Below are 60,948 nucleotides of genomic sequence, written 5' to 3' on the forward strand. Positions count from 1 at the left end.
GACGCAGTTCTCTTGACAAGATCAATGGCTAGAGTGCATCGAGAAAACAAGGAGACACGGAGAGAAACTCAGTTGCATACTCCTAGCGCCAAAACCCATTGGATGAGAAAGCCAGAGGTCCCGCCCCTCCGACCTTCTCCTCCAATGGGTTTTCAGAATGAGGCGAGTAGAGAGGATGCGAGGAGCATGCAATTGAGATTCTCCCCGAAATCACATAGCAATAGCAATTTCTAGTTATACATTCTACTTCCTTTTCTCAGTAGCATCGGGGTTTCATGATTGGCTCAGGCATACCATATAACATGGTTATAGACCATTGCTTACTGGCCATTTGAGACTCTCCACTTCGTTGAGCATCCGCCGAGGACAGTGCCCAGCTGCAGCAGGTAGAGAGGGAATGATAGACATTGCTGAAAATTCTTTACTACAATTCTGAGAGGAGAGCAAAAACCAAGCTTCAAATACACCAGTCGTAGGATTCAGACAGATAAAGGGACAGTTGTTTTTTGACTGAGTCATACACTGGGCAACACTGTCAGAAGTGCAACATGTCATTTTACAACATGCCCCCCCCCAAAAAGACTATTTATTAGTATGGATTCACCATTAACAATATTTTTGTATGCATGATTTAAAGCCAGCAAGTCATTTATAGACAAGAGGACATCAGCATAGTCACATTCTGATCTTAGTTCCTTTGTTTTGTCTCTGTTTTTGTATGGTCAGGTGGTGAGTTGGGGTGGGCAGTCTGTTTGTTTTTCTATGTTGGTTTTTGTGTTCGGCCTAGTATGGTTCTCAATCAGAGGCAGGTGTCGTTAGTTGTCTCTGATTGAGAATCATACTTAGGTAGCCTAGGTAGCCTGGGTTTCACTTTTGGGTTGTGGGCGTTTGTTTTCCGTGTGAGTGTTTACTCCACACGGTACTGTTTCGGTTTTCGTTCGTTCACTTTATTGTTTTGTTCAGTTCGTTTCATTAAATATTACATCATGAACACTTACCACGCTGCGCTTTAGTCCGATCCTTCTCCCACCTCTGAAAACCCTTACAGAAACACCCACCACCAAAGGACCAAGCAGCGTGGTAATGAGCAGCAGCAGGAGAGGCAGCGATATTTGGAGAACTGGACTTGGGAAGAGATTCTGGACGGGAAAGGACCCTGGGCACAGTCAGGGGAATACTGCCGCCCCAAAGCAGAGCTGGAGGCAGCGAAAGCAGAGAGGCGCTGTTATGAGGAAGCAGCACGGAGGCGCGGCTGGAAGCCCGAGAGGCAGCCCCAAAAATGTATTTGGGGGAGGCACACGGGTGGTGTGGCGAAGTCAGGTAGGAGACCTGTGCCAACTTCCCGTGATTACCAGGCAGGCACCGTGTTATGCGGTGGAGCATCCCAGCTCCCCGTATCGGAGTGGGCATCGGGCTAGGTGCCATGAAGCCGGCTCTGTGCATCTGGTCTCCAGTGCGTCTCCTCAGGCCGGCATACATGGCACCAGCCTTACGCATGGTGTCCCTGGTTCGCCAGCACAGCCCAGTGAGGGCTATTCCACATTGCCGCACTGGCCTGGCTACGGGGAGCATTCAACAAGGTAAGGTTGGGCAGGCTCGGTGTTCAAGAACTCCAGTGCGCCTTCACGGTCCGGTCTATCCGGTGCCACCTCCACGCACCAGTCCTCCGGTGGCAGCCCCCCTCATCAGGCTGTCTCTCCGTCTCCTTCCTACAGGTGCTCCCGCCTGTCCAGTGCCGCCTGAGCCTTCATCCTGCCCAGCGCCGCCAGAGTCTCCCGTCTGTGCAGAGCCGCCAGTCTCCCGTCTGTGCAGAGCCGCCAGAGTCTCCCGTCTGTGCAGAGCCGCCAGAGTCTCCCGTCTGTGCAGAGCCGCCAGAGTCTCCCGTCTGTGCAGAGCCGCCAGAGTCTCCCGTCTGTGCAGAGCCGCCAGAGTCTCCCGTCTGTGCAGAGCCGCCAGAGTCTCCCGTCTGTGCAGAGCCGCCAGAGTCTCCCGTCTGTGCAGAGCCGCCAGAGTCTCCCGTCTGTGCAGAGCCGCCAGAGTCTCCCGTCTGTGCTGAGCAGCCAGAGTCTCCCGTCTGTGCTGAGCCGCCAGAGTCTCCCGTCTGTGCTGAGCCGCCAGAGTCTCCCGTCTGTGCTGAGCCGCCAGAGTCTCCCGTCTGTGCTGAGTCGCCAGAGTCTCCCATCTATCCTGAGCCAACAGAGTCTCCCGTCTGTCCTGAGCCGCCAGTCAGCCAGGAGCCACCAGAGCTGCCAGGAGCCGCCAGTCAGCCAGGAGCCGCCAGTCAGCCAGGAGCCGCTAGAGCCGCCAGCCAGCCAGGAGCCGCCAGTCAACCAGGAGCCGCCAGTCAACCAGGAGCCGCCAGAGCCGCCAGTCAGCCAGGAGCCGCCAGAGCCGCCAGTCAGCCAGGAGCCGCCAGAGCCGTCAGTCAGCCAGGAGCCGCCAGAGCCGTCAGTCAGCCAGGCGATGCCAGAATCGCCAGTCAGCCAGGCGATGCCAGAATCGCCCTTCACTCCAGAGCTGCCAGAGTCTGCCGCCTGTCCGGCGCTGCCTGACTCTCCCACCTGTCCAGCGCTGCCGGAGTTGTCCTTCAATCCGGCTCCGCCGGAGCTTCCCGCCTGTCCGGCGCTGCCGGAATCTACCGTCCGTCCGTCGCTGCCGGAATCTCCCATCCAATCTCCCACCCGTGGCGAGTGTCCCCAGTCCGAGGTCGGCGGCGAGGGTCGCCACTCATAAGAGGCCACGGGGGCGGTTGAGGAGGCGGACAAAAACTATGGTGAAGTGGGGTCCACATCCCGTGCCAGAGCCGCCACCGCGGACAGACGCCCACCCAGACCCTCCCCTATAGGTTCAGGTTTTGCGGCCAGAGTCCGCACCTTTTGGGGGGGGGGGGGTACTGTCACGTTCTGACCTTAGTCCCTTTGTTTTGTCTTTGTATGGTCAGGCGGTGAGTTGGGGTGGGCAGTCTGTTTGTTTTTCTATGTTGGTTTTTGTGTTCGGCCTAGGATGGTTCTCAATCAGAGGCAGGTGTTGTTAGTTGTCTCCGATTGAGAATCATACATAGGTAGCCTGGGTTTCACTTTTGGTTTGTGGGTGTTTGTTTTCCGTGTGAGTGTTTGGTCCACACGGTACTGTTTCGGTTTTCGTTCGTTCACTTTATTGTTTTGTATTTCAGTGTTCAGTTTGTTTCATTAAATATTACATCATGAACACTTACCACGCTGCTCTTTGGTCCGATCCTTCTTCAACCTCTGAAAACCCTTACAAGCATCCTCACTACCCCATGATAGGTTTAGGTGTACCGGGCTATGGCCAGCTTACATTGCAGGTTAACTAACAGAGAACTAACGTAGCAGGTTAGGATAATTAACGTGACAGGTTAGGAGAATGAGGTTAAGGTTAGGAAACGGATTAGGCTTAGCTAAAATGCTACAGTTGTCAACAATCGAGTCGTTGTGAGGCCAAATCAGCCCCGCAAAACAGTATTGAGTGGCAACAAACCTGCCTAATTAGCTGATTCGCTTTCCATATACCCACTTCTGTTGATCCTCCCACTTCTGTTTACATGCCCACTTTCAGACACACTCAGTCTATGCAGTTACCCATGACTCCAAAAATCACCTAACATATTTAATGCAGGCTTCTAGTTCTACATCCTACTTCCTGTTTGTCAGTATCATCGGGTCTCATGATTGGCTCGAGCATACCATGCAACTGATATGAACCAATCATAAAAAATAAAAAGGTATAGAGCATTATTTATTTACCATTTTGGACTCTTCACTTCAACACAATATACAACCAAGGTAAACAAAGTAAGTTTCCATTCATCAATCAGTTTTATTCATTATCCATCATCCCAGTACTATAGAAGAGCAATGCATTGATATTTCAACAATATATTTTATAAATAAATCAGACATTCTTTGATACAGTTTGTTAGTAGGACATAATAATAATGTTTAGTCCTATGGAATGAGAGTTCACTGGTGTGGTAGGCAGCAGCCAGGGTGATTTTGCTGGGAAACAGCGCCTCCCTCTGGTTAAAGACCTGACCAACACCCTGTCCCTCTCACACACACACACACACGTTACAATAACTCCCATTGGTTTGTGACACATGTGCCCTGTCCAGAAACAACTCCTAGCCTCTTTACCCCTTAGTGTGTGCGTTCTACACAACTTCCTAGCAGCTAGGGAGTTGTCTCTGGACATCACCAAACAAGAGTAAACTGATAACCTCAGAGAGTCTGTGACACTCGCGTCTCTCTATTCAGTGTCACGGGAATAAGATAGCAGTACTTAAAGAGAACACTGAAATTGGGATGTGTGGGTACTAGGTAGGCCTATTCTCTGTACACGCCTGCCCACAAGGCTTTTCAAATAGCGGCATCAATGTTACAGTGCAAAGCAACAGTATTGATGGAATGGCTTATAAAGTAAGCACGTGGCCATTATTCATACTCATCTCAAGTTTCCACATATTTTTATTCTGCTGGGGACAGAGTAATCTCGCTCGCCAGACTCAGGGAACTCTGCACAGTTGTGAGACGAGACTGCTTGCCGTGTGGGGTTTTAGGCTGGGTTTCTCTACATCACTTTGTGACATCTGCTGATGTAAAAAGGGCTTTATAAATACATTTGATTGATTGATTGACTGGGTTCTAGTGGAATGTAGGACTAAACCTGTTTCTTAAGCGGGTGGACTGTAGCTGTCCAAACAATACACTCTGATATTGCCATACACACACAGATGAAAGTCGAAGGAGTGTGTGTGTGTCACCTTGTGACCAATGCAGGATAGGTATGAAAACAGAGGGCCTCCGCACAGCAGACTGTATAGAAGGGCTGGAGTTTGGCGCCCTCCAGTGGTCAGGGGCTGACATAGGTGTGGATGCTGGTCAACGGTCTAACAGGCAGACAAACTTGCGGAGCCCCTTCACTCCCAGAATCCTGACACATTAAAGCTTTGATTTCACACAGAGAAAATAACAAACAAACACAACGCATAGCTCTGACACAGTCAATGCACATTCAAATAAGGAATAATTCATACTTAAAATATGTATAATTTAAATTCCCCCGAAAAAGGAAGTGGGAAACACATCTGAGACAGACAGGAGGTGCATCTCAATAGTTTAAAATAGATCCCGCTCCTGGTCTCCTCTCCTTTAACACAACAACACAACAGGTTAGGTGAAAGCAATACGGCTATGGCTGTTTTTCACTTGTCTCCACTCCTTTCATATCAGTGCAGATGAAGGAAAGAAGAAAAGCGAGGAAATCACTTCAGGCTATCGCCCAATGCCCATCCAGATTCCTCTGGGCCAGCCCAGTCATGCGCCACCTCGTGGTCATACTATCCTATGACACCCCAGGATCAAAAACATCAAAGCAGCATTCTCATATATAACCCCCAAAATGTATATATTCCTCTTTACAACATAATTATTGGTCTAATTGTTTTCTTCCTCAAACACTTTTCCTCTTTAAACATTGTGAGCAACAAAACGATCATCACTAATAATAAATACACAAAATTGTGGATAGTGCTGGAGAACAATGTCATCACTTCCTCTTCCTCCTCATCATCCCGGTGTGCACGTATGTAAGAGGACAGAGACACACCATACAGGAGACAAAGGGGAGGAACCTGGGAACCGGGCAAACTACACTACCCATGATCCTCAGCGTGGTAGGAGAATCCTTCTCCCCTGGTCTCCACCGTCGACTTCACACAGACAGGATGTTTGGCTTGCCGAACTGGCTCATGATTTGTTTGCTTGTTTTGAGAGGACACAGAGATAGTGTACACTCTGACAGTCGTCGGAGTGGAGACGGTAGAAGTGCATTTATGTGCTCTGAGAAAAATAACAGCATGACAGAAAATGTCTAGCCGCAAGAGAAGCAAGGATCAAAAACAGAAGTGTCCGGGTGGGATGAGAGTGTGAGGTACTTTGGTGGGAGACATGCCTAATGGGAGTGAGATTGAGGGAATAGGATGCTACGGGACAGTACGGAGAGAGGGAAGAGACTACGGGACAGTAGGGAGAGAGGGAAGAGACTGAGGGGAGAGACTACGGGACAGTACGGAGAGAGGGAAGAGACTGAGGGGAGAGGCAACGGGACAGTAGGGAGAGAGTGAAGAGACTGAGAAGAGAAAGGGAAGAGACTGCGGGGAGAGACTACGGGACAGTACGGAGAGAGGGAAGAGACTGAGGGGAGAGACTACGGGACAGTAGGGAGAGAGGGAAGAGACTGAGGGGAGAGACTACGGGACAGTACGGAGAGAGGGAAGAGACTGAGGGGAGAGACCACGGGACAGAAGGGAGAGAGGGAAGAGACTGAGGGGAGAGACCACGGGACAGAAGGGAGAGGGAAGAGACTGAGGGGAGAGACCACGGGACAGTAGGGAGAGAGGGAAGAGACTGAGGGGAGAGACTACGGGACAGTAGGGAGAGAGGGAAGAGACTGAGGGGAGAGACTACGGGACAGAAGGGAGAGAGGGAAGACACTGAGGGGAGAGACCACGGGACAGTAGGGAGAGAGGGAAGAGACTGAGGGGAGAGACTACGGGACAGTAGGGAGAGAGGGAAGAGACTGAGGGGAGAGACTACGGGACAGTAGGGAGAGAGGGAAGAGACTGAGGGGAGAGACTACGGGACAGTAGGGAGAGAGGGAAGAGACTGAGGGGAGAGACTACGGGACAGAAGGGAGAGAGGGAAGACACTGAGGGGAGAGACTACGGGACAGTACGGAGAGAGGGAAGAGACTGAGGGGAGAGACCACGGGACAGAAGGGAGAGAGGGAAGAGACTGAGGGGAGAGACCACGGGACAGAAGGGAGAGGGAAGAGACTGAGGGGAGAGACCACGGGACAGTAGGGAGAGAGGGAAGAGACTGAGGGGAGAGACTACGGGACAGTAGGGAGAGAGGGAAGAGACTGAGGGGAGAGACTACGGGACAGAAGGGAGAGAGGGAAGACACTGAGGGGAGAGACCACGGGACAGTAGGGAGAGAGGGAAGAGACTGAGGGGAGAGACTACGGGACAGTAGGGAGAGAGGGAAGAGACTGAGGGGAGAGACTACGGGACAGTAGGGAGAGAGGGAAGAGACTGAGGGGAGAGACTACGGGACAGTAGGGAGAGAGGGAAGAGACTGAGGGGAGAGACTACGGGACAGTAGGGAGAGAGGGAAGAGACTGAGGGGAGAGACTACGGGACAGTAGGGAGAGAGGGAAGAGACTGAGGGGAGAGACTACGGGACAGTAGGGAGAGAGGGAAGAGACTGAGGGGAGAGACTACGGGACAGTACGGAGAGAGGGAAGAGACTGAGGGGAGAGACTACGGGACAGTACGGGAGAGAGGGAAGAGACTGAGGGGAGAGACTACGGGACAGAAGGGAGAGAGGGAAGAGACTGAGGGGAGAGACTACGGGACAGTAGGGAGAGAGGGAAGAGACTGAGGGGAGAGACTACGGGACAGAAGGGAGAGAGGGAAGAGACTGAGGGGAGAGACTACGGGACAGAAGGGAGAGAGGGAAGAGACTGAGGGGAGAGACCACGGGACAGTAGGGAGAGAGGGAAGAGACTGAGGGGAGAGACTACGGGACAGTAGGGAGAGAGGGAAGAGACTGAGGGGAGAGACTACGGGACAGAAGGGAGAGAGGGAAGAGACTGAGGGGAGAGACTACGGGACAGTAGGGAGAGAGGGAAGAGACTGAGGGGAGAGGCAACGGGACAGTAGGGAGAGAGGGAAGAGACTGAGAGGAGAGAGGGAAGAGACAGCGGGGAGAGACCACGGGACAGTACGGAGAGAGGGAAGAGACTGAGGGGAGAGACTACGGGACAGTACGGAGAGAGGGAAGAGACTGAGGGGAGAGACTACGGGACAGTACGGAGAGAGAGAAGAGACTGAGGGGAGAGACTACGGGACAGTAGGGAGAGAGGGAAGAGACTGAGGGGAGAGACTACGGGACAGTACGGAGAGAGGGAAGAGACTGAGGGGAGAGACTACGGGACAGTAGGGAGAGAGGGAAGAGAGGGAAGAGACTGAGGGGAGAGACTACGGGACAGAAGGGAGAGAGGGAAGAGACTGAGGGGAGAGACTACGGGACAGTAGGGAGAGAGGGAAGAGACTGAGGGGAGAGACTACGGGACAGAAGGGAGAGAGGGAAGAGACTGAGGGGAGAGACTACGGGACAGAAGGGAGAGAGGGAAGAGACTGAGGGGAGAGACCACGGGACAGTAGGGAGAGAGGGAAGAGACTGAGGGGAGAGACTACGGGACAGTAGGGAGAGAGGGAAGAGACTGAGGGGAGAGACTACGGGACAGAAGGGAGAGAGGGAAGAGACTGAGGGGAGAGACTACGGGACAGTAGGGAGAGAGGGAAGAGACTGAGGGGAGAGGCAACGGGACAGTAGGGAGAGAGGGAAGAGACTGAGAGGAGAGAGGGAAGAGACAGCGGGGAGAGACCACGGGACAGTAGGGAGAGAGGGAAGAGACTGAGGGGAGAGACCACGGGACAGTAGGGAGAGAGGGAAGAGACTGAGGGGAGAGACTACGGGACAGTACGGAGAGAGGGAAGAGACTGAGGGGAGAGACTACGGGACAGTACGGAGAGAGGGAAGAGACTGAGGGGAGAGACTACGGGACAGTACGGAGAGAGGGAAGAGACTGAGGGGAGAGACTACGGGACAGTACGGAGAGAGGGAAGAGACTGAGGGGAGAGACTACGGGACAGTACGGAGAGAGAGAAGAGACTGAGGGGAGAGACTACGGGACAGTAGGGAGAGAGGGAAGAGACTGAGGGGAGAGACTACGGGACAGTACGGAGAGAGGGAAGAGACTGAGGGGAGAGACTACGGGACAGTAGGGAGAGAGGGAAGAGAGGGAAGAGACTGAGGGGAGAGACTACGGGACAGAAGGGAGTGAGGGGTGAAGGAGTAGGGTGTTATGGGACAGGGCCTGTGAATCTGAGTCAGTAAACTCACAGTGAAGGCACAGCGCTCTGTTTGTGTTGATCATTCATGCTGCTAAGAAGATGAAACCAGGAAGAAGAACAAACAACGATGACGAAGAGAATGATCTTTGCTCTTTCCTTTCAACTCTCTTCGATCATTTGGTTTGCTGCACCAGAGTCTGAGAGAGAGTTGAATTCCTTCTGAGGCACCAGAATATTACTCTTATTACTCTTATTACTCTTATTACTTATTACATATTACTCAGATTACATATTAAATCCGCCACAGAGACGGACAGAAGTTGGTCCTTTTCAATTCAGCTCTCTTTGTCCGGCTTTAAAATATCCACTATGCCATACCATTTAGGCCCAACCTGCACAATACTGACAGAAACCCTCCCCATCTAAATCAGAAACAGAATCTTCTATCCCTGAATCAGAACCTTTCAGAATCAGAAATCTTCTATCCCAGAATCAGAACCTTTCAGAATCAGAAATCTTCTATTCCAGAATCAGAACCTTTCAGAATCAGAAATCTTCTATCCCAGATTCAGAACTTTCAGAATCATGTTTGAAACTGTGAGAGTTATGTGTTCTAGCTGCCGGTGGTTGGTTGAAGAAGGGGAGGAGAACCCCGTAAGGTAGTGAAGGGGAGGAGAACCCCGTAAGGTAGTGAAGGGGAGGAGAACCCCGTAAGGTAGTGAAGGGGAGGTCAGGAGAAAGCCGAGCGCAATCGTGGACATGGCATAACATGATTAGCATTTTGATTTGCATTTTATTAGGAACTCGATGTTTAACATCATCGTTTTTTAATTTTTTTATATTTAAAGACTATTCTACAAATTAAATATATTTGGTGTAATGCAGACATATTTCAATATTATAGACAGCTTCTTCTCAGATCACCTTATGGCTGGCTGATTATTGATCTGCCAATGCTGGATCCCAGTTTCAACCACATGTGAATCTCCCTCCCCTGACATACAGCCTCTAGGCTTGCTGTACTGTATGTCTAACATGGATGGGCAGACCCCGCTCCACTAAAACCAATCTGTCATTTTGTGTCACAACAGAAGCCACTGGTCACTGACTGGGCATTGTGCAGGCTGGGCCTCAGATGGAGTGACCTCATCAACATTAGACAGACAAACCCGACAGACCAATAGGAGCGTTTTCTTTGTTCAATTCACGTTCCTTCATTGTGCCATGTTCATGTTCCTCTAACTAGTTTTTTATTTTATTTTTTTAGATTTGGAGTAAGTTATTATGTTTTTGCATTCTGGAGACATGCCACATGCCCCTCTCAGCGAACAAGTTGTGTCCTTCCAGCGGGCGCTCCTCTTGGTCCAGGTCAGGTGAAGCTCTGGGGTGGGGAGGGTGAAGGGTTGGGGGGGGGGAAGTGCCTCAGGGGTCAAAGGGCAAAGGTCGCTCTAGGTGTATCATGGGATAGGGTGTCAGATTGGCTTGTCATGTGTTCCAGATGAGACCCAGCTGCCCCTTTCTGGTTGCTGAGGTAACAAGGGGTGTGGGCTTAGAGAGAGCAGATAGGGGGGTTGTGGGAGTTAGAGTTTTTCTGGGGGGGAGGGAGAGTGACATCAGGTATAGGGGTGTTTCTGTGTGTGTGGGGGGGGGGTGGATAGGGATGGTTTAGGGATATTGGCTGGGGGGGGGGGGGGCAAAGAGTGACCAGATCAGATGTCACATTTACAGTTTCTGTTTCCCTGAGATGATGCTGCTGTAGAGCTCCTGGTGCAGCTCCACATAGCGCCCCCTGCTGGGGTCAAGGAAGTACAGTTTGTTTGACGTGATGCTGGGGTCAAAACCCTCCCGCCGCATCTCTGTCTTCTGGAACTTATAGGTGCCTGGAGGAGGAGTGTGAGGGAGAAGAGGAGAGGTGGTAGTGCGGTAGAGAATTGTGCACTAGTTCACTACATCCCACAAATCTAAAAGCATTGGATTGCCGGAGGCATGGGCTAGTGGGAGTTTCCGCCACATTTCTTATACCAGTAATTTCATTTCAAAGTGAACAAATGCACACTTTGGGAGGAAGGAGAGATCATTGGGACACAGCTACAGACTGAACCCACCTGTCTTGTTGACCTCGTTGAGGAAGCGTAGGAAGACGGGTCGTGCGTATGGCGGCAGGGCTTTCTCCAGATCCTTCCCAAACTTTACCAGGTCTGTAGACCTCTCTGGATCTGCTACAGCAGCCATCCCAGCCTTCCCCTCGGCTCCTGAGACAACATAAAAACCCCAAAGCTTTTATTTATTTTACGGTACGGTCATTTAATTAACCTCGACTTAACCAGGAAAGACCACTGAGGTTATACAACTCTTTTGAAATTGTACATACAATTAGTGAAAGATCCAGTCATTCACATCTGCTGTAACAACCAAGAGGCGGCTGGAATTGCCTTAAGAGGGAAACATGCTTTAGTGATGACATCATGGGTCAAACATTCCAAAGCCTGTCTGCTGCTCAGTGCTCACCGCCACCACAGTACCGCCAGTAGGCGACATGTTCGGTCGGCAAAGCACAGTCAAGCAGACAGACGTGACTATCAACATATCCTTGAGAGCGCAAAGCAAAGCACACACCCGCGACACGCCATTGGCAGTCACAGCGCGGCAGTTCTTCCTCTTCTCCTCCTCTCCTCCCATCACCAGAACTGGGGAGAGTTTCACATAAGCTTTGAAGCTAACGTGGTGCTTTATCTCGACATGGCGACTCCGTCCGACACCCCTCGTAGAACGGCAAAGTGCTTCCTTTGACACATTCTGTTTGGTGACATGCAGAAGAAACATCGATTGATACGCTCTCTTGGCTGTGTGGCTGGGTTGTCCACAGATAGTTTAAAAAGTGCCAGGGTAGCTATGACCCTTTCCGTGGGGAAACTATAATGCTCAAGAGGTGGGGGGGAGGGTAACATGGATTATATCCCCACTGCTGAAAACAAAAGAGCCGTGCTGACCTAGGGTGGTCTAGCATCCTTAGGTCATATATATAGTAGCGGGATCAAGGGGGTGGGGGGGGGGGTAATCAGTAGGGGGTGGGGGTAATCAGCCAGTCCAGGTCACAACAGGTAATATAGATGGCACGCACACCTCTCCCTGTTTGTGCAGCCCACTTCTTCTTTTATCCCCAAGCACTCCATGGCTTTACAGATCCACAGGGTTGCCTCGTTGGGGCAGGAAGTTCATATAAGGCTCGGGGGTGAAGCCAGCGGGCTGCAAGATATCTCCCTTCAATCACCACTCCCCTCACCTCTCCTTGCCTTCTGCCCAAATATATATACCGTTCAGAGAATATGAAATATACTTATTCATGTCACTGAGGGAGAGAGGGTAATGTGTAATGTTTACATTCTGTCCGGGTATGTTATTGTTAGCCATCAGGGATCCTATGGGAGGAAAATAGAGTCTAGTACGAGTCAACATGACAGCCGTGAGTTGGGGAGGAGTGAGCACTTTGGGGCAGAGGTCAAATGAATTGAGGAAGAACAGATATCACTAAGGTTCTGCCTAGCAAGAGAGATGCAATCGGCTGTTCAGATGTGTGAGAGGAGACTCAGCATAGGAAAAAGGGTTAAATACCAGCGCTTGTGTGATTATGTATTTTGTCTTATGCAGCTGTGTGTGAATAAACTTGGTTTGAGATTTATTAAGCATCCGTGAGTTTTAATAGGTTCATTTTAGAACCTAACAAAACATTAACAAAGATATAAATGCAACATGTAAAGTGTTGGTCCTTGTTTCATGAGCTGAAATAAAAGATCCCAGAAATGTTCCACATGCACAAAAAGCTTATTTCTCTCCAATTTTGTGCACAAATGTGTTTACATCCCTGTTAGTGAGCATGTTATCCTTTGTCAAGATAATCCATCGACCTGACAGGTGTGGCATATCAAGAAGCTGATTAAAAAGCATGATTATTAAACAGGTGCACCTGTGTATAATAAAAGGCCACTAAAATGGGCCGTTCTGTAACACAACACAATGCCACAGACGTCTCAGGTTTTGAGAGAGTGTGCAATTGGCATGCTGACTGCAGGAATGTCCACCAGAGCTGTTGCCAGATAATGTTCATTTCTCTATCATAAGTTGACTCCAACGTCAGTGTTACAGAATTTGGCAGTAGGTCCAACCAGCCTAACAACTGTAGAGCACGTGTAACCACACTAGCCCAGAACCTCAACATCTGGCTTCTTCATCGGCGGGATCGTCAGAGGGGGGCGTGTGGGTGCTGAGGAGTATTTGTGTCTGTAATAAAGCCCTTTTGTGGGTAAAAAAAACTCATTCTGATTGGCTGGGCCGTGCTCTAGAGTGGGTGGGTCTGATTCCCAAGGGTGTGGTCCTATGCCCTCCCAGGCCCACCCATGGATGTGCTGCTGTCCAGTCATGTGAAACCCATAGATTAGGGCCTAATGAATTTATTTCAACTGTAGCTCAGCAGAATCTTAGAAATTGTTGCATGTATATTTTTGTTCAGTATATATATATATATATATATATATATATATATATATATATATATATATATATATATATATATATATGATCTGTGTTATTGTACCTGGGACCTCGACTCCGTAGACCACCACGTCCTTCATGTCCAATAGACGACTCAACGTCCCCTCCACTTCCGTGGTCGACACGTTCTCTCCCTTCCAGCGGAACGTGTCCCCAGTACGGTCCTTAAAGTACATGTAGCCATACTGGTCCATGATGAGGACATCGCCTTGAGGGAGACAGGGGTACCAAGCATAAGAATGTGTGTGTGTATGCGTGCGTTTGTAAAGTACAAGTAACCATAACTGGTCCAAGATGCCTCAACACCTCAGAATGTGTGTGTGTGTGTGTGTGTGTGTGTGTGTGTGTGTGTGTGTCAGTGAGTGAGTGAGTGTGTGAGTGAGTGAGTGAGTGAGTGAGTGAGTGAGTGAGTGAGTGAGTGAGTGAGTGAGTGAGTGAGTGAGTGAGTGAGTGAGTGAGTGAGTGAAAGGGGAAAGTGAGAAAGAGAGACAGCGTGAGAGATTGATTGATTGATTGATAGAGACAGGGGGATCTATGATTAAGTTTAGTAGCCTTTTACCTGACAGATAGGCGCTGTCTCCCTTCTTGAAGACGTTGTTAGCGATCTTCTTGGTGGTGGCTCCTTCATTCACGTAGCCATCAAACCTTCTCAGGGGATCATTCTGAATGATCCTACCCACCAACTGGCCGGGCTCACCTAGACAGACAGAGACAGAGAGAGAGACAGAGACACACAGAGAGAGAGAGAGAGAGAGAGAGAGAGAGAGAGAGAGAGAGAGATAGACAGAGAGACAGAGAGACAGAGTGAGAGAGAGACAGAGACAGAGAGTCTATTACATAAAGCAACAGGCCTGGCCCAACTCAACTACTGCAAACATAACAAACACAGCATTTTAGTCACAGCGACCTTTTGTGCAACTTTGCTGCTTTTGTTAACAAATGTTTACTTAGTTTACTTAACCAAGTATACACAGTGTGCGGTTGTCCATTCCACCTGTTTGCTTTGGGTTTTGCTTCTCCTAATATACATTGGTGAACTAAAATGTGACTTTATAGGTGGGCAAAACTAAATATTCAACCACTGTTAAAAAAAGAAGGTATAAATAGGTATTGAATGGGTATAGGGCGGGGACGAACCAGGCTTGCATGGGATGCAGACTCCATCGGGCCCTCTAGTGAGCTCCATAGTCTCTTCGTCAACCTTCACCAGTCTGATGGGGTAGATGAAGGGGAGGATCTGGCTGTTGAACCCGCACGCTCCCGTCTGGTGGATAGATAGCATTACTACGACATTACCACACTGTAACATCAACCCAACTAGTGGGTACATTACAGGGTTGTGCGGTAGATGAAAGGGGAGGATCTGGCTGCTGGACCCGCTACGCTAACCGTCTGACAATAGAGGCAACACTACCACATACAACTACTGGTCAACCCAAGCTACTGGTCAACCCAAACTACTGGTCAACCCAATTCAACTACTGTTACAGAAAAACAGTGCACTGAAACTCTGTTAACCTTACAGCCTATAGCTACGTAGGTCAGACGAGGCAAATCAATGGGAGAAATTCAGAGTGACAACTAATACAGTACTTCGACTCCTGACGATTAAATACCAGACTATAAACGACCAGACTGGTGAGTTCTTTGAGCCCCGTGAGAATATAATTAAGGCCAGGCAGCGTTACAAAGTGGACGTCGATCCCCATGGATGAGATACTACAGTAAAAGACCAGAACATGCCCCGTGAGAGCCAAACGTTCTAGCTACACCATATCATCTGAGATCTAGGTTTGTGCTAGAACCAAAATGTCCTCCTCAACGCCTCACCATGTTGCCGAAGTTGCCTAGGCTGCAGTTGCACTCTGTGGCGCCATAGAACTCTGCTATCTGTGGCACGTTGAAGCGAGAGGTGAACTCCTCCCAGATGGACTGGCGCAGGCCGTTACCCAGCGCCATGCGGACCCGGTGTTGCCGCTCTATGTCCTTTACTGGCTGGTTCAACAGGTACCGGCAGATCTCCCCGATGTACTGCACAATCTGGGGGAAAGAGTCAGTCAGTCAATCCATCAATCAATCACCAGCACAGCGAGACGAGGGGGTATGAGTGAGGAACTTCAACACCTGGCCACACACACACAGACACACACACCACTCTTAACACCCTTACTTTATTATTCCACAAATCTTCTTGAGCTACAGAACCGTTCAAAAGTTTGGGGTCACTTAGAAAGGTCCTTGTTTTTGAAAGAAAAGCAACTTTTTTTGTCCATTAAAATAACATCAAATTGATCAGAAATACAGTGTAGACATTGATCATGTTATAAATGACTATTGTAGCTGGAAACGGCAGAATTTCTATGGAATATCTACATAGGCGCACAGAGGCCCATTATCAGCAACCATCCCTCCTGTGTTCCAATGGCATGTTGTGTTAGCTAACAGCGCAAACTGGCCCTAACCAGAATAGAGAGAGGAGTGGGAGGCCCCGGTGCACAACTGCGCAAGAGGACAAGTACATTGGGGTCTAGTTTGAGAAACAGACACCTCACAAGCCCTCAACTGGCAGCTTCATTAAATAGTACCCGCAAAACACCAGTCTCAACGTCAGTGAGGAGGCGACTCCGGGATGCTGGCCTTCTAGGCAGAATTGCAAAGAGAAAACCATTTCTATGTCCAGTGTCTGTGTTCTTTTGCCCATCTTAATATTGTCTTTTTAATGGCCAGTCTGAGATAGGGCTTTTTCTTTGACACTCTCCTAGAAGGCCAGCGTCCCGGAGTCGCCTCTTCACTGTTGACGTTGAGACTGGTCTTTTGCGGGTGCTATTTAATGAAGCTGCCAGTGGAGGACTTGTGAGGTGTCTGTTTCTCAAACTAGACACTCTAATGTACTTGTCCTCTTGCTCAGTTGTGCACCGGGGACTCCCACTCTTCCGTCTATTCTGGTTAGAGCTAGTTTGCGCTGTTCTGTGAAGGGAGTAGTACACAGCGATGTATGAGATTTCTCAGAACATTTCTTCATTTCTCAGAACAAGACTAGACTGATGAGTTTCAGAAGAAAGTTCTTAGTTTCTGGTAATTTTGAGCCTGTAATCGAACCCACAAATGCTGATGCTCCAGATACTCAACTAGTCTTTAAATCAGCACACCAGTTTTCAGCTGTGCTAACATAATAGCAAAAGGGTTTTCTAATGATCAATTAGCCTTTTAAAATTATAAACTTGGATTAGCTAACACAACGTGCCGTTGGAACACAGGAGTGATGGTTGCTGATAATGGGTCTCTGTACGCCTATGTAGATATTCCATAAAAATTATGTAGTTTCTACACTGTATTTCTGATCAATTTCATGTTATTTTAATGGACAAAAAAAGTTGCTTTTCTATCCAAAGTAAGGACATTTCTATGTGACCCTGAACTTTTGAACAGTAGTGTATCTTTGGGTACTTCTGTAGAAAAACAGACAACAACCTGCTTTTATAATGCTGTCTACAACCCTTTGTAAAGCCCTTACCCAAAACCTTACCTCAGATTTCACTACTTAGACATCCTGAACAGATTTCTCCCAGACCCCCTAATCCTAAAACCAAATCTCCCTGAGCTATCGTTGAGCTTTTCTGTAGATAAACGTCAGCCCAGTGGAACAATACATGAACAACACTACCTTCTAAACCAAACTAACCCAAAACATGTACAGTATCTCCTCTCAGTCTCTACTGATCCCCACTTTCCTTTTCTGTACATATTTATCCTCCAGTCTCTGAGCTACTCTGTACTCATTCGGCTACGGAGTTAGATAGCTCACCATGCGGTGTGTGTGTGTGGCTCACCGTGCAGTTGTACTTGGCACAGTCATCCCAGAACCGGGAGGCAGAGAACTTCTTCTTGATGACCACTGTCATGCCATGGATCAGGCACTGCCCCACTCCGACTATGTTACCTGGGCAACATATGTCTTTAGTGTTTCAGAGGTAACACACACACACACACGGAAAGTAGTTTGCTGGGTGGGCGATGCTGAATTTGTTTTAATTAAAAAAAATAAAAAAATTCATTAAAAAAAAGTAGTTCTGAGAATTTGTTTTTAGTCAGATTTTTCAGGCGAGGCTGCAGCGAACTCAGCACCCCTACTTTCCGCGGCTATGACTGACACGCACGCGTGCACGCACACACTCGCACCTACGCATGCACGTACACAGACACGCACAGGCATGTGCAGACACACACACACCCGCACCCACACACACACACACAGCACTGTTACCTGCAGAGTGGTATAGTGGAAGGCAATCGTACATCACGTCATCAGACGTCATCCCGAAGCCATAGTATACCAACGCTGCCATGCGGTAGTACCTGTCAAGCACAGGTGGGAGAGAGAGAGAGATCCAGTTAGAAGGAGGGATGGAGCGAAAGAGAGAGATCCAGTTAGAAGGAGGGATGGAGCGAAAGAGAGAGATCCAGTTAGAAGGAGGGATGGAGCGAAAGAGAGAGATCCAGTTAGAAGGAGGGATGGAGCGAAAGAGAGAGATCCAGTTAGAAGGAGGGATGGAGCGAAAGAGAGAGATCCAGTTAGAAGGAGGGATGGAGCGAAAGAGAGAGATCCAGTTAGAAGGAGGGATGGAGCGAAAGAGAGAGATCCAGTTAGAAGGAGGGATGGAGCGAAAGAGAGAGATCCAGTTAGAAGGAGGGATGGAGCGAAAGAGAGAGATCCAGTTAGAAGGAGGGATGGAGCGAAGAGAGAGATCCAGTTAGAAGGAGGGAGCGAAGAGAGAGATCCAGTTAGGAGCGATGGAGCGAAAGAGAGAGATCCAGTTAGAAGGAGGGATGGAGCGAAAGAGAGAGATCCAGTTAGAAGGAGGGATGGAGCGAAAGAGAGAGATCCAGTTAGAAGAAGTGATGGAGCGAAAGAGAGAGATCCAGTTAGAAGGAGGGATGGGAGCGAAAGAGAGAGATCCAGTTAGAAGGAGGGATGGAGCGAAAGAGAGAGATCCAGTTAGAAGTAGGGATGGAGTGAAAGAGAGAGATCCAGTTAGAAGTAGGGATGGAGTGAAAGAGAGAGATCCAGTTAGAAGGTAGGGACGGGTTGAAAGAGAGAGACAGTTCGAAGGAGGGATGGAGTGAAAGAGAGAGACAGTTCGAAGGAGGGATGGAGTGAAAGAGAGAGACAGTTCGAAGGAGGGATGGAGTGAAAGAGAGAGACAGTTCGAAGGAGGGATGGAGTGAAAGAGAGAGACAGTTCGAAGGAGGGATGGAGTGAAAGAGAGAGACAGTTCGAAGGAGGGATGGAGTGAAAGAGAGAGACAGTTCGAAGGAGGGATGAGGGATGGAGTGAGAGAGAGAGTTAGAAGGAGGGATGGAGTGAAAGAAAGAGACAGTTAGAAGAGGGGGAAGGAGTGAAAGAGAGAGACAGAAGAGGGGGAAGGAGGGAAGGAGTGAAAGAGAGAGACAGAAGGAGGGATGGAGTGAAAGAGAGAGACAGTTAGAAGGAGGGATGGAGTGAAAGAGAGAGATCCAGTGCTTTCAGAAAGTATTTACACCTTGACTTTTTCCACATTTTGCCTTTGTTACAAGTCTGAATTGAAAATGGATTCAATTGAGATTTCTCGTCACTGGCCTACACACAATACCCCACAATTTCAAAAGTGGAAATATGTTTTCCGAAAGTTTTACAAATGAATGAAAAATGAAAAGCTGACATGTCTTGGGTCAATAAGTGTTCAACGCCTTTGTTATCGCAAAACGAAATAAGTTCAGGAGTTAAAATGTGCTTAACAATTCACATCATAAGTTGCATGGACTCTGTGTGCAATACTTGTGCTTGACATGATTTTAGAATGACGTCCTCATCTCTGTACCCTACACAAGGTCCCTCAGTCGAACAGTGAATTTCAAACACAGATTCAACCACAAAGACCCGGGAGGTTTTCCAATGACTCGCAAAGAAGGGCTCCTATTGACAGATGGGTACACATTTAAAAAGCGTACATTGAATATCCCTTTGAGCATGGTGAAGTTATTCATTACACTTTGGATCAATACACCAAGGCACTGCAAACATACAGGCATCCTTCCTAACTCAGTTGCTGGAGAGGAAGGAAACGGTTCAGGGATTTGATCATGACACCAGTGGTGACTTTAAAACTGTTACAGAGTTTAATGGCTGTGATAAGAGAAAACTGAGGATGGATCAACAACATTGTAGTTACTCCACAATACTAACCTAATTGACTGAGTAAAAATAAGGAAGCCTGTACAACATTTTTATAATAATAATAATAATAATATATGCCATTTAGCAGACGCTTTTATCCAAAGCGACTTACAGTCATGTGTGCATACATTCTACGTATGGGTGGTCCCGGGGATCGAACCCACTACCCTGGCGTTACAAGCGCCATGCTCTACCAACTGAGCTACAGAAGGACCTTTTTAGAAATCCAGAACATGCATCCTGTTTGCAACAAAGCACTAAAGTAATACTGCATGGGCAAAGCTGTTCACTTTTTGTCCTGAATACAAATTGTTGAGTACCACTTTCCACATTATCAAGCAAAGTGGTGGCTGCATCATGTTATGGGTATGCTTGTAATCGTTAAGGACTGGGGAGTTTTTCAGGATAAAAAAATGGAGCTAAGCACGGGCAAAATCCTAGAGGAAAAACTGGTTCAGTCTGCTTTCCACCAGACACGGGGAGATTAATTAATCTTTCAGCAGGACATTAACCTAAAACACAAGGCAAAATCTACACTGGAGGCGCTTACCAAGAAGGCAGTGAATGTGGCCGAGTTACCAGTTTTGACTTAAATCTACTTGAAAATCTATAGCAAGACCTGAAAATGTCCGTCTAGCAATGATAAACAACCAATTTGACAGAGCTTGAAGAATTTTGAAAATAATAATAAGCAAATGTTGCACAATCCAGGTGAGAAAATCTCTTAAAGACTTACCCAGGAAGACGCAGCTGTAATCACTTCCAAAGGTGCTTCTACAAAGTATTGACTCGGGGTGGGAATACTTATGTAAATGACATATTACTGTATTTAATTTTCAATAAATGTGCTAAAATCTTATAAACACATGTTTTCACTTTGTCATTATGTGGTATCGTGTGTAGACTGGTGAGAAAATACATCTATACATTTTTTAAATTCAGGCTGTAACACAACAAAATGTGCAATAAGTCAAGGGGCAGTAATACTTCCTGAAGTCATGATAGATAGATAGATAGATAGATAGATAGATAGATAGATAGATAGATAGATAGATAGATAGATAGATAGATAGATAGATAGATAGATCACTCACACTCCTCTTTCTACTCACACTCCTCTTTCTACTCACACTCCTCTTTCTACTCACACTCCTCTTTCTACTCACACTCCTCTTTCTACTCACACTCCTCTTTCTACTCACACTCCTCTTTCTACTCACACTCCTCTTTCTACTCACACTCCTCTTTCTACTCACACTCCTCTTTCTACTCACACTCCTCTTTCTACTCACACTCCTCTTTCTACTCACACTCCTCTTTCTACTCACACTCCTCTTTCTACAAACACTCCTCTTTCTACAAACACTCCTCTTTCTACAAACACTCCTCTTTCTACAAACACTCCTCTTTCTACAAACACTCCTCTTTCTACAAACACTCCTCTTTGAAAAGGAGCTCCTGAGAGATAGTGTAGAGCAGGGGTGTCAAACATACGGCCCGCGGGCCGGAACCGGCCCCCAAGGAGGTTTGAACAGGCCCGCAGGATAATTTGAAAGTGGAAAAAATGCATAAAAGACATGGAATTAATATTTTTAATTCGCTGCAATTCATGGATTATCCGCTAAGGGGCGCACTCTTTCCATCAGAGTAGAAGACAAGCCGCATCACTGAGACAGACTGAAAACAGCAGACAGTATCAATGCGCCATCTGCTGCTTGTTACGACGTTGTTAATACCTTGGTCTCTACCTCTCCGCTACACCATCATTAGCCAAAATGTCGTTATCCAAACGGAGAAAAGTAGATAAGGAGTGTAGAATTTTCAAAGAAAAATGGACCACGTCCTATTTATTTACAGAGATGCACGGAAAACCTTTGTGCTTGGTGTGTTTGCAACAAGTTTCGGTATTGAAGGAATATAATATTCGACGCCACTACGAGACTCATCACAGCGAAAAATATGACGGCTTGCAAGGACAACTGAGAAGAGATAAGATTAACGAATTGCTGGCGGGTCTGAGGAAACAGCAGTCAACTTTCATCCAGAGCCGAGAAGTCAGTGAAGCAGCGGTAAAAGCCAGCTACCTAATTGCTAGCGAAATAGCATTAGCATCGAAGCCGTATTCCGACGGTGACTTTGTTAAACGATGCATGATGAAGGCGGCTGAACTTGTATGTCCCGAGAAGCGACAAGCTTTTGCCAATATTAGCCTGACGAGGAATACTATAGCAGAGAGGATTTCGGAACTATCGGCAGATTTAGACAGTCAATTGAAACAGAGAGTCAAGTCATTTATTGCATTTTCCGTGGCAATTGACGAGAGCACTGACATCACAGACGTGGCCCAACTGGCCATATTTATTCGAGGAGTTGATGAGACATTGACTGTTACTGAAGAGTTTCTTGAGTTGGTGCCAATGATGGACACCACAACAGCCGAGGACATTTTCGGCTCTGTCGTTGCTGCATTGGACAGAGTTGGAGTGGACTGGTCCCGCGCTGTCAGCCTGGCTACAGACGGCGCGCCATCCATGGTCGGAAAGAAAGCAGGTGCCGCGACAAAGTTCAAAGACAAAGTACAAGCCCTTAATGGAGGAGATCGTTTCTGGACATTTCACTGTATTTTGCACCAGGAGGCATTGTGTTGCAAGTCGCTGAAAATGGACCACGTCATGGAGGTGGTTGTTCGCACTGTAAATTTCATCCGGTCCAGAGGTCTGAACCATCGTCAGTTTGACAAACTTCTCAGCGACAGCAACATTACCCACAGCCTGCCATACCACACTGAAGTGAGATGGTTAAGCCGAGGCGCTGTGCTGAGGCATTTCTTTGATCTACGAGAGGAAATCGGACAGTTCATGGAGAAAAAGGAAAACCGGTGTTGGAATTACAATCTCAGGAATGGCTACGGGACCTTGCATTCTTGGTTGATATTACTGAACACTTGAACAATCTGAACAAAATGTTGCAAGGCCGCAAAAAAGTTGTCACACAGTTTTCTGACAACATACATGCATTTAAGTTGAAGCTGACTTTGTGGGAGATGCAACTGGCAAATGGCAACCCTGCTCATTTCCCCTGTCTGAGAGATGTGTGTGTGACCAGACCTGATGCGGACATGAAACGGTACAAAGACAAAATTGCAGGACTACTGCGGGAGTTTGAGAAACGTTTTCAGGTATTTGGTGAACTTGAGACAGAATTTTCAGTTTTTCGCTCACCTTTCACAGTTAAAGCTTCTGATCTGCCGGTCGAAATTCAGCTAGAGATAATTGATTTGCAGTGTGATGCAGATTTGAAGGGCAAATTTGCCTCTGTAGGTCTGGACAGATTTTATCAGTATCTACTACCAGGTTACCCCAAATTAACAGCCCTGGCTGCTAAAATTTTGTGCATGTTTGGGACAACCTACCTTTGTGAACAAATTTTCTCAGTGATGAATATCAATAAAACAAAAATGCGTTCAAGGCTCACAAACAAGCACTTAAATGACATTCTGAAAGTGACAGCTAGTCAGGACATGACACCTGGTGTTGATGCACTTGTACAGGCCAAAAGATGCCAAGTTTCAGGTACAAATACAAGTCCAGACTAGACTAACACCTTTAAAATGCTGTTATATTAAAATGCTGCCTTAGATACTGTTTGCATTGAAAGAATACAGCTCTGTGAAGATGAATCCTTACTGTGGTGATTTAAAAAATGTGCACTTTAATGTTAGTCAGCAGCTTCAAAACAAAAGTTGTGTGATGGAATTCTACTGTTCATACAACTCCATAAATGTTCAGTATGTATTGTATGTGTATGTATGTTTCATGTATGAAGTTTACAGATTTACAGGACAGGCGAACACTTTCTTCATTACACATTTAAAATCACTCTCCTTAGTTTGTAAGGTGTACGCAGGGATTACATTTAGATTTTATATGCGTATGTGTAAGTGGTTTAAAAATTCCTTTCTTTAAAAGTCTCATTTAATCTTAAAGTGCATTACTATATTTTTCAGTACCAATTAAAGTTTTGTGCCTTTGTACAATCAGTGGGATCAGTTGCAATGCATATTTGTGAATGATAAAAGTAAATTGCACATTTGTCTAAGGAAATATGAGGTGTTTCATGAAATGTTTTGTAAAAGGATAGTTCCTTAAATTTCAATATTTTCCTAATGTTCTTGTGCTTCTTTACACCAAAACAAAGGAAAGACATGTTATTTTGGTTATTTATAGCAGAGTATGGTATAATTTTAATGGTCCGGCCCACTTGACATCTCCCTAGGCCGTATGTGGCCCACGATGCGAAATGAGTTTGACACCCCTGGTGTAGAGAAAGACAAGAAACAGAGGGAGTGAGTGAGAGAATAGAGAGAGAGAATAGAGTGAGAATAGAGAATAGAGAAAAGAGAGAATAGAGAGAGAGAATAAGAGAGAGAGAGAGAAGAGGAGCTACTTAGTGCCTACCTGCTGTGAACCACAATGGCAGCTTTGGGCATCCCAGTGGTCCCAGATGTGTAGATGTAGAACAGACGATCTGTAAGACAGAGACAAGACATCAATAAACACATACAAAAACAAATAAGGGAAAAAACAGTCAAAATAACAGAAATAAAATAGAAAACAGTGGACAAACCAGTACAACTATGGGCTGGATTGATCTTGCCTGGCTAGCGCAATGGAAGCAATGGAATAGTCCCAAAAGTGGAAACACTGCACTTCAGAGAGGTTCAATCAAATGCTCAAAATATTTGTAAGAATAAACTATTTGAGCCCAGGTCTGGCTCCTTTTACAGTGTCTGAGTGTGATTGGATGGATTTTCTGAGTGACAGATTGACTGACCTGTGAAGCAGCGGTCTGGGCGGCTGGGCAGGTGGGTGGGGGCAGCGTCCAGAAGAGGCTCCAGGCACTCTGTCCCCACAGGAACCTGTTTGGGGTCCCAGTCCCCTGAACACAGCATCTGCACTGTCTTCCCCATGGAACTGTGTACCTCACACATGGCTGGACGACGGAGGGAGGGAGTGGGAGAGAGAAAGACAGAAAGACAGAGAAAGAGAGAGAAATGACAGGAGAGAGTGAGTTAAAAGTTAATTTCACAGAAACAGAGACACAAATAAAATAAAAACCTACTCGGTCTGCAGTCTCTCAGCAGGAAAATATGCTGACTGCATTTTGGCATGTTTAAAACGCAGAGGGGTGCAGGATTTCCTGACTTATAGATATAAACCAAAGGATAAAAGATAAGACTTGATATATATTGTATGCTTTATCATTAGTCTGAACAGGACTCCACATCGCTACACAGTTAATAGTCATGTGTCCTTACTATAGATTAGACATCTCTCTCTCTCTCCCTTCTCTGTCATCCTCCATCTGTAGAGGTTCCTTTCCAGTTCAAATATAATAAAGGCTGGCCTGCAAATTTAGAATACTTCCTCCTCGTAATCGTAGGCAGACATGTTGGACGCGTAAACACGTCGGAAGCGTAGTAGTTTGAATTAAAATATATATATTAGCTAGCTAGTGGACACGTTGTTGTGGACTGGCTAGACTGCTTCTGAACCAAACTAAATCAAATTGCATTTGTCACACGCGCCGAATACAAAAGGGTATAGACTTTACCGTGACATGCTTGCTTTACAAGCCCTTCCCAAGAGAATGCAGACCGATGCAGAGTAAAATAATAAAAATACAATTTTAACCTAAGAGGAATAAAATAAAATACACAATATATACAGGGACTATCAGTACCAGATCAATGAGCAGGGGTATGAGATATTGGAGGTAGATATGTACATCAAAGCAGGGTAAAGTGACTAGGCATCAGGATAGATAGATAATAATAAGTGGTGGCTGCATCATGTTGTGGGTATGCTTGTAATGGTTAAGGACTGGGGAGTTTTCACAGGATAAAAAAATAAACCGATTGGAGCTAAGCACATGCAAGATCCTTGAGGATAACCTGGTTCAGTCTGCTTTCCACCAGACACTGGGAGATGAATTCACCTTTCAGAAGGACAATAAACTAAAGTGACTAGGTATCAGGATAGATAATAATAAGAGTAATATAAAAGAACAGAGTAACAGCAGCATATAATGACCATAAAAGTGTGTACAGTATGTGTGTGTCGCGCAGTAGCGAGAGGAACGAGGAAGTACCAGGCAATATGCTTGCGGCAGAAATTATAGCTTGAGTTCAACTAAATGGATTATAACGTTGCAGATAAAGTTAGGTATGACACAATTTTATACGTACAACATCTGCATCAAAAGAAAAGGACACGTTTGGTTGGTTTATGAGCCTTTGTTCATGTTTTTGAATGCGCTGGAACTCCAGAATGAGGCTAAGGTAGTCCAATTGCTGGTGGGGTAAGTTTCTCAAACCAAGTGAAATTGCAACAACTGAAAACTGTGTGGAACCTTCTATATTATAACACTCCATTTACATATAAAATGCAGATTAGGGTAAATAGTGAAGGTGGAAACTAATCACTGTATAATTCAAGAACATTCTGTGCCAGTTTCCCAGACCCAGATCACGCCAGATCAAACATGTTCAACATTTATTGAACATGCGTTTTAGTCTAGGGACTAGGCGTAATCAACAGTGCATTCGGAAAGTATTCAGACCCCCTTGACATTTTCAAAATGTTGTTACATTACAGCGTTATTCTAAAATGTATTAAGTTGTTGTTTTTCCTCATCAATGTACACACAATACCCCGTAATGACAAAGCAAAAACAGGTTTTTAGAATTGTTTGCCTAATTTATTAACCTCTATGGGATGGGTGTCCCTAAACCGGGAAAGTTGTTGCTAACGTGCGCTAATGTGACTAGAATGACGTTGTATACAACAACCAACTTTCCGGGAGATAGACATGTCTTATATGGGCAGAAAGCTTAAATTATTGTTAATCTAACTCTAGTGTCCAATTAACAGTAGCTATTACAGTGAAAAAATACCATGCTATTGTTTGAGGAGAGTGTCTACAGTTTGACCCCACTGCTGTCTCTGGCTCCACACCCACCCCGCCCGGCCATCTAGATGTGCGAAAGTTAGTGTATAAGCTAATGATCCATCATGCACAACAACAAAAAACATTTAGCACGGCAAGTGGTTTGATACATTCACCTCTGAAGGTATATACATTCAGAAATCTTGCTCTGATTTGTCATCCTGAGGGTCCCAGAGATAAAATGTAAGATAAAAATTGATTTGATAAAACAAAATTATGTTCAAAATGTAGGAGCTGGGGTCTACAGTTTGACCCCACTGCTGTCTCTGGCTCCACACCCACCCCGCCATCTAGATGTGTGAAAGTTAGTGTATAAGCTAATTATCCATCATGTATGATATTCCTAGGAGTGTGTATTTTTTTTATTACCATAGCATTTTTGTATGTTCTCTATAGTTAGGTACTTGAAAATGTATCAATTGACCAATTCGGCACATTTGGGCAAACTCCTGGCAGACTTGATACAAAATATTGTGCAGTAGTGAAATTCTTCACTGGATCAGTCTGAAACTTTGCACACACACTTCTGCCATCTGGTGGCCAAAATCTAAATTACACCTAAACCTAGCCTTTACCTTGCATTTCAAACACAAAAAAAAGAATGCATGTTTTTTTGTTTGTTTTATCTTATCAGATCTAATGTGTTATATTCTCCGACATTAATTTCACATTTCCACAAAAAAAGGGTACAATCCTTAAGAGTTAAATATTTAAAACTAAAACATCACATTTACATAAGTATTCAGACCCTTTACTCAGAACATTTTTGAAGCGCCGTTGGCAGTGACTACATCCTCCAGTCGTTTTGGGTATGACGCTACAAGATTGGCACACCTGTATTTGGGGAGCTTCTCACATTCTTCTATGCAGATCCTCTCAAGCAGTCAGGTTGGGTGGGGAGTGTCACTGCACAGCTATTTTCAGGTCTCTCGAGAGATGTTCGATCGGGTTTAAGTCTGGGCTCTGGCTGGACCACTCAAGAACATTCCGAGATTTGTCCCGAAGCCACTCCTGCATTTTCATGGCTGTTTGCTTAGGGTCATTGTCCTGTCAGACTGCCCCAGTCTGAGGTCCTAAGTGCTCTGGAGCAGGTTTTCATCAAAGATTTCTCTGTACTTTGCTCCGTTCATCTTTCCCTCGATCCTGACTAGTCTCCCAGTCCCTGCCGCTGAAAAACACCCCCACAGCATGAAGCTGCCACTACCATGCTTCACAGTAGGGATGGTGACAGGTTTCCTCCAGACGTGACGCTTGGCATTCAGGCCAAAAAATTCAATCTTAGTGTTTAGTCTTTAGGTGTCTTTTGGCAAACTCCAAGCAGGCCGTCATGTGCCTTTTACTAAGGAGTGACTTCCGTCTGGCCACTCTACCATAAAGGCCTGATTGGTGGAGTGCTGCAGAGAATGGTTGTCCTTCTGGAAGGTTCTCCCTTCTCCACAGTGGATTCTTGATCACCTTCCTGATTAAGGCCCTTCTCTCCCGATTGTTGGCCGGGAGGCCAGCTCTAGGAAGAGTCTTAATGGTTCCAAACTTCTTCCATTTAAGAATGATGGAGGACTCTATTTTTGGGGACCTTCAATGCTGCATATTTTTTTTTATACCCTTCCCCAGATCTGTGCCTTGACACAATCCTGTCTCGGAGCTCTACAGACAATTCCTTCAACCTCATGGCTTTGTTTTTGCTCTGACATGCACTGTCAACTGTGGGACCTTATATAGACAGGTGTGTGCCTTTCCAAATCATGTCTAATCAGTTGAATTTACCTCAGGTGGACTCCAATCAAGTTCTAGAAACATCTCAAGGATGATCAATGGAAACAGGATGCACCTGATATCAATTTCAACTGTCATAGCAAATACTTATCTAAATAAGGTATTTCATTTTTTTATTTTTAATACATTTGCAAACACTTCTAAAAAACTGTTTTCACTTTGTCAATATGGGATATTGTGTGTAGACTGATGAGGAAAATGTTGTATTTAATCAATTTTAGAATTAAAACTAACAAAATGTGGAAAAAGTCAAGGGGTCTGAATACTTTCCGAATGCACTGTTTGTCTGCAAAACCAGCCCGTGGTGTATACAATTTCCTTAAAACAAAGGCTTTCAGTCAGAGGTGGCACCACAGGTCCCAGAGTTGTTTGGGGAGAAAAAAAATAGCTGGGCCCAGTAGTTTTTCCTGATCTGGTAACATAACCAGGTACAGTATAACGTGATTCATCTTTTGTAAAAAGGTTTAATATGGGCTATGATGGGACCACAGTTTTTCTAATCAGGTCACACGGTTTTAAAAAACTCCTGGAAAAACTCCTCGGGGAGGATGAAAACCCTGTCAAACTGCAGTAACCTTGTACTTGTTCATATGAATGATATTTTAAGGACTTGCGGGGGGGTTCCTATACACAGACACAAAGGAAGCAACATGATTGGACAATACAAGTTACAGGGCTGAGCTTGATTTTATGCAGGTTTGCATCGTGTAGTCCTGCCCTATGCAACTGTAGGTCTAATAAAATATAAACTCAGAGTTTTTGCTTGTGTCTGTCGGGAGCACAGGCGGCTAGTGGCACCTTAATTGGGGAGAACGGGCTCATAGAAATGTCTGCAACGACATAAATGGAATGGTTTCCATGTGTTTGATACCATTCCATTCACTCCATTCCAACCATTATAATGAGCCGTCCTCCCCTCGCCTGCCTCCTGTGGTCGAGAGCGATGTGTTAAAAAAGTGGAGAGCGCCCCTTGAGCTTTGTGCGTTGTGCCCGGTCTGCGCTACCTGCAATTTCCGTGAATCTGATTGGTCATGGCATGCAAAGAGCCTGTAGCAACAGTTTAAAAAAGCAGTACTTTCCCCCTCTTTTATACGCTTTGCGTCAATATATTATATTCAATAAAAATAAAAAGTGGAGTATTAAATGCCGCCTCGCCCTGCTTCCAGCAACCTGTCACTCAACCAATCACTCCTTCCATCCGCTCCCTCCATCCCCCCCACTTCCTCACCTAGACCTCCATCCTCTCCTCCCTCCACCACCCCCCCTCTCCTCACCCTTGGTCAGCTCGCTGCCGAACACCACAGCCTTGGCGTTGGAAATGGTGACACAGTGCACCAAGGCCTCCAGCCTCAGGTTGAAGTTGATCAGGGCCGCCTCCACACCAATCTTGGCCATGCCCAGCCAGAGGCCCACGTACTGGGATCGGCTCTCCATGAAGAGAGCCACCACATCCCCTTCCACGAAGCCCCTCTGGAGCAGCAGGTTGGCCACGCGGTTGGAGTACTCGTCCAGCTGCCGGAAGGACCACTTCTCGCCGGTGCCTTCAAAGATGAGCGCTGTCTTGTCCCCATGGCGACGCACGGTCTCTGCGAAGATCTTCGGGAGGGTATTTCGTTCCCGCAGGTGACGCTTGACGTTCCATTTCACCTTGATGAGGACGCCCGCTGCACTGTGGGGGTGGAAGGAGGTGAAGGATAGGGTGAGAATACGACGACGACGACAACAACAACAGCTCAAAGGTGCTAAGAGTCTAAAGAGAACAACAATGTTAATCTGAATGTTGAGACATGGTAGTAAACTGGGCCGTGTTCACTAGGCACCAAACAGACAGAAACAGTTTGAAACAGGGAGGGACTACCTAAACTTAAGTACCCTAATGAACACAACCCTGATGTTGTTCTGCATGTTTTTTCCTGACTATTTAGCAGTGGACGTGATGTACATAGTGATAAAGCAATAACATCGATCTCTGTTTTGCATCTGGTATCAAAGTTCAAATTGAGAAATTTCTAGAATTCTATGCTGTATTCTTAAAAGTCCAATGTAGCCATTTTATATCAATTATCAAATCATTTATGGGTAAGAATTGAGTGTGTTACTGTGATTGTTTTCAATTAACTACTCCCGAGTGGCTACTAAAGACCCTTTTTCGATCCCGGGCTGTATCACAACCGGCCGTGATCGGGAGTCCCATAGGGCGCCGCACAATTGGCCCAGCGTCGTCTGGGTTAGGGGAGGGTTTGGCAGCGTCGTTATTTACTGACTTGCCTAGTTAAATAAAAAAGTTAACATTCTAACTAAACCAAAGCATGGATTGCTGTCATACCTTGTCGATAGACTGCTTACATGCTAAGGAAAAACACATTTGTCATTTTGTAATTTGGGTGAACTATCCCTTTAATGAATTTACATTCATGAATATGACATTAGCACATTTAAGAGGTACATTCTTCTTCTTTATCCTTATTATAGTTAAGGAAATCCCGAGCAGTACATTCTCCCATAACAAACAAAAGTCATCAATTGTAAATCTACAAATATCTTGCCTTAATCTCTTCACATGTAGACCATGACTAAATACATGTAAAACTGTTTCTGGATGCGCATCACAACAAGTACAGTTAATGTTAATATGTCTTTTGTTTGTCTCTTCAGGTAATGATTCGCAGGGTAACACTTATATATCATCCTGAAAGAGACCTCTTTGACCTTGTTAACAAGCAGGTATTTGAGTGGTAATAACCAAACCTTTTTTTTCCCCCAACAGATATTATTGACAAATGTATTCCAGTAAGTTGTGACATCATGAATAGATACAACATTCCCTTGAAATAAAGCATCTGTTCTTGTTCTGAGGGAGCAAGTATTTTCTACACAAAATAGCCTTATCGTTTCCAATGAAATACCTATGCGGGGGAAAAGTATGGTTATATATTAATGACCACGCTAAGAACACTTGTCCCTGGAAAGCAGATGATTCTGTAGGAATCTCAATGTTGTAGTTGCAAAGCAGAAACAAATTGAAGCCACCAAAACGGGAGAAGATATTCCAAGTTGAAGTTGTATTATTTATTAAGGAATGTCCAATGTACCTTAAAAGTATTATTCAAAGTAGGGAAATCCACAAAAATGTACACCACCGTATTCATGCATTCATAACGACAGATTTCCTAATATAACGTGTTCGATTTTTCCGTATGATGTTGAAAAGCATCTGGTCAACAGATTTACCCATTTTGTTGTCAAGATGTTGGGACTGAGCTGCGTAAGGAAGCCTGGAGCCCCTCAGATTTCGAAAGCAACACTCAACCTTTTCAGGGATAAATCCCTCTGCAACCATTGGTTCAACTTCTTTTAGTTTTTTGCTGTTGCAATTAATAGGCTTGAAGTTTAATGAGCATCTTTCCGGTTGATCCTAAACTGTGGTAAACCCAAATTATGTTACTTTTCCTTGACTGGAATATTACAGATAGAAGCTAACAATTCACACTTAAGATTTAGGCAAAAGACCAGGGGCCTCATTTATCAGTCACGCGTAGGCACAAATCTATGCGTACACCATGCTTGGGATCGTTTCCACACATATCAACAAAGTACTGAGTAAAGGGTCTGAATACTTGTAATAAATGTAATATCGATGTTTTAAATTTTTTATAAATTAGCCTTTTTTTTGTTGCTTTGTCATTATGTGGTATTGGCTGTGACGTAAGAAAATGTGGAAGAAGTCAAGGGTTCTGAATACTTTCCAGATGCACAGTATATGTTGGTATGTCATGGCTGAGCTGTGCAGATCTGCCGCAGTCTAATGTCAGCTCTTCTCTCTGTATGGTGTTCTCTGTCATATAACCATGTTGTCACACCCTGATCTGTTTCACCTGTCCTTGTGCTCGTCTCCACCCCCTTCCAGGTGTCGCCCATCTTCTCCATGATCCCCTGTGTATTTATACCTGTGTTTTCAGTCTGTGCCAGTTCATCTTGTTTGCCAAGTCAACCAGAACTTCTCTCTCTCAGCTCCTGTTTTTCCCCAGTCTCTCTTTTTCTCGTCCTCCTGATTTTGATTTTTGCCTGCCCTGACACTGGGCCTGCCTGCCTGACCACTCTGCCCGTCCCTGACCTCGAGCCTGCCTGACCACTCTGCCCGTCCCTGACCTCGAGGCTGCCTGACCACTCTGCCCGCCCCTGACCTCGAGCCTGCCTGACCACTCTGCCCGCCCCTGACCTCGAGCCTGCCTGACCACTCTGCCCATCCCTGACCTCGAGCCTGCCTGACCACTCTGCCCCCCCCTGACCTCGAGCCTGCCTGACCACTCTGCCCGTCCCTGACCTCGAGCCTGCCTGACCACTCTGCCCGTCCCTGACCTCGAGCCTGCCTGACCACTCTGCCCGCCCCTGACCTCGAGCCTGCCTGACCACTCTGCCCGCCCCTGACCTCGAGCCTGCCTGACCACTCTGCCCGCCCCTGACCTCGAGCCTGCCTGACCACTCTGCCCGCCCCTGACCTCGAGCCTGCCTGACCACTCTGCCCGTCCCTGACCTCGAGCCTGCCTGACCACTCTGCCCGTCCCTGACCACTCTGCCCGTCCCTGACCTCGAGCCTGCCTGACCACTCTGCCCTTCCCTGACCTCGAGCCTGCCTGACCACTCTGCCCGCCCCTGACCTCGAGCCTGCCTGACCACTCTGCCCGCCCCTGACCTCGAGCCTGCCTGACCACTCTGCCCATCCCTGACCTCGAGCCTGCCTGACCACTCTGCCCGCCCCTGACCTCGAGCCTGCCTGACCACTCTGCCCGCCCCTGACCTCGAGCCTGCCTGACCACTCTGCCCGCCCCTGACCTCGAGCCTGCCTGACCACTCTGCCCGCCCCTGACCTCGAGCCTGCCTGACCACTCTGCCCGCCCCTGACCTCGAGCCTGCCTGACCACTCTGCCCGCCCCTGACCTCGAGCCTGCCTGACCACTCTGCCCGCCCCTGACCTCGAGCCTGCCTGACCACTCTGCCCGCCCCTGACCTCGAGCCTGCCTGACCACTCTGCCCGCCCCTGACCTCGAGCCTGCCTGACCACTCTGCCCGTCCCTGACCTCGAGCCTGCCTGCCGCCCTGTACCCTTTTGGACTCTGCCCTGGCTATGAACCCTTGCCTGTCCCCGGCCTGCCTTCTCTCTATCCCTTGGACTATAATAAACAGAGCTCAAACGATCTGCCTCCTGTGTCTGCATCTGGTTCCCGCCTTGTGTCGTTTCCTTTTAGAAATCTCATTCAGGCGAATGCCTCCTTCCTCACCAACGGTCCGATAGCAGGGTTTCAGTTGATTTTAGGTGTCAGGACCCTTCCGCGTGTAGTCTGCTCGCTTTTCCAGAGGCGGTCTGTGTGATGGCTTTTATGGGTTCGTCATTCCGAAGTACACCATATGTTCCATCCCTTTAAATCTTGTGTGATCTCTCAAGTTCTGGCCGCTTATGACCACTCCCATGTTAATTGTATTCCCATACACTCCAAAAATGTAAGACTAGCCATGGAACATCAGTTGTCATCACTAGAATTAACACTGCCTTTGTCCTCTCGTTCATGTTATGCTAACTGCATGCTGACCACGGGCTGCACCTGGCGAACCCCTGTCGAACAATGATGCTAGCAAAAATGACAAGATACTGAAACTCATCATGGCTCCGGTTCCTTCGACCAGCGTTGAGAGCGAGCTCTGAGCTACAGACAGCCCACTCCAGCATGGATGCTGCTACTGCCTCTCAATGGGTCCCAGCTTAACCTCAAGATCATTGGCCTCTGCTGCTTACGAACAGAGATTGTGGAAGCCTAGATGAGTTACTGCGCAGTAATGGCTAATCGTGTCATTACTCTCAGCTCTGGGGTCTAATAGCCACGTCGCTTCTCTTTTACTGCATATAAATACTACTATATACAGTACCAGTCAAAAGTTTGGACACACCTACTCATTCCAGGGTTTTTCTTGATGTTTACCATTTTCTACATTGTAGAATAATATATATATATAACGCATATATATATAACCAGGATATAACGCATATAGAATCACGTAGTAACCAACAACAAAAACAAATAAGTGTTAAACAGATCAAAATATATTCTAGATTCCTCAAAGTAGCCACCCTTTGCCTTGATGACAGCTTTTTACGCACTCTTTGTATTCTCTCTGCAATGAAGCAATAAGGCCCGAGGGGGCGTGGTATATGGCCAACAAGCCGACTCGTGGTTTTCTGAGAAGCTATCTCAGTACGGTGTGCCTGCTGAAGCTTACACGTAGTTTATCCTTCACGTCACACATATGCAGTAGCAACCATATTACATAGGTGATCTTAAAAGCTCTTGGTGGCGTGCGCCTGCCGTGCACAGTCCATTGTCTGTTTTGGGGATTGGTATAGCATACCTTGATATGTGCCTGTTACTATTATACCGGACATGCAGTGAGCTGCCCTGAAGGAGCAGAGCCGAGCTCCACTGCTAATGTTGCTGCATGTATTGTCATCGTCTAATAAATGGTTTCCTGTCTGAAATAAAGAGCAAAAGGCTCATACAGGAAACACGAGTGTTGCATCAGCTGATATTGCACCAATTTGATTCATCACCGTATCTTAATATAGCTGTGAAGACACACACACACACACACACACACACACACACACACACACACACACACACACACACACACACACACACACACACACACACACACACACACACACACACACACACACACACACACACACACACACACACACACAGCAATATTGTAATGCCAATGATGGTGCATTGTACATTTCTATAGTGCACAATGTATTGTGTGATGTTTTGTTGCGTTTATGATGTAGATTATTGCTGTGGTGTGTTGTTTCTTGTTTCATTCCTGTTTGGACCCCAGGAAGAGTAGCGCCTTGGCATCAGCTAATGGGGATCCTAATAAAAACTAAATGGTGGTCTATTAGTCAACCAGGTTAACGCACACATACTCCGATGGCTGCCGTGCACAAGCTATGCGCTGGTGTTCTCGGTGACATGCTAATGCTGTAACATGCGTTACTCGCTATGCCCGTCTGTGTTCCTGCTTTCCCACCACCCACCCCAGCCTCCACCTGTTTGGGCTCTGCTTTTGTTTTCGATCAGGGGGGATTGGTATAGCAGGACCTTGTTTTCTGCCGGAATTATTACATCTTACATGATCGGTCAGTAAGCTAGCCCCGAAGGAGCAAAGCCTAACGCCAAGCCTAACGTACAGTACTGCGTGTATTGTAATCTTCGAATGAATGGCTATACTAATACGTGACGTTTCCTGTCTGAACCACGGTGGACGCACAACCAGGCTAGAGTAGTACAACTCAGCTCGGCTTGGCTCAGCAGTGTGACCGATACGGGTAACAACCGATTCCCCTTCAATGTTTGCAGATGTGTAAGGTCAACACCACTACACCATTCCAGACAGTTCAGATCTGCAAACATTGAAAGGTTACTTGGGGGCGAGGGGTAGTGGCTGTACCTGTCACCATGGTTTTATCTGACACGTTGTTCCCCCTGCTGCTATTGAACCAGGTCTCTCTTGGAAAAGAGATGTTATCTCAATGAGAAAAAAAACCTGTATAAATAAAAGGTTAAAAAAAATGTTTAAAAAATGGTGAACAGCTTATAACGCAGAGAAACCTCAGCACCTGTCTCTCTCGTGTGTCTGCGCTATGTCTCTGTTCTCTCTGAAATGTTCCTCCAGACCTGATTAACTCCTCAACTCTTCCCTCTGTCACACACTTTAGCTTGTCTTACAGGAATATGATCATTTTCCTGTAGAAGACATTTGCACTCCTAGTCCTAGTCGCATTTGTTGTTTTAGAAAATCTGTTCTGCAAAGCTATAAACTGGTTTAAGGAGCAATGACTTCCTGTTGTCGTTTCACTCCACTTTTTTTTGCTTTGCTTCCTGTCTTTAAGTTTGGTTTTAAATTTTGTTTGCATGTTCTTCTGCAAATTAAGTGGGCGCTCATGGTGTTTCTTTTAGGTCTCAGTTGCTGTTGTTCGTCAAGCTTTCAGTGGACACACAGATGAGTGTCTTTTAGAACCCCTCTTAAAACCCCAACTGTTTAGTTTTGCTTGTTGTCAGTGACTCTTTGTTTAGTTCTACTTACTTTTTGAGCGCTCAATTTTTTGGTTTTCTTGCTGGGGAACGTAACACACATACCCCTAACCCCCTACTCACCCCAGGTGTCGGCCAATGGTCTTGTCGAGCGACCTGTCAAGTCACAACACAAACAAACCTCAGGAGTCCTCAACATTGTGGTATTGTGGTGTGTTTTGTCTTGGGGTTTTGGTGTGTATGTATTTGGCATTGTAGCTAGTGGGGTTATCTAGCAAAGTCTATGGCTGTCTGGAGTGGTTGTCAATCAGAGGCAGGTGCTTATCGCTGTCTCTGATTGGAAACCATATTTAGGCAGCCATATTCTTTGGTTGTATTGTGGGTGATTGTCCTGAGTGTCTTGACGTGTTAGTTTGCACCAGTTTAGGCTGTTTCGGTTTTCATTATGTTTATTGTATTGTTGAGTTTGTGTTTATTCGTGTTTACGTTGTTTAAATAAACATGGATCGCAATCGACACGCTGCAGTTTGGTCCGACTCTCCTTCACCATATGAAAACCGCGACACCTGTGTACTTGTAGACAGGTACACACACACACACCGCAGCCCACACTATACTCCCACTCACTGTACGTCTCTGCCGATGGTCTTGGCAAAAATGTGTATGAACTTCCAACCTCCAGAGCCCAGGTAGAAGATGAGGATGGAGGGGAGGACTTGGAACCAGGGGAGGCCCACCAGGAGACGGAGCACGAAGAGCAGGACAGTGCAGCAGGCCAGGCGCATCATCCTGGAGAGTTGGAAACACAAGTCACAATGTCAACACATTCTATCAATTTTCAATAATATTTTCTAAGGGCTTTAAAATCAGTGGTCCCAAGTTCTGAACACAAGTTACTGTACAGTTGGTGACGTGACGAGAGGGCATTTGCCTGTCATGCTGCAAAGGACACCGTGATTTTTTTGAAAGGCTGTGAGGAAAAAAACATGATAAAATGTTACAAAGCATAAACTAGACCTTTACTTTCACTTACTGGTATGTAATTTTATTCTAGCACAGAGGTTGCACTTTCAATGAACCTGTGGTGTGTGGTGTGTGGTAGACTCGCCTTCCTTAGCCGAATGCACTTCTTGTAAGTCTCTCTGGATAGGAGCGTCTACTGAATTAGTGATATGTCAAGTGTAACCGTGCATAGGCCTACACCCTGCCTATCTAGATGAGGAAGGCGACTAAAAAGGCGACCTTTGACATTCGCTGCCTCCGAGCCTTTCCTGAGCAGCATTCACAGCTGGGTATGGTGGGGTCGGGGTCGGGATGTTGCTGATCCATTCTGATCATTCAGGCTCTTCTCGATCAGAATAGTTCTCTGTTCTAAATCTCTATAGAGGTTCTCTGTATTCCACATCTATTTTCCCCTTTAAACGTCTTCCTACCTATTTATAACTTCCAGATTTAAACCTACACTACATGCCTTTTTTGGATTGGCTTTATGCAAAATTACAAGTAAACGAAAGTAAAGGTCTAGTTTATGCTTTGTAACTTTTCCAAGAATTCTTCATAACATGTTTTTTCCTCACAGCCTTTCAAAAAGCAAGGTGTCCTTTGCAATATGTATTAGAGTGGGTCGAGAGCTTCAAGTTCCTCTGTGTCCACATTAGAAATCGGCCGATTTCTAATTAGGGCCGATTTCAAGTTTTCATAACAATCGGAAATCGGTATTTTTGGCCGCTGATAATTTTTAAATATTTTTTTTATACCTTTTATTTAACTACGCAAGTCAGTTAAGAACACATTCTTATCGTCAATGACTGCCTAGGAACGAACTGTGGGTTAACTGCCTTGTTCAGGGGCAGAACGACAGATTTTCACCTTGTCGGCTCGGGATCCAATCTTGCAACCGCACAGTTAACTAGTCCAACGCTCTAACCACTGCACTCCACGAGTAGCCTGCCTGTTACGCAAATGTAGTAAAAGCCAAGGTAAATTGCTAGCTAGCATTAAACTTATCTTATAAAGAACAATCAATCATAATCACTAGTTATAACTACTGATCCAGTAAAGCAGGCAATATTAACCAGGTGAAATTGTGTCATTTCTCTTGCGTTCATTGCACGCAGAGTCAGGGTATATGCAACAGTTTGGGCTGCCTGGCTCATTGCGAACTAATTTGCCAGACTTTTACGTAATTATGACATACATTGAAAGTTGTGCAATGTAACAAGAACATTTAGGCTTAGGGATACCACACGTTAGATAAAATACCGAACAGTTCCGTATTTCACTGAAATAAATAAACGTTTTGTTTTCGAAATTTTATTTTCCGGATTCGATCATATTAATGACCAAAGGCTCGTATTTCTGTGTGTTATGTTATAATTAAGTCTGATTTGATAGAGCAGTCAGACTGAGCAGCAGCAGGCCCGTAATCATTCATTCAAACAGCACTTTTGTGCATTTTGCCAGCAGCTCTTCACAAGCACAGCGCTGTTTATAATTTCAAGCCTATCAGCCTAATGGCTGGTGTAACCAATGTGAAATGGCTAGCTAGTTAGCTGGGTGTGCGCTAATACTGTTTCAAACGTCACTCCCTTTTAGATTTGGTGTAGTTATTCCCCTTGCGCTGCAAGGGCCGCGGCTTTTGTGGAGCGATGGGTAACGATGCTTCGAGTGTGGCTGTTGTCGATGTGTTCCTGGTTCGAGCCCAGGTAGGGGCAAGGAGCGGGACAGAAGCTATACTGTTACACTGGCAATACTATAGTGCCTATAAGAACATCCAATAGTCAAAGGTATATGAAATACAAATGGTATAGAGAGAAATAGTCCTATAAAAACTACAGTAACTACAACCTAAAACCTCTTACCTTGGAATATTGAATTCTCATGTTAAAAGGAACCACCAACTTTCATATGTTCTCATGTTATGAGCAAGGAACTTAAACGTTTTACATGGCACATATTTTACATGGCACATATTACTTTCTTCTCCAACACTTTGCATTATTTAAACCAAATTGAACAGGTTTCATTATTTTTTGGTCCACCAATAATCGGTATCGGCGTTGAAAAATCATAATCGGTCGACCTCTAGTCCACATCACTAAGGACCTATCATGGTCCAAACACACCAACACAGTCGTGAATTGGCCCATCGTCATTGTAAAAATATTTTGTTCTTAACTGACATGCCTAGTTAAATAAAGGTTACATTTAAAAAAAAATAATAATAATATATATTTTTTTAAAGGGCACGACCACACCTCTTCACCCTCAGGAGGCTGAACTCCCTGCCAATCAGGACCTCTGTACCAGGCGGTGTCAGAGGAAGGCCCTAAAAAAAATTGTCTAAAACTCCAACCACCCAAATTATAGACTGTTCTCTCTGCTACCGCATGGCAAGCGATACCGGAGCACCAAGTCTGTGACTATAAAAGGCACCTGAACAGCTTCTACCCCCAAGCCATAAGACTGCTGAACAAATGGCTAACCGGACTATTTACATTGACCCCCTGTATTCTTTTATTATCTTAATGGTTTTGCACTGACTCTCTTGCACTCGCTCTTTGCACACTCACTAGACTCTACGCACACACACACATACTACACTCCAACACACACACACACACATGCATATTGACACGACACACACATTCACATATAGACACACTTTCCCACACGCTGCTGTTACTCTGTTTACTATATATCCTGGTTGCCTAGTCACTTTTAGCCCTACTTACATGTACATACTGTATTACCTCTACCTACCTCGTCAATGTGCAGGGGTACGAGGTACTGGTACTCCTTGTATACAGCCTTGTAATTGTTTTCATTGTGTTACCATTTCCTTGTTTTATTGAAATATTTGTCTTACTTTTTAAAAACTCTGCACTGTTGGGAATGCGCTCATAAAGTAAAGCACTTCACCTGTTGTATTCGGAGCATGTGACCTATAAAATGTGATTTTGATTTGTTTTTGCAAGTTTGGGAATGTCCTGACCACAAGGGCTCTCCAGGCCAGGTACCAGGCCAGCGCCATATTGATGTAAAAACAAAGCCAAAAGGTGTCTCTGCCTATGACATATTTTGGTATCAAATAATTATAAAAATGGCTATGGGCCATTAGTGTCATGTCAGTATGCAGTAGGCTATGCAGTAGGCTACAGGTGAGAAATGTTGTTTGTTACAATTGTATCTGTCCATTTACAGCACAAGCTTGGGCTCACAGATGACATAAACATGTATTATTTACTGTTGGACATACAGATCAGAACCAGCACAGAGCCAGAGGACACCGGCGGTAACAATAATTTGTTGACGTTGGTCCATCTCAATGCTACCTGATATGGCCAGTGCCTTTTGTTAATGAGATCGGAACCTTTATCTGACGCGACTATCTATGCATCGGTCTCAACAAGAACACATGATTCTTATTTCTAATATTTTCTGTTAGGAGGCGGGAGCATGATTATGATAACAAATTATCGCTTGCGTCAAAGTACTCATCATCAGCGGATATAACACCATCTGGCCAGCATGGCAATAGGCTACATACATTTATAATGTAGCCGAGGCTATGGCCCACAGGAGAGGATTAAACATCGCTGCAATTAAATAATATGACTATTTAGACTATAAATCATCATTCAACATCACAACATACGCAGGGGCTTGGAAAATGAGAATGTTTGGCAACCTGCGCATCTATAGATGGTCTATAGCTATAGCCTACATCCCGGAAATTTAAACGCGCGTACAGTAGCATCACAGCAGCAGTACTGCGGTAGTAGGGAGAGAGAGAGAGGCAGGCTCACTGCTGATGGGAAATACAAAAAGACTCGAACAACACCAGCAGCTATTTCCATGTGCGCGACCCGACCAAATATAATCAGAACCGTTACATCTCTAAAAGGTTTCAATCATGTACATCCGATCGAACGTCCATGGTGTCGATCCATTTATGATAAGGTGATAGCAACATCAGCAAGGTTGCATGTGTCGCTATAGTGCGCAACAAAATACACACCAGAATGGAAGTGGTGGTGGCTATTCTGTAGCCTCTCAATTTAGTGTGTCAACGCTGCCCGATTTTCGGCCACACGCCCTCTTGGCACTGACAAGATATAATAATAGGGTATTCTACATAACGGAATAGAATCGTCCAACAGATTTGAACCTGGTCCATTCAAACACAGGCTTCCATACACTGGCAAGGTTGTTAAAGGACAGTTGGTGAAGCCTACGCTATTCGAACCTCACTAGGCTACTAAATAATCATGGAGCCGGAAACCAGACCATTGAGGGAAATAGAAATGACAAGTGGTGTGAGTGTTCTTCTTTGACATACCTTGTTTCACGTCCCCCACAATCACAATAGTGTGCGTATTACACCGGACGTGGAACCCGTTTTGTAGTCTACAATTCCGCCTTGATCGGCTTAGCAAAGCCTTCCACCGCTCTCTGGCTTTTACTTGTGCGTTGGAACACACACACCAAACACACACACACAGCACACACACTAGGGTTTCAGCGAACTGCCCTTCCTCCTGTAGGATTATATCAAATTCGCCTGCCTCCTTGGTTCGACTTTTCCCCCATCTAAATCATCAGCTAATTCATATAGCCAGTATCATTTTTTCAGCTTCATTGTAGCCATGAGCTCTCTCGCTACAGTAATTCAAATGACTATAATTTTCTTAGTTGAGCCCGCCCCCTTCGTATACACTGTTATGTGTAAACGATGAGTGGCATGACCTACGACGAATCACAGCGCCCATAGTTTATAATTGACTCCGATAGAGGTGGAGCTTGCCTCAGAAATTCTGTCAAGGAAATGCGGCCCTGCAGACGAGTGGGTGCACGACCGTTTCCACCCGGTAGTGACATAGGCCTGATGCGGGTCTATGAGGGTCTATGAGACGCACGTAAAACCCTCACAGCATCAAATCGTAGGGTAGGGTAGATCACCGTATACAGTCATATCGTGGGAGCCGCTCACCGGACCAGACCTGCGCATAACGGTAGTTCTAGTCTGCCCATAATAAACCCAGGCCTCCACTAGAGCGCAGCACTGGTACTGTTCGGATGCTCGGATATGGACCGAGGTAGGTGCAGGGTTCAATAAGGCATTCGTTTCACACCATAACCACATTACTCTATGGCAATATAGTCAGTGAGGCACTGTGCAGGCAATTGTTTTTAGGCTGCGAAAATTATCACAGGATAATACTTGATCATTTACAGAAAGCACTTTTTTTTAAATGAGCGTGCCTTGCGGTTGCTTGCTATTTTGCAGGCTCTTTCTAAAGCAGGAAGTGTGAATAAACAGTTGGCCAGTTCGGTAGGCTATAGTCAGAGGAAACCACTGGGCACACCACATCAATTCAACATGGAAATTCGGGTAATTTGTGGTTGAGACGTTGCTTAATGGAATTTCAACCTTTACTCGCCCACTCAAAAAAGCACAATAAAGTTGAAATGGGAATACAATGTAAGATATGTTGTACTTATACAACACCTTAATATGTTATCACTGTGCTTCAACTAATAGCACAACCAATTGACCTGTATTGCAGTTGAGGTTAGTTTTTTTAAATCGTTGTGTAAGTGATCAATGCTGTTCGAGGTTCTGCACAGATATTTGTGAAGATCTCCACAGACCAGAAGCCTTTGCACGCTATCTTGAACATACACACCCTCTATGATTACATAAGACTTTTATAGTTACAGTAACCTCAAAATGTTACCATGGATTGTGTTACTCATTTTAAGGTTGAATAAAAACTTTGACATTAGTTTGTAAGATAGGCCATTTACAAAAGTCACGTAGAATTGTGTTAGGTGGACAACTCAACCAACATTTAAAAGGACATGTATCTAAGGCTCGGATAGTTTAATCTGAGCCACTGGCTTAATCATATTCTTTAACTTGAATTTTTAGTTTAGTTGGAGATGTGTTCATTGGCCGTAGTTTATGCCTACCCATAACCTCACCGCCACCAAGCTGCTCACCCACATGACGCCATACACGCTGTCTGTCATCTGCCCGGTACAATTGAAACCGGCAAACCTGCCAAATGTATGGCATTGCTGTGTGTGACAAATCTGCACATTTTAGAGTGGCCTTTTATTGTCCACAGCAAAGTGCACCTGTGTAACAATCATGCTGTTTAATCAGCTTCTTGATATGCCACACCTGCCAGGTGGATGGATTATCTCAGGAAAGGAAAGACCAAATGGATAGCTGTAGATAGATCAATTCTCCAGTAGGAGGTGCTGCCTAGCCTTTAGTTTTTCCCAATAGTGGATAGAACATTGAAGAACTGATGTTTCAAAGGCACAACTTGAATATATTTCATACAAGGTTTGTCTATGTTGAAAATGGGTTACCATGATGACAATTCTATGGCTGAAATTTCACCCTCAACAAGTTTACATTGATGACTTTTTGCAAATCCAATGTACTTTCCATGACATGTTGAAAAATTAAGTTGAAACAACTAGCTTGCGTCCATTGGGTATGCTCATTGACTCATGCTAAAGAGGAGCTAAAACACACACAAAGCCTACCACACTAATCATTGGATCATCTGGGCAGTGCGGCAGCACTTCTTACAGCCACTTTCAGCTCAAGACAAAATATTAGTGGTTTCCACATAGATTATGGACACCTCTTATTTTTTTTTTACATCAATCAGTGACAATCATTCTCCTCAGTGATCTTCAACAGAACATTCTCCTCCAATAAACAAGCCCAACAAAAACCTCTGAAGACACTGGCGGGACAATTCACTTTATCTCTGAACATGCAGTCAAAAACAAAACATACTGCACAAATAGTTATTTTATTTTATTGGAACTTAACTTGCCAGAACTTAAATTTGCAAATATAATACATTTACGAATTAAAACATTTGTTTTACTAATAAACTTGCTAGCACTACATTTGGAAATAGAGCAGATGTTAGTTTGAAAGTCGGTTTTCCCTTGCACTTCCGAAGCAGAGTATGCACCATTACTATACTTAATGGAAATAAATGCATTACTCTCTTATGAGTGCAATGTAGGAGAGCAAGTAGATTCCGTTTTGAAGTTAAGATTCATCCGTTCTCTTAGTTCTTTGTCAAGACCCATAAAACAGGGGGTGGGGGGTTAGTAGAAGAGAACGATGTGCAACATTTAATTCTAGACTCTGTACTGTTCTGAATTTCCACTTTTGTTGTTGGCCCAGAGGGCAATTGTGTACGGTGTGCTGCCTACACACATGGTTATACCGATATGGATTAGGCCATACCGCGCCAAACACCCACCAAAGAAAAGACTGTTGAAGAACGCAACTTAGCCCCCCCCCTTCTTGTTCTGGAGGGGGCAGAGTATAGGATGGGCACCCAGTCGCTCTCCCTCAGTCATCCAGCTCAAGCCCAAATTGGCCGTACAGGTCTCGTGTGGTCACTCCTCTCAGGGCTGCTGCAACACACACACACACACACACACACACACACACACACACACACACACACACACACACACACACACACACACACACACACACACACACACACACACACACACACACACACACACACACACACACACACACACACACACACACACACACACACAAAACAGTTTGAAATCATTTCCAACACGATCTGTGCTTGCCTGACTTAATGTAACCAATGGAGCTTTCAGAAAAGTAGAAGAGTTGAAATGATTTGAATAACTAAAGTAGAAGAGTTGAAATGATTTGAATAACTATAAAGTAAAAGAGTTGGAATGATTTGAATAACTAAAGTAGAAGAATTGAAATGATTTGAATAACTAAAGTAGAAGAATTGAAATGATTTGAATAACTAAAGTAGAAGAGTTGAAATGATTTGAATAACTATAAAGTAAAAGAGTTGGAATGATTTGAATAACTAAAGTAGAAGAATTGAAATGATTTGAATAACTAAAGTAGAAGAATTGAAATGATTTGAATAACTAAAGTAAAAGAGTTGAAATGATATTATGGTCAGTCCTTCACTATGGCTATTCTACTGAATGGAAGAAAAACATTTTACTACCACCAAAGCTGATTAGATTGTGGCAGAGTAGTTAGTGAATGTGAAAATCTGTGTGCGTGTGTTTGTATACTGTGTACACCTGTGTGTGTAGGCCTCACCTATCCTGCCTACTAGTGACTGTCCAATGTCTTTGATGTCGTTGTACTCATGTAGCAAATCGATGTGCTGCTCCAACTCATCAACTCTGATCCCACTGTAGAAATCCACACAAATTGGTTAGTCTCTCAACAGACATGGTTTCATCTTATACCGCCAATGTGTTGTTTGTGAACTGATAACAGTATAGAAACCGAAGTGTTAATGTTATTGCAAATATTGGACAACACTTTCAGATAACACACACACAACCTAATCAACAAGTAAAAGATTTTCACACCATACAGTAGAATAACCACAGTGAAGGACATCTTAAGGAACGAGATTTAAACTGCTCTACTATTCAACTCTATTCCCCATTGTACGCACTCTTTCTCCAACAGTGTAATCTCAGAGTCCAACTCTGCCCGTCTCTTCTTCAGTTCCTCTATCTCTTCTTCAGGCTTGGCAGGGCCAGTACTGGAGGTCTGGACCTGGGGAAAGACAAGGACTATGATGATGCCAAAACATGTTTTTGTTGTGTGTGTGTGTGTGTGTGTGTGTGTGTGTGTGTGTGTGTGTGTGTGTGTGTGTGTGTGTGTGTGTGTGTGTGTGTGTGTGTGTGTGATATGCAAAAGCAATTCCACATCAGAAGACTTACAGGTGATTTGAAGCTGGAATGGACTTTTGTGTGTCCCGAGTATGGGGTCCTAAGGGGAGGAAAATTAAAACAAGTAGACTATTTCCTATTCAATGAAATCACTGATCTATAACCTAGATGGAATAGTATCACATGCCACATCTCAGTGTGTATAAGAGTCTGGCCAGGTTGTCAGGGATCTAGGCCTAAAGATAAGGTAGGTAAGATTGTGTTCAAGAGGGAATGGTATGATAAATGTGAAATAAACCTAGATTATTCAACCTAGATGTTGAAATGGTGCCACACTATGGAATTTGCTTTGCCACAAACTTAATTGATTCATGAAAATGCAACTTAGTACTCTCTGCCAGGTAGTTTGTACCTTGATGGAAGTGCAGTTAGCTTGTAGCAAAGTCCATTGTGTGGCACCATTCAATATATTGGTTTATTACTCTAGGTGTACTTAATCATAGCATCTAAATGTAAATGTCTTCAAAAAAAAGTAATCTGCCTGCCTTGTACGTTGTATAGAGTTTTCAAACGTGTAACATTCAATAACTCTACACTACCGCCACCTAGCGGCAAAGATGAAGCATCACAGCCTTTCAGCGAACAACTGAATAGACGCTAACTACGACACCGTGATAGAGAAGTACCTTGAATGTGGAGCAATTACAATAGTGTCACCCCACACTATAAAAAGGTAGCCATGACCCTGTCCAGTTAACAAGATTTGGGACTTTGTGGAACACTATTTTCGTACCTTTTATGAGCCCCTTTAGCTGTAGAGAAGTCCTTCCCCTTTGGCGTTGACAACGTTACATCCGGGACATTCACACATATTTCAGGACTCCGTTCTGTAGCCATAGCACCTCGAAGGATATTAGCCAAAATGAAATGACAAACTATGCGAAAACGACGTCTCAAAACTGGCTTCCGTGGGGTGTGTGTCTTCGCCTTTTCCCTGTAGTTTACCTATGTAGTTGTCGACATCATTCTTTCCCGCGCTAAGATAACGTACGGCGTTTTCATTGGTCCTCAGCATTAAATGGGTCGATGTGTGATGTTACTATTTGACCGCTAGGCGGCGGCATTAACCAAAACTATTTCACCAGGGGACAAGCCCAACTCCAAGTCTAGCCTTTAGTGATAATAAAATAAAAATACCCTTGTTGAATTATGAAAAATTCATATTGATATTGAATTACATTTGACATATATTTATTTTTTGAATTTTCGCACTGTATAGGCCTAGCCAGTGTTTTCCCCTCAGCACAAATTCCATGGCACCCATGGTGATACTGTTGAATTATAATGCTGTCGAACTATTTAACTTAACTATTTAGCAGTATTATGGCGTGGGGGGGCTCGTGTGGAGGGTGTGACGTAAAGACTGAGCCTCTGGCTGCACTCAGAGGCCAAATCGAACTCTGTACCGCATCGATGTGTGGCTCTCAAATCAAATCAAACGTATTTATATAGCCCTTCTTACGTCAGCTGATATCTCAAAGTGCTGTACAGAAACCCAGACTAAAACCCCAAACAGCAAGCAATGCAGGTGTAGAAGCAATGTGGCAACATGTGGATGGCAACTTATACCTAGCTCCACATTGACATGATTAGTTTGACGGCAGATGAGAACGGGATGTCCTGTATCAACACAAACTCACTTCCTTGACAACAACTTTGCGCTTGGTCGACGAAGTGAGTTCTGCGTAGGCCGTATCATCATAAATGCTGCACGGGCAATGCAGACGACGTATTGACCATGCAGCGCCTTTAACTATTTGGACTCATCGCATACGCTGCTGCTACTGTTTATTATCTACCCTGTTGCCTAGTCACTTTATCCCTACCTATGTACACAACATATCTACCTCAATTGCCTCGTACCCTTGCACATCGACACGATGCTGGTACCCCACGCATTACAGCCAAGTTGCAGTTACTCATTGTGTATTGATTCCTCGTGTTTTAACGTTGTTCTATTATCTGGTCTTTTTTTCTCTTTGCAATGTTGGGAAGGGCCGACAAGTAAGCATTTCAATGTTAGTCTACACCAGTTGTTTACGGAGCATTGAGAGTTGGTACTCTTGTAGCTATCTCAGGAAAGAGCGGTCACACTTTATTTGGATAGTTCACAAACTATCTGTTGATAAGCCACTGCTTGCTAAGGTTAAGGTTATGTTTAGAATAATGGTTAACGGTTATGTTAAGGGTTAAGTTTAGGGTTAGTAAAGTGTTACCAATAGTCTGTATAGCATCTCCGGATGGACTATCCAAAGAAAGCCTCATGAACAAGCTGTCTTCTTTACCTCACGGTTCACTAGGAAAATATCAAAGGAGAAAACGAGATGACATTTTCCATACAAAATAAAGGACCAAAAGAAGCATCCCATTCCGCGAGCCCTCTGGCTTTATTTATCAGTCGTTACAGAAAGAGGAGTGCGCAGCATGAAACATTCAGTGAGGCACATAGCCTCTTTCTCCTTTTAGAAATCAGGTGATCAAAAACATGTGGTAATGGTCCTGTAGTGACCTCTCAGGGTCTGAAACTGTGATAATTATGCAACAGGTATGTGTGTGTCGGAAGGTGTGCGTGTGTGTTGTTTGCGTATGTCAAGTTTGTGTGTGAGCTTGCCATGCATGCTTGTGCGTGCAGTACATGTGTGTGTATGTATGTGTTCTCACTGGTTACTCTCTCTCTGGTGCTGTGGAATATTCTAGCAGTACTGTACACTGAGTGTCCAAACCTTTAAGAAGTTCATGACATAGACTGACCAGGTGAAAGCTCTGATCCCTTATTGATGCCACTTTATTATTTACATGTTTTTTATTTTTTATTTAACTAGGCAAGTCAGTTAAGAACAAATTCTGATTTACAATGACGGCCTACACCGTCCAAGCCCGGAAAACGCTGGGCCAATTGTGCACCGCTCTGTGGGACTCCCAATCACGGCCGGTTGTGATACAGCTTGGATAAATCCACTGCAATCAGTGTAGATGAAGGGGAGGCGACAGGTTAAAGAAGGAAGTTTAAGCCTTGAAACAACTGAGACATGAATTGTGTATGTGTGCCAATCAGAGGGTGAATGGGCAAGATTTAAGAGCCTTTGAGCAGTAGGTGCCAGGCGCACTGGTTTGTGTCAAGAACTGCAACGCTGCAGGGTTTTTCAAGCTCCACAGTTTCCTGTGTGTATTAAGAATGGTCCACCACCCAAGGACATCCAGCCAGCTTGTCTCAACTGTGGGAAGCATTGGAGTTCACATGGGCCAGCATCCCTGTGGAACACTTTTGACACCTTGAAATTGAGTCTGTTCTGAGGGCAAAACTGGTAGGTGCTACTCAGCGTTAGAAAGGTGTTCCTAATGTTTCGTATACTCAGTGCCTTCAGAAAGTATTCACACCACTTGAAATGTTTCACATTTTGTTGTGTTACAAAGTGGGATAAAATTAATTTCATTCAACATTTGTCAACGATGTACACAAAATGTACTCTATAATATCAAAGTGTGCAAATTTTTTGTAAAATAAACACATTTGTCAAAAAAACAACACTAATATATCTTGATAATATAACTATTCAACCCCCTGAGCCAATGCATGTTAGAACCACCTTTGTCAATGATTACAGCTGTGAGTCTTTCTGAGTAAGTCTCTAAGAGCTTTCTACACCTGAATTGTGCAGTATTTCAAAGCAATTTAACTCAAACTCACTGCCTTCTTGGTAAGCAACTCCAGTGTAAATGTGCCTTGTGTTTCTGGTTATTGTCCTGCTGAAAGGTGAATTTGTCTCCCAGTGTCTGGTGGAAAGCAGACTGAACCAGGTTTTCCTCTAGGATTTTGCCTGTGCTTAGCTCTATTCCGTCATTTTTTTAACCTGAAAAACTGCCCAGCCCTTAACCATACAAGCATACCCCTAACATAATACAGCAACCACTATACTTAAAAATACAGAGAGTGGTACTCAGTAATGTGTTGTATTGGATTTGCCCTAAACATTACACTTTGTATTCAGGACAAAACGTTAATTGCTTTGTCACATTTTTTGCATTATTACTTTAGTGCCCTGTTGCAAACAGGATGCATGTTTTGGAATATTTTTTATTCTGTACAGGCTTCCTTCTTTTCACACTTGTTGTTGATCCATCCTCAGTTTTGTCCTACTCACAGCCATTAAACTCTGTAACCGTTTTAAAGTCACCATTGGCCTCATGGTGAAATCCCTGAGCGGTTTCCTTCCTCTCCAGCAACTGAGTTAGGAAGGACGCCTGTATCTTTGTAGTGACTGGATGTATTGATACACCATCTAAAGTGTAATTAATAACTTTACCACGCTCAAAGGAATATTTATTGCCTTCTTTTTTTTACCCCTCTACCAATAGGCGCTCTCCTTTGCGAGGCATTGGAAAAACCACCCTGGTCTTTGTGGTTGAATCTGTGTTTGAAATTCACTGCTCGCCCGAGTGACGTTATTTTGTAGATACTTGTAAGTGTGGGGAACAGGGAAGAGGTAGTCATTCAAAAATCATGTTAAACACTATTATTGCACCAAGAGTGAGACCATGCAACTTATTATGTGACTTGTTAAGCAAACGTTTACTCCTGAACTTATTTAGGGTTGCAAAAACAAAGGGGTTGAATACTTATTGACTCAAAACATCTCTGCTTTTCATGTTTAATTCAGCTGTAAAAATGTTGAAAAGCATCATTCCACTTTGACATTGTCGGGTATTGTGGGTATTCCAGTGAGGAAAAATCTATTTAATCCATTTTAAATTCAGGCTGTAACACAACAAAGTATGGAAAAAGGTCAAGGGGTATGAATACTTTCTGAAAGGCCAGCGTGTCTATGTACAGTGTGCTGATGACTCAACACTAGACACGTCAGCTACTGCAGCGAGTGAAATCACTGCAACACTTAACAAAGAGCTGCAGTTAGTTTCAGAATGGGTGGCAAGGAATAAGTTAGTCCTAAATATTTTAAAAACTAAAAACATTGTATTTGGGACAAAATCATTCATTAAACCCTAAGCCTCAACTAAATCGTGCAATAATTAATGTGGAGGAATCTCGGAAAATTACAATTAGCTCAGAACAGGGCAGCATGTCTGGCCCTTAAATGTACACAGAGAGCAAAAATCAATGATTTGCATGTACATCTCTTATGGCTCAAAGTGGAGGAGAGATTGACTTCATCACTACCTTTTTTTGTAAGAAGTGTTGACATGCTGAATGCACCGAGCTGTCTGTTTAAACTACTAGCACACAGCTCAGACACCCATACATGCCCCACAAGACATGCCACCAGAGGTCCCTTCACAATCCCCAAGTCAAGAATAGACTAAGGTAGGCACACAGCACTACATAAAGCCATGATTTCATGGAACTCTATTCCACATCAGGTGTCTGATGCAAGTAGTAGAATCAGATTTTAAAAAACAGATAAAAATATACCTTATGGAACAGCGGGTACTGTGAAGAGATACACACACACACACACAGGAACAGACATGCATATGCACACACACGCTAGCACATGCACTGTACATACACGTACATTGTAATATTGGTACTGTAGATACAGTGGGGCAAAAAGTATTTAGTCAGACACCAATTGTGCAAGTTCGACCACTTAAAAATATGAGGCCTGTAATTTATCATAGGTACACTTCAACTATGACAGATAAAATGAGAAAAAAAATCCAGAAAATCACATTGTAGGATTTTTAATGAGTTTATTTGCAAATGATGGTGGAAAATAAGTATTTGGTCACCTACAAACAAGCAACATTTCTGGCTCTCACAGACCTGTAAGAGGCTCCTCTGTCCTCCACTCATTACCTGTATTAATGGCACCTGTTTGAACTTGTTATAAGTATAAAAGACACCTGTCCACAACCTCAAGCAGTCACACTCCAAACTCCACTATGGCCAAGACCAAAGAGCTGTCAAAGGACACCAGAAACAAAATTGTAGACCTGCACCAGGCTGGGAAGACTGAATCTGCAATATGTAAGCAGCTTGGTTTGAAGAAATCAACTGTGGGAGCAATTATTAGGAAATGGAAGACATACAAGACCACTGATAATCTCCCTCGATCTGGGGCTCCACGCAAGATCTCACTCCATGGGGTCAAAATGATGACAAGAACGGTGAGGAAAAAAATCCCAGAACCACACGGGGGGACCTAGTGAATGACCTGCAGAGAGCTGGGACCAAAGTAACAAAGTCTACCATCAGTAACACACTACGCCACCAGGGACTCAAATCCTGCAGTGCCAGGCATGTCCCCCTGCTTAAGCCAGTTCATGTCCAGGCCCGTCTGAAGTTTGCTAGAGAGCATTTGGATGATCCAGAAGAAGATTGAGAGAATGTCATATGGTTAGATGAAACCAAAATATAACTTTTTGGTAAAAACTCAACTCGTCATGTTTGAAGCCAAAGAATTCATCCAAAGAACACCATACCTACTGTGAAGCATGGGGGTGGAAACATCATGCTTTGGGGCTGTTTTTCTGCAAAGGGAATTGGGAAGACTGATCCGTGTAAAGGAAAGAATGAATGGGGCCATGTATTGTGAGATTTTGAGTGAAAACCTCCTTCCATCAGCAAGGGCATTGGAGATGAAACGTGGCTGGGTCTTTCAGCATGACAATGATCCCAAACACACCGCCCGGGCAACGAAGGAGGGGCTTCGTAAGAAGCATTTCAAGGTCCTGGAATGGCCTAGCCAGTCCCCAGATCTCAACCCCATAGAAAATCTTTGGAGGGAATTGAAAGTCCGTGTTGCCCAGCAACAGCCCCAAAACATCACTGCTCTAGAGGAGATCTGCATGGAGGAATGGGCCAAAACACCAGCAACAGTGTGGGAGAACTTGCACAATTGGTGGCTCACTAAATACTTTTTTGCCCCACTGGATGTAGTGGTGTAATAATGTTATCTGATGTGTGCCTTAATGTGCCTTAATATGTTTGGACCCCAGGAAAATGGGAATCCTTAATATATACAAATACAAATACACTATGAGATCCCTTCATGGTTTCCCTGATTTCTAAATGCTGCTACCACTGGGTATATCTACCACTCTACATGTTCTGAGTGGTTCTGTATACCTGTTTAGCCCGAGGTGGAAATAGACAGAAAGAAGTTGAGCAATCAATACGCCTTTATAAACCCACATACCTCCCCCCAGCTAAACCACAGAACAGGAGGATGAAGTTTGTTGGCTTTGTAAAGAAAGGTCACGTCACATCGGAACTCTGTTTGGGTGTTTTGACGCTTCTGGCATCTGGTATCTATTTTGTAACAGATAGACTTGAAAGGTGATAGAAGAAGCATCTTACAGTTGAGATGGAGTTTATATTCTCTCAGGTACATTGGATTTTTTGACAGAAATATATTTCAGTACCAAAAGTTTGGACACACCTACTCGTTCAAAGGTTTTTCTTTATTTTTAAAAACTATTTTCTACATTGTAGAACAATAGTGATGGCATAAAAACTATGAAATAACACATATGGAATCATGTAGTAACCAAAAAAGTATTAAACAAATCAAAATAGATATGAGATTCTTCAAAGTAGCCACCCATTCCCTTGATGACAGTTTTGCACACTTTTAGCATTCTCTCAACCAGCTTCACCTAGAATGCTTTTCCAACAGTCTTGAAGGAATTCCCACATATGCTGAGCATATGTTGGCTGCTTTTCCTTCACTCTGCGGTCCAACTCATTCCAAACCATCTCAATTGGGCTGAGGTCAGGTGATTGTGGAGGATAGGTCATCTGATGCAACACTCCATCACTCTCCTTCTTGGTTAAATAGCACTTACACAGCCTGGAGGTGTGTTGGGTCATTGTCCTGTTGAAAAACAAATCATTTCCACACTAAGCACAAACCAGATGGGATGGCGTATCGTTGCAGAATGCTGTGGTAGCCATGCTGATTAAGTGTGCCTTGAATTCTAAATAAATCACAGACAGTGTCACCAGCAAAGCACCCCCACACCATTACACCTCCTCCTCCATGCTTCACTGTGGGAACCACACACGTGGAGATCATCCGTTCACCTTCCACAAATTAGCTTTTAATAAGGCACACCTTTTCATTTAAATGCATTCCAGGTGACTACCTCATTAAGCTGCTTGAGAGAATGCCAAGAGTGTGCAAAGCTGTCATCATGTTTAACACTTTTGTGGTTACTACATGATTCCATATGTAATATTTCATAGTTTTGATGTCTTCCCTATTATTCTACAATGTAGAAAAAGGTACAAATAAAGAAAAACCCTGGAATGAGTAGGTGTATCCAAACTTTTGACTGGGTCTGTTTATACAATATCTACCATTTTTATTAAAATAACAAAGAAATACCAGAGCCAGAATTAAGATCAATGGACCAAACACTGACTAGCACACACACACACACACACACACACACACACACACACACACACACACACACACACACACACACACACACACACACACACACACACACACACACACACACACACACACACACACACACACACACACACACACACACACACACACACACACACACACACACACACACACACAACTAAGGGTCAGATCGCAATGTATTGAGGTGGAGAGGTGGTCCAAAATAGTGGAGGGTTGTCAAACATTTTGTTTTTGCTTTGGGGAGGGTTGTGTGGTTTTTTGGGGGGCACAGTTCCGAGGACAGACGATTTTTCCGCACTATGTGCTTCAGCACTCGGTGGTCCCGTTCTGTGAGCTTGTGTGGCCTACCACTTCGTGGCTGAGCCTTTGTTGCTCCTAGACGTTTCCACTTCACAATAACAGCACTTGCAGTTGACCGGGGCAGCTCTAGCAGGACAGAAACTTTACGAACTGACTTGTTGGAAAGGTGGCATCCTATGATGCTGATACTGAAAGTTACTGAGCTCTTCAGTACGGGCCATTCTACTGACAGTGTTTGTCTATGGAGGTTTCCTGGCGGTGTTCTCGATTTTATACACCTGTCAGCAACGGGTGTAGCTGACATAGCCGAAATCACTCATTTGAAGGGGTGTCCACATCCTTTTGGCCACATAGTGTATTTCGGTTCGTCGAGATTGACATAGTGAAACCTTGATACTAAAGTACCCGAATTCGGTATTCTTTGTTTCTTGTTTGTGTGTGTTGCATTGGCACAGAAACCTGTTGGTGGAAAGTTGGTTGCATATATTGTATATAATTATAAATATGGCATCAAAATGTGGAAAATCTGATTTCCCCCGAGCTGATCATTGTCTGCAGCTGTCTCTGATCGTAGTGTAATGAAACAGGCAGGGAGAGTGAGCTTGTTTGTGGTTTTGTTAATGACATCGTGGACTCTATTTTTTCTCTTTATGCATCCACTGTGCCACAAGAGCATGTTGAAGTGGAAAAGTCGATATCCACGGTTATAAACACAGGGTTACTACAGTTATTTTGTGGGTTTGGAAACATTATTTTGAGTTAATTCTATGAGGGTGTTTAATTTATTTTAGAGTACAAGGTGAGGGTAGTGTGAAAATATGTTTTACTTTGGGGAGGGAGGGTTCAAGATAGAGGACAGACGGAGGAGTGGATAGAAGGTTAAGAGGAGAGAGACACAGAGGATGGAAGAGAGGAGAGGAAAGAAGGAGGAGGAGGCAGTGGCTTTCATCCAGTTTATAATTCATGATGGCACTGCATCTAAACAACACTTCACTGATATTACTGCCAAAGATTAGAAATCACATTGCAGACACCCCCCTGCTCTCCACTGGGACACTGGGATGGAGAGAGAGAGGGGGCGTAGGAGCGACTCTGACATTGAGGGGGGACACATTCCGCTACGGGGGTTCGGGGGCATGCCGGTTTAAATTCTAGTGACTTTTGAGGAAAGGATATAGACAAAACTTAACTTACAAATGGGCAATTTTACAAAGCTAATGGGGGCCTTGCAGAGGGGCACTTATTCTGGTACAGTCCAATCAGTCTTAGGGCCATGGCCATGGCCATTCATACTGTACTGAATACCACTGTGACTGTTAATGTGGATATATTCATTTAAACCACCATTTTGTACACTATCTTACCTGTTGGTTTGTAGCATCTCTCTCTCTCTGCCTGTGTCTGTTTGTTGGGATCATCATGGCTGCTTCACTCCTGAATGATGTTAACACATGCGATACACCCTCTAGACTTAAGATGCTATCATTTCATCAGAGACCACATATGATCATTCAGATTGATTCACAATGTGACATATCACCAGTCTATGAACTCTATTGGCTTGGAGAGACACTTCTGACTTACCTGTTGGTTTGTGGCCTCTCTCTCTCTCTCTCTCTGCTTGTCTGTCTGTTCATGGCTGTCACTCTCCTGCTATGATCATGATAGCACCAAACAAAGTTTTAAAACATGGAACACACATTCACGACCCACGATCACTGTGATTAAGTTAATAACATCTAAGTTGAAAGTTCTCAAATTTTCCAGCTAGTTTGCCAGGGGTGGTGTGCAGGCAGTTGAGAACCTTACTTATAGTCCTTTGCCCTTCCTTTGAAAAAATATATTGTTTTTCTCTTCTTGACTGGTGGTACAATCCATAGCCAACTTGCTGACCCTATGATGAAAACTAAGACGGTGATTGTGGAAACAATTCTGTAGCTTGCAAGTATTATTGGCTTCAAAAAATTCCCCTTCAGTTTTTCACACAGCCAGAACTACCCAGCATTAGCTAGTTAGATACATAGCCAGGTCCTTCAAGATTGACGTTGAAATTGGACGTCTATCCAAATCCTGAGGACGTCAGGAAATACCTTCAATACCAGCCCCTAGGGGCAATAGTGAGCACTTAAAATAAATTAAGTTTGGATTTTCATAGGGTGCTGTGGAAACGGGTGGTGGGTAGGGGTAATCTCATGACTCTGGATCAGAAGGTTGTGTGTTTGATCACAGTCGTGGACTCTAGTTTTTTATTCGAAGCCTATCCCAAACCTTAACCCTTAACTTAAAAATTTGACATTTGGAGAAATGGAATGACACAGAGCATCAATTACTTTGGTGAGTAATGATGGTGGTGCTGCACAGTGCTTTTTCTCACACTCACTGCCACACTGCTTGTAACAACCAAGAGTGAGAACGAAGCCGTCAGTGGGGGCAGGGGGAAGTGACTTATGTTTCAGCAGTGGAGGCCTTTTCATAATAAAAGTACCTCATCAAATCTGGTGACTTGTATTTCAGGGCAGCCTTAAAGTTAAGGTAGCAAAAATGTAACCACATGTCTTGGAAATACATAACAAATGTTATATGAAGTTATCTTAGCCAGAAAGCTAGCCAGCCAGCTAATGTTAGCTATTTTAGCCTGCTAGCTAGCATAGCCAGCTAACTAACCTGGCTAACCAACCACCACAGCCCAACATTGTTAACAACTAAAAACCAAGTAGCTCAAGCAGGAACCCACAGAACACAACTTAAACAACACCAGCAGATCAAAAGCAAAGAGAGAGCAGAGAATAACAGATTGACGGCGGTTGTGACTGAGTTACTAAGCGAGAGCCAGGGAGAGAGGCTCTTCAGAGGGCGAGGCCATTTCCCCGGGCCCAAGGGGTCAATGAGGCGGGTAATCCAATAGCTATATATCGAGGGAAATCCAAAGTAGATCGATTCCAGGGGCAATACTCCAGAGGTGGCAGAGGGCACAGGAGACAAGGGGAACAGTCAACAAGCCGGCAATCGGAGGAAGGCTCCAGGCAGGTGGAAATAATCACACAACAGCACAGTCCCAAAAGGTTAACATGAAAGTTCCTCTGTGGAGAGGGGATAACCTTCCAGAAGGACAACCATCTCTGCAGCACTCTCTGGAATATACTGTCACCGTCCATACAGCCAGCTGGGTTGTCATTGATTTTATTCTAACCAAAGGAGAGACTTTTAGATTTCCTCAAAGCCACAAACTTTATGAATAATTATTGCAATAATGGAGCATTAACAGTCACCTAAGGGTGATTGTCAATAGTCCAAATAAACAGGGTTAGGTTACAACTCTTTATAGTCCTCCTGAGTCTCCGTGACAAATAACAGATTTGTAAAATTTTACAAGGGTACATTGTACTCTCACGCAACAGACAGCAAGATTTACATGGTGCCAAATGTCTGTCTCTAGGTCATTTACTACTTGTTTATACATATAAAAACGAATGTAGCAAGCCAGCAGCATAATAACTGCCCCAGGGCAGTGATTGGGGACATTGCCCTGTGTAGGGTGCTGTCTTTCAGATGGGATGTTAAACAGGTGTCCTGACTCTCTGTGGTCACCGAAGGTCCCATGACATTTACTGTAAGAGTAGGGGTGTTAACCCTCGCGTCCTGGCAAAATTCCCAATCTGGCCCTCATACCGTCCTGGTCACCTAATCATCCCCAGTTTACAATTGGCTCATTCAGGTCCTCTCCCCTGTAACTATTCCCCAGGTTGTTGCTGTAAATGAGAATGTGTTCTCAGTCAACTTACCTGGTAAAATACAGGTAAAATAAAAAAAACTTAGGACACTAGGTGCTTCCCACAAATGATGAAGTGCAGTATTCATCTGCGATGTGGGAGAAATAAACTGGAGGGAGGGTTTGCCTGGCCAACATTTCACACAGACACTAATAATGGAATGCAGTTTTCAGGTTTTATCACCAAGGCATCGTAAATCCACTGTCAGCGTTAAGCCTCAGAGACTCCTCTCAGAAGAACAGACAGAGTGTGAAAGTACTAATAGAAAAAATAATGTGAATAACATGATGTTGTAATTTCCACCACAGTTCTCAGTACATCGCACAGACAGGAATGAAGCGAAGCGTGGTGGTTTATGCGTCATGATTAACCTCCCATGGTGTGATTGTGAAAACGTACAGAAACTCAAGTCCTTTTGTTCACCTGACCTAGAATACCTCAAAATCCAATGCAGACCTTATTACTTCCCAACATAATTCTCTTTGGTTATAGTCAGAGTCGTCTATATTCCCCCTCAAGCAGATACCACAACTGCCTTCAAGGAACTACTCTGGATTTTATGCAAACTGGAAACCACATATCCCGAGGCCGCATTTATAGTAGCTGGGGATTTTAACAAAGCAAATTTGACGAAAACACTACCGAAGTTCTATCAACACATTGCCTGTAGTACTCGCGCTGGGAAAACACTCGACCACAGCTATTCTCTCTTCCGGGATGCCTACAAGGCTCTCCCCCGCCTCCCTTTGGCAAATCAGATCATGACTCTATTTTGCTCCTCCCTTCCTATAGGCAGAAACTCAAACATGAAGTACCCGTGCTAAGGTTTATCCAATGCCGGTCTGACCAATCAGAATCAATGCTTCGAGATTGTTTTAATCAGCCGGACTGGGATATGTTCTGGGTAGCCTCGGAGAATAACATTGACGTATACACGGACACAGTGACTGAGTTCACCACGAAGTGTATAGGGGATGTTGTTCCCACCGTGACTATTAAAACCTACCCAAACCAGAAACTGTGGATAGATGGCAGCATTGGCGCTAAATTGAAAGTGTGAGCCACCACATTTAACCATAGCAAGGTCACTGGGAATATGGACGAATACAAACAGTGTAATTATTCCCTCCGTAAGGCAATCAAATAAGCAAAACATCAGTACAGAGACAAAGTGGAGTCACAATTCAATGGCTCAGACATGAGACGTATGTGGCAGGGTCTACAGACAATTATGGATTACAAAGGGAAAACCAGCCACGTCGCGGACACCAATGTCTTGCTCCCGGAAAAGCTAAACACCTTCTTTGCCCGCTATGAGGATAACACAGTGCCATCGACGCGGCTGGCTCCCAAGGACTGTGGGTTCTTGTTCTCCTTGGCCGACGTGAGTAAGTCATTTATGCATATTTACTTACACTCGCTAGGCTGCCGGCCCAGACAGTCCTAGCCGCGTCCTGAGAGCATGCACAGACAAACTGGAGTGTTAACGGAAATATTAAATCTCTCCCTATCCCAGTCTGCTGTCCCCACTTGCTTCAAGATGTCCACCATTGTTCCTGTACCCAAGAAAGCAAAGGTAACTGAACTAAATGACTATCGCCCTGTAGCCCTCACTTCTGTCATCATGAAGTGCTTTGAGAGGCTAGTTAAGGGTCCTTTCACCTTTACCTGACACCCGAGACCGCAATTTGCTTACCTCCCCAATAGATCCACAGACGATGCAATCACCATCGCACTGCACACTGCCCTATCCCATCTGGACAAGAGGGATACTTATTTAAGAATGCTGTTCATTGACTATAGATCAGCCTTCAACACCATAGTACCCTTAAAATCAAATCAAATTTTATTAGTCACACGCTTACTTACAAGCCCCTAACCAACAATGCAGTTTCAAAAAATATGGATAAGAATAAGAGATAAAAGTAACAAGTAATTAAAGAGAAACAGTAAAAAATAACAATATATACCAGGGTGCAGGTATAGAGTCAATGTGCGGGGGCACCGGTTAGTTGAGGTAGTATGTACATGTAGGTAGAGTTAATTAATTTCAGTGACTATGTATAGATGACAACAGAGAGTGGCAGTGGTGTGGAGGGGG

At 44.8% G+C, this 60,948-nt stretch overlaps 2 protein-coding genes across 5 annotated transcripts; both read right to left on the reverse strand.

Annotated features, from left to right (window-relative positions):
* Positions 1 to 9,711: 9,711 nt before the first annotated feature.
* LOC124048579 (long-chain fatty acid transport protein 4-like) lies at positions 9,712 to 43,683 on the reverse strand. 3 transcript variants are annotated; one of them, XM_046369506.1, is made up of 13 exons: positions 43,577 to 43,683; positions 37,199 to 37,360; positions 29,756 to 30,150; positions 24,534 to 24,692; positions 24,158 to 24,227; positions 17,751 to 17,842; positions 17,317 to 17,426; positions 15,317 to 15,526; positions 14,624 to 14,750; positions 14,046 to 14,183; positions 13,530 to 13,694; positions 11,044 to 11,190; positions 9,712 to 10,818 (listed from the first exon to the last, which is right to left on the reverse strand). In XM_046369506.1, exons 1-13 carry the CDS (start codon positions 43,588 to 43,590, stop codon positions 10,661 to 10,663), a joined length of 1,947 nt encoding a protein of 648 aa, XP_046225462.1. In that variant the 5' UTR covers positions 43,591 to 43,683; the 3' UTR covers positions 9,712 to 10,660. The 3 variants fall into 3 exon arrangements, with proteins under 3 accessions (XP_046225462.1, XP_046225465.1, XP_046225464.1); XM_046369509.1 differs by having other exon boundaries at positions 43,547 to 43,621; XM_046369508.1 differs by lacking the exon at positions 43,577 to 43,683 and adding an exon at positions 41,913 to 42,260.
* Positions 43,684 to 44,343: 660 nt separating this feature from the next.
* On the reverse strand, positions 44,344 to 47,417 carry swi5 (SWI5 homologous recombination repair protein). Of its 2 annotated transcripts, none has more exons than XM_046368081.1 (5): positions 47,109 to 47,417; positions 46,367 to 46,415; positions 46,096 to 46,199; positions 45,729 to 45,823; positions 44,344 to 45,028 (listed from the first exon to the last, which is right to left on the reverse strand). In XM_046368081.1, exons 1-5 carry the CDS (start codon positions 47,210 to 47,212, stop codon positions 44,967 to 44,969), a joined length of 414 nt encoding a protein of 137 aa, XP_046224037.1. In that variant the 5' UTR covers positions 47,213 to 47,417; the 3' UTR covers positions 44,344 to 44,966. The 2 variants fall into 2 exon arrangements, with proteins under 2 accessions (XP_046224037.1, XP_046224035.1); XM_046368079.1 differs by having other exon boundaries at positions 44,344 to 45,031; positions 47,109 to 47,405.
* Positions 47,418 to 60,948: the final 13,531 nt, after the last annotated feature.

The sequence above is a fragment of the Oncorhynchus gorbuscha genome, linkage group LG11 (genome assembly GCF_021184085.1).
Source record: "Oncorhynchus gorbuscha isolate QuinsamMale2020 ecotype Even-year linkage group LG11, OgorEven_v1.0, whole genome shotgun sequence".
In the NCBI taxonomy this organism is placed as follows: Eukaryota; Metazoa; Chordata; class Actinopteri; order Salmoniformes; family Salmonidae; genus Oncorhynchus; species Oncorhynchus gorbuscha.

Excerpts from the sequence above, each read along its gene's own strand:
- LOC124048579 (XM_046369506.1), bottom strand. Across the intron at positions 30,151-37,198 it reads ACCATCGGCAGAGACGTACA|TGCAGCGGGCGTCCTCATCA; the intron begins GTGAGTGGGAGT and ends CCACCCCCACAG. Across the intron at positions 24,693-29,755 it reads CGGCAGCGAGCTGACCAAGG|CCATGTGTGAGGTACACAGT; the intron begins GTGAGGAGAGGG and ends TCCGTCGTCCAG.
- swi5 (XM_046368079.1), bottom strand. The coding sequence starts at position 47,212 with ATGGCTACAGAACGGAGTCCTGAAATATGTGTGAATGTCCCGGATGTA. Across the intron at positions 46,200-46,366 it reads ATTCCAGCTTCAAATCACCT|GTCCAGACCTCCAGTACTGG; the intron begins GTAAGTCTTCTG and ends GTCTTTCCCCAG. Across the intron at positions 45,032-45,728 it reads GTCACTAGTAGGCAGGATAG|CAGCCCTGAGAGGAGTGACC; the intron begins GTGAGGCCTACA and ends TGTGTGTTGCAG.